At 47.0% G+C, this 57,197-nt stretch overlaps 1 protein-coding gene and 1 long non-coding RNA gene across 2 annotated transcripts; one reads left to right on the top strand and one right to left on the bottom strand.

The window, feature by feature from the left end:
- Positions 1-13,831: 13,831 nt before the first annotated feature.
- LOC132539498 (uncharacterized) lies at positions 13,832-55,312 on the top strand. Its single transcript, XR_009550830.1, has 4 exons — positions 13,832-14,329; positions 46,597-46,642; positions 53,151-54,387; positions 54,521-55,312. It is a non-coding gene; the product is annotated as an uncharacterized LOC132539498 (long non-coding RNA).
- Positions 29,365-37,602, bottom strand: LOC103109258 (FKBP prolyl isomerase 3). The gene is given in 6 exon segments (XM_060193372.1): positions 29,365-29,754; positions 29,756-29,810; positions 29,813-30,021; positions 30,023-30,046; positions 30,048-30,227; positions 37,466-37,602. Coding segments are annotated over 6 exon segments (741 nt in total). The 3' UTR covers positions 29,365-29,618.
- Positions 55,313-57,197: the final 1,885 nt, after the last annotated feature.

Raw genomic sequence — 57,197 nt, 5'->3', positions numbered from 1 at the left:
TTTCTCTCCCCCTCTCTGTCTTCCCCTCCTCTCTTCATTTCTCTCTGTCCTATCCAACAACGACGACATCAATAACAACAACAATAATAACTACAACAATAAAACAACAAGGGCAACAAAAGGGAATAAATAAATAAATAAATAAATATTTAAAAAATACAAAAAGTCAAATACAGTGTTCTGGGAGGTGGTTCAGTGATAAAGCTTTGGACTCTTTTATTTATTTTTTTGTTGTGCTTCTTTTATTGTTATAGTTATTATTGTTGTTGTTATTGATGTCATTGTTGTTAGATAGGATAGAGAGAAATGGAGAGAGGAGGGGAAGACAGAGAGGGGAAGAGAAAGATAGACACCTGCAGACCTGCGTCACCGCTTGTGAAGCGACTCCCCTGCAAGTGGGGAGCCGGGGGCTCAAACCAGGACCCTTACTCTGGTAAAGCTTTGGACTCTTAAGCATGAGGTCCTGAGTTCAATCCCTGGCAGCACATGTGCCAGAGTGATATCTGGTTCTTTCTCTCTCCTCCTGTCTTCCTCATTAATAAATAAGATCTTTATAAAAGTCAAATACAGAAACACAAAGGCATGTGAACATATGTTGAACCATTTTTGCCCATGACCAGTAAACATGGCCAAACCCCACATTCTTCCTGGCTACTTCCTTTCTTACCAAGGTTTGGAGAATTTAAATGACTTATCCAAGGTCACACAGTCAGTCAATGGCCCAAGACACATTTAGACACCAAATTAGTTTTCTAGGGCTGCCAGAACAGAGGGCCACAGGCCAGGTAGTCAAAATAACAGATGGGTCAATTTTTGGCTAAAGCTACAATTTGAGTCACATTCGTGTAAATGTACCTGGACTAAGTCATCTGACAGTCTCCTCACTACAGCTGCCAGCACAACTTCTCCATCCTCCAGTCCTGTCTCACCCCAGAACACAAGACAAAGAGTGCGGTGTGATATGTATTATACATTGGTCTTCATGGACATATTTTTCTTTGTCCTAATAAGCCAGCTCATTGAGAAGGGAGAAAGACATTGCCATATACAAACTTCCAGTCACCCCAGGCTGACAAGGTCATATTGCTTTGCCTACATTGTGCTAAAGCTGCAGGTTGGACCAATTTTTCACTGAATTAATTGACCTGTGTGGGCATTTTGGCATCTTATAGACACGGCCAGAGTGCTTTCTCTGGGCCTGAGTGAGGCTGTGTCAGTGATCTGGGTTTTATTCTTTTGAGTGAATTTAGCAATCAATTTAAAGAATACCAATGGCAGAAATGAATCAGGTGTTTGGCTATGACTTGCATAGCCGCAAAGTGATTCTGAGTCCAAAAGGGTGAGAAGAATCTGAAAACTTAAAAACAAGATACATTAATTGAGATAAAACAGTGGGGCAAAAGGGGGTTGGGCAGTAGCATAGCAGTTAAGCACATGTGGCGCAAAGTGCAAGGACCAGCATAAGGATCCGGGTTGGAGCATGCAGCTCCCCACCTGCAGGGGAGTCGCTTCACAGGCGGAAACAGGTCTGCAGGTGTCTATCTTTCTCTCCCCCCTCTGTCTTCCCCTCCCCTCTCCATTTCTCTCTGTCCTATCCAACAATGAACGACATCAACAACAACAACAATAATAACCACAACAAGGCTACAACAATAAGAGCAACAAAAGGGGAAAAAAGTGGCCTCAAGGAGCAGTGGATTCATGGTGCAGGCAGTGAGCCCCAGCAATAACTCTGGAGGCAAAGAAAAGAAAAAGAAAAAAGAAAAAAAAAGTGGGGCTATTTATTCTAGTACTATGTCTGCTAAAACTAGTCAACAGACTAAAATGTTCTGATTCCAACCTTTTCTCCTTCCTTCCTTCCTTTCTTGCTTGCTTTCACTTCCATCTTTGCTTCCTCTCCCCTTCCTTCCTTCATTTTTTAAATATATTTTTTAAAATTTATTTATTTATTCCCTTTTGTTGCCCTTGCTGTTTTATTGTTGTAGTCATCATTGATGTCATTGTTGTTGGATAGGACAGAGAGAAATGGAGAGAGGAGGGGAAGACAGAGAGGGGGAGAGAAAGAGAGACACCTGCAGACCTGCTTCACCGCCTGTGAAGCGACTCCCCTGTAGGTGGGGAGCTGGGGGCTTGAACCGGCATCCTTACACAGGTTCTTGCGCTTTGCGCCAGATTGTGTCTTTTCTGTCGAACCGGGATTCTTATGCCAGTTCTTGTGCTTTGCACCACCTGCGCTTAACCTGCTGCGCTACAGCCCGACTCCCCCTTCCTTCCTTTTTAATGAGTTATAGTAGCAATTTCAGCTGAGAACCTGGAGGTCCAAACGTCTTTGCATTTGGCTCTAGGACTGGGGAGATAGGATAATGCTTATGCAAAGAGACTTTCATCCCGAGGCTTTGAAATGCCCACTTCAACCCCTCTGTACGTTTTCCCATAAACCAGAGCTGAGCAGTGCTCTGGTTTAACAAAAAAGAAAAAGAAAAAAAGGAAGAAAGAAAAGAAAAAAGGAGAAAGAAAGAAAGAAAGAAAGAGGAGAAAGGGAGAGAGAGAAAGAAAGAGGGACAAGAAAAGAAAAGAAAGGAAACTGGCTTTACATGGACTTGTAGGAAAGGGGAAAGCAGTGACAGGAGACTGTATGTTGATTGTGTATCTGGACATGCATCCACTTCAAACTAGTATTATCAGCAGGAAAATAAATGTATTGTATAAAGAGGGTAGTTGGGGACCGGGTGGTGGCACACCTGGTTGAGTGAATATGTTACAATGTGCAAGGACCTAGGTTCAGGTCCCCACCTGCAGGGGGAAAGCTTCACAAGTGGTGGAGCAGGGCTGCAGGTGCCTCTCTGTCCCTCTCCCTCTCTATATCTCCTTTCCTCTCAATTTCTGGCTGTCTCTATCCAACAAATAAAGAAAGGAAATTAAAAAAAAAGAGGGTAGTGGAAATCAAATATTAGGTTTGGAGAATTTAAATGACTTGTCCAAGGGTACACAATCAATCAATGGCCCAAGGCATATTTAGACACCAAATTGGTTTTCTAGGGCTGCCAGAACAGAGGGCCACAGGCCAAGTGGCCAGAATAATAGAACTTTATTTTTTCATAGTCCTAGAGGCTAGGAATACAAGACCAAGGTTTTACATATTTGATTTTTTTAAAAAACATTTGTTTATGTTTTTATTTTCCCTTTTGTTGCCCTTGTTGTTTTTCATTGTTGTTGTATTTATTAGAAATTACTATTGTTGTTGTTGATGTCGTCGTTGTTAGAGAGGACAGAGAGAAATGGAGAGAGAAGGGGAAAGCAGAGAGAGATACCTGCAGACCTGTTTCACCACCTGTGAAGCAACTCCCCTGCAGGTGGGGAGCTGGGGACTTGAACTGGGATCCTTACGCTGGTCCTTGCGCACTGCGCCATGTGTGCTTAACCCACTATGTTACCACCTGACTCCCTGATTTCTTCTTTTTTTTTTTTTTAATTATTATTACCAGCTCTGGCTTATGGTGGTGCAAGGATTGAACCTGGGACTTTGGAGTGTCAGGCATGAGAGTCTCTTTGCATAACCATTTTGTTGTCTATCCCTGCCCATTTGATTTTTTTTCTTTTTTAAAATATTTATTTATTTATTTATTCCTTTTTTATTGCCCTTGTTTTTTATTGTTGTGGTCATTGTTGTTGTTATTGATGTCATTTTTGTTGGATAGGACAGAGAGAAATGGAGAGAGAAGGAGAAGACAGAGAGGGGAAGAGAAAGATAGACACCTGCAGACCTGCTTCACCACCTGTGAAGCGACTCCCCTGCAAGTGGGAGCAGTGGGCTTGAACTGGGATCCTTATGCCGGTCCTTGTGCTTTGCACCACCTGTGCATAACCTGCTGTGCTACCGCCTGACTCCCCATTTGATTTCCTTTGAGGTCTCTTTCCTGGGCTTGCAGATGTGATTGCAGTCAAAGTTTCACGCGGCCTTCCCTCTGAGTCTTTATCTCCTTTTCTTACAGTGACACCAGTAATATTGGGTCAGAATCCTCCACCAATGACTCCTTTCACCTTAATGACTTCTACAAAGATACTGTCTCTTATTTATTTATTTGTTTTGGCCTCCAGGGTGATCACTGGGTCTTGGTGCCCGCACCATGAATCCACTGCCTCTAGCAGCCATCTTTTCTCCATTGTTGCTGTTAGTATTGTTGTTGATGCTGTTGTTGTTCTTGGATAGGACAGAGAGAAACTGAGAGGAGGGGAAGACAGGGAGGGGGAGAGAAAGATAGATACCGGCAGACCTGCTTCACCACTTGCAAAGTGACGCCCCTGCAGGTGGGGAGCCAGGGGCTCAAACTGGGATTCTTGCATTTCATACTATGTGCACTTAACCTGGTGCACTACCACCTGCCCCCCCATTTCTTTCTTTATCTTTATTTATTGGATAGAGACAGCCAAAAATCAAAAGAGAAGGGAGAGATAGAGAGAGAGGGAGACAGAGAGACACCTGCCGCACTGCCTCACCACTCACAAAGCTTTTCCCTACAGGTGGGGCAAAGGGCCTTGAACACAGGTCCTTGTGCATCATAACATGTGCATTCAACCAGGTGTGCCACCACCTGGCCCCCAAAGATCCTGTCTCTAAACAGTCACATTCTGCAGTTTGGGTGGATGGGTTGGGGGTGGTGGTTAAGACACATTTGGGGAGGACAGAGTTCAGTCTACAACATACACTAGTGCTCTGAGCCCCTACTCCTACCCCCACTCAAATGCGGTGCTGTGGTGCCCACATCTGATTAGTGATCTGGTGGGGTTTTGTCCTGAAATAATTCCATCTGTTTCATTTCTTAGCAATGAGAACATTATTAGGAGCCATAGGAGACAAAAAAGTTTTCTAGCGCTGGTGAAAGAGCTCCACTGGATAGTTTGCTGCTTTGCCATGTGCACGACGCAGGTTTGAGTCCTGTCCCCATCACATTGGAGGAAATTTCAGTGCTGTGCTATGCTCTTGCTCTCTATCTCTCTGCCTTTGTATCTATCACAAACAAACAGTCAAACAAACAAATAAATAAAGGTTTTCCAGAGCATAGGCCCAGTGGGAAACTAAATGAGGACTGTCTTAAAGCATCTGGGATTAGATGAACCACCAAACTCTGGGGAAAGGAACTTTCTTTCTTTCTTTCTTTCTTTCTTTCTTTCTTTCTTTCTTTCTTTCTTTCTTTCTTTCTTTCTTTTTAAAATTTCTTTATTGGGGGATTAATGTTTTACATCCGACAGTAAATACAATAGTTTGTACATGCATAACATTTCTCAACTTTCACGTAACAATACAACCCCCACTAGGTCCTCTGTCATCCTTTTTGGACCTGTACTTTCCCCCCCAACCCACTCCAGAGTCTTTTACTTTGGTGCAATACACCAATTCTAGCTCAGGTTCTACTTGCGTTTTCTCTTCTGATCTTATTTTTCAACTTCTGCCTGAGAGTGAGATCATCCCATATTCATCCTTCTGTTTCTGACTTGTTTCACTTAACATGAATTTTTCTTTTTTTTTTTTAATTTTATTTATTTTATTTATTTATTCCCTTTTGTTGTCCTTGTTGTTTTATTGTTGTAGTTATTATTGTTGTTGTCGTTGTTGGATAGGACAGAGAGAAATGGAGAGAGGAGGGGAAGACAGAGAGGAGAGAAAGATAGACACCTGCAGACCTGCTTCACCGCCTGTGGAGCGACTTCCCTGCAGGTGGGGAGCCAGGGTTCGAACCGGGATCCTTATGCCGGTCCTTGTGCTCTGCGCCACCTGCGCTTAACCCGCTGCGCTACAGCCCGACTCCCTAACATAAATTTTTCAAGGTCCATTCAAGATGGCCTGAAAACGGTGAAGTCACCATTTTTAATGGATGAGTAGTATTCCATTGTGTATATATACCACAACTTGCTCAGCCACTCATCTGTTGTTGGACACCTGGGTTGCTTCCATGGGGGAAAGGAAGTTTCTAATCAGAGTCTGCACCAAAAGGAAGCCTATTGGGTTAAGTTGGCCATCTTGGAGCAGAGGGGCTGGGGGAAAGACAGTCAGATGAGACTGTACCTGGTGTATTCAGAGAACACAGGTGTCAAACAACTGTCATGGTTGGAAGGTGTTTCTCATGCTAGGCTTAACCTTTTTCCCTCGCCTCCAAAATCAGACAGTAGAAGCAGGTTTTGTTTGTTGTTTGTTGTGTTTCCCACCTTGGTGGCTTGCAGAAGACTTGAAAAGATATTAAGACAAATTGTGTTCTAGGCAGCCTCTCCCTCTCTCTCTCTCTCTCTCTCTCCCCACCTGAGGCTGGGCTGCGGAAGGCAGAGGGAAAGCAGGCTGTGCTTCACTCCAGACATGGCTGGCTCTGGGTAATGGTCTGAGATGAGCAACCACACAATGACATAATGTGGCCCAGCAAAGAGAAGAGAGCAAGACCTTCTAACCTCACAGACATTGCCGGTGGGCTCCAGTGGGATGAGGGAGCATGGCATGGGTGAGATGACCAGGTGCCACAGAGGAGCTGCAGCCTGGCAGGGGCCCACCTTGCCCTAATGATGGTTATCTGTGCTCTCTGCTTTGAGAGCTTGGCTCCTGAGGTTTGAAGGAGCAATTCCAAGAGCATCCTACAGAGATACAGAAAGATCCAGGTGCAGTGTGGTGCTGGGAACAGCATGGACCTGAGGATCCTGCTTTCTGCACCTCAGTTTCCCTTCCTTCACAGTGAAGTGGTGCAACTAGGTCATCTATCACTAAGACTCTCCAGCTTGGAGATGCTAAGCAAGAACTAGAGGATGCTGGGGGGCAGGGAAGGAATAGTCTCTGCAGCAAATCCAATGATGGACTACATGTCTCCGTGAACCAAACCAGGCACAGAAAACCCTCCATCTTCATTCCAGAGTTGGTGGAGAGTATGAGAGAAGGGTGTTGACTGTGGTGTCTCCTCATCTGACAACTCAACCTCTTCCACAGGGGCCCAGCAGACACCCCATGGGAAGCTGTTTCCTTAGAGGCTTTTGGCCTCTGAACCTGGGAGGCACAGAGGGGCTGGGTCCGGATAGCGTGAGAGGTGCTAGCAGCCAGGTGAAAGCAGAAATCAGCCTGCTTTCTGCTTAGTCTCAACTCTCAGAATAAAAGGATCCAATTGTCTCACTCTCTGAAGTGAATGGGTAATGAGATGCAGGGCCAGCCCTACCCGGCTTTGCAGTTTAAAGCCCCTGGGAAGACTCCACTCCCCCTCCCCAATTATCCCTGCCAGCAAGATGCCTTAAGTTTCACCATTAGAGCTCACGGTGTTAAGTGCAGTCCTCTGCAGATCACATCCTTTAAAATACAAAAGCACCACTGGGATACTTTATCAAATAGGGTAGAGCCAGAAAAGGAGTGCTTAAAGCGGCTGCTCAGGGAGATGAGGGCCCTGAAGATTGATCTCTAGATGCTTCTCTGTTTCATGTTGGCTGACCCTTGTGAGTTAGATGGATTCAGCCTGGGGATGTAGGGGGCTCGAGGACTCCCCGAGAAAAGGATGCCTGGACTATGGATGTTAGGAAAGGGTCAACTCTCAGTGGTGCAGGTTGGCAAGTCACAATAAAGCAGAGTCAAGAAAACCAAAGTTCTGCTTATGTCTGTACACTTGGATGGGCAACTGGAGAATCATGGCAAAAGTACCCCACAGAGTCCCTGTGGGTGTCTGGACGGCGTAACGCTATTTCATGGGGGAAGGGGGAAGTCAGTCTAACTTTCATTTTCACTTGCTGTCTATCTGGTCCAGGAGGCAAGGGTGGGAAGTGGTAAAATGTAGCAGGTATGGGCTCAGGTAGCACAACCTGGGTTCAAGCCGGGATATGTAAGCTTGGGCATGTGACCTCCCTGAGATTACACATCCTCAAGAATTTACTGTAAAGCAGCTGGCATGTAGTGGTCTTCTATTAATGGGGACTATTGTCCTAGTGCGGGGTCCAGAATACTACCCATGCATTGGAGCTAAGCCAGAGAATTCATGGCCACCCTACTCAGAATTAGTCAGAAGGCCACACCCTGATAGTTCATATCGAACCATCTTACCTGGGTAAACCCACCCTCTTTCCAGCTTGACTGTTACTTCTCAACACATGCTGCTAGAAGCCATAGAAAGAGTTCTGGACCCTTTTAAGCAATCTGAAAGATCTTAAGGTTGTGTTAAGGATGCTCTTCCCCACAGACAGGGTGGGTGGCTACCTCCATGGCATGATTTAAGAAAAACTATGGGGGCTTGGGCAGTAGTGCAGTGGGTTAAGCACACATGGCGTAAAGTGCAAGGACCAGTGCAATGATCCTGGTTCGAGCCCCTGGGCTCCCCACCTGCAGGGGGTCACTTCATAAGCAGTCTATAAGCAGGTCTATAAGTATCTATCTTTCTCTCCCCCTCTCTGTCTTCCCCTCTTCTCTCCATTTCTCTCTGTCCTATCCAACAACAATGACAGTAGTAACAACAATAATAAAAGCAACAATGATAAACAACAAGGGCAACAAAAAAGGGAAAAAAAAGAAAAACTATGAACCACGTTACACAAATGTATATGTGTGTGTGTGGTGTGTGTGTGTGTATTTAATTTATTTATAAAAAGGAAACACTGACAAAACTATAGGATAAGAGGGGTACAACTCCACACAATCCCCACCACCAGAATTCTGTATCCCATCCCCTCCCTTGATAGCTTTCCTATTCTTTAACCCTCTGGGAGTATGGACCCAAGATCATTGTGGGATGCAGAAGGTAGAAGGTCTGGCTTCTCTAATTGTTTCCCTGCTAAACATGGGTGTTGACAGGTCGATCCATACTCCCAGTCTGCATCTCTCTTTCCCTAGTGGGGTGGGGTGCTGGGGAATCAGAGCTTCAGGACACATTGGTGGGATTGTCTATCCAGAGAAGTTGGGTGACATCCTGCTAGCCTCTGGAACCTGGTGGCTGAAAAGAGAGTTAACATACAAAGCCAAACAAATCGTTGATTAACCATGAATATAAAGGCTGGAATAGTGCAGATGAAGAGTTGGGGGGGTCACAAATGTATATTGTGCTACCTTCCAGGTGTCTAAAAACTCGATGATTAGAGTTATTTCCTCCCATGTGGGCCAAGGTCCCTGAAGGCCCCCAGCAAAAACATGTGGTCTCCTGGGAGAATATATATATGCCTCCTATTTATGCTCCCTAGTCTGGTCACCTGGCTGTTACCTTATAGAGAAGGGGCTGGAACTCAGAATAAGTTTTGAGAGGACTGGGCATGTATAAGGATTAGGGGCAAACTGTGGAAAAGTGTGGGCAGCAGAAGAACACAAAGACTATATAAGGAAAGAAAGATACTGCATGGGCACTGGAACATACCGAGAATGTCAACTATGCTGCCTATGGTTTGTTCATTGGGTTATTGTTTATTTTTCTCAGAGCAGGAGCCTCATGCATGCACAATTTCACTGCTCTTGGCCACTTGTTCATTCAGCTAGAAAGCTGGAGAGGCAGAGACACACATATACAGAGACACCACAGCACCTCAACTTCCTCCAGTGCTATAGCATGCCCCATGTAGTATGGGGGCTCTAGCTAGGGCTGTGCACATGACAAGGCATTCAGCCTACCTGGTAAAGCTAGCTCTCCAGCCCACCTTCTAGAGTTCTGAGAGCTAAGAAGTGAATCCAATCCTAGCATCTCCGATTATGTTGCAATTGACTGTACCTGGCAATTGTACCCTCCACCCCAGATCTGCTCACTCTCAAGAGCAATGTGTGCATACCTTGGGCAGAGAGGTGGAGAGCTGGCTTCATTCTGGCTTCAGCGGTGCCCAGGATGCCAGTAACAGGCCCCGTGGCAGCAGCTATAACTTGCTTGGGCTGGAGCCCTGGAAACAAGCAACCATGAGTGTACTCTACAGGTCATTGGGACTCAAGGGGGTTCTGAGTGGTCTAGAGTGCACCCAGAAGCTGCCAGTCAGAGCCACATGTTTGCTTTGTGTATGCACATGTGCACACACATATATACATGTACATACATATATATTTGCTTTGTCATTGGGGCCCCACCGCTCCAAACCAACTTTTTTTTTCAGATAGAAAAACAGAGATGGGGGGCTGGGTACTGGGTGGTGGCACATCTGGTTGAGTACACACATTACAGTGTTGAAGGAACCAAGTTCAACTCCCCAGCTCTCACCTGCAGGGGGAAAGTTTCATGAATGGTGAACCAGGCTGCAGATCTCTCGCTCGCTTTGTCCTCTCTCAGTTTCTCTCTGTCTCTATCCAAAAAAAAAAAAAAAAAAGAAGAAGAAGAAAGAAAGAAATAGAAGAAGAAGAAAAAAGAAAAGACAGAGATAGGCTCCCAGTTGAGCACACACACAAATATGCACAAGGACCTAGGTTCAAGCTTCCAGTCCCCACCTGCAGGGGAAAAGCTTCAAGAGTGATGAAGCAATGCTGTAGGCATCTCTCTCTCTCTCTCTCTCTCTATCTCTATCTCTCTCTCCCCCTCTATCTCCCTTCCACTTTCAATTTCTCTCTGTGCTACCAAAATAAATAAATAATAATAATAAAAGAAAAGCAGGGGTAGAGGTAGACAAACAGAGAAAAAGATATCACAGCACTGAAATTTCCCTCACTGTGGTGGGGGAGCTGTCTGTCATTTTAAGTATTTATTTTAAAAATGTGACTTATTGGGAGTCAGGCAGTAGTGCAGCGAGTTAAGCACACGTAGCACAAAGCACAAGGACTGGTGTAAGGACCCCGGTTCGAGCCCCTGGCTGCCCACCTGCAGGGGAGTTGCTTCACAGGCAGTGAAGCAGGTCTGCAGGTGTCTATCTTTCTCTACCCCTCTCTTTCTTCCCCTCCTCTCTCCATTTCTCTCTGTCCTATCCAACAATGACAACATCAATAACAACTACAACAATAAAACAATAAGGGCAACAAAAAGGAATAAGTAAATACATATTAAAAATATATATGATTTCTTGACTATTATTATTTTATTTTATTATTTTTTAATTATTTATTTATTTTTTAATTTTTTATTTAATAAAGGATTAATTAACAAAACCATAGGGTAGGAGGGGTACAACTCCACACAATTCCCACCACCCAATCTCCATATCCCACCCCCTCCCCTGATAGCTTTCCCATTCTCTATCCCTCTGGGAGCATGGACCCAGGGTCGCTGTGGGTTGCAGAAGGTAGAAGGTCTGGCTTCTGTAATTGCTTCCCCGCTGAACATGGGCGTTGACTGGTCGGTCCATACTCCCAGTCTGCCTCTCTCTTTCCCTAGTAGGGTGGGTCTCTGGGGAAGCGGAGCTCCAGGACACATTGGTGGGGTCTTCAGTCTAGGGAAGTCTGGCTGGCATCCTGATGACATCTGGAACCTAGTGACTGAAAAGAGAGTTAACATGCGAAGCCAAACAAATTGCTGAGCAAGACTATTATTATTTTAGATAGAGCTAGAAGACAGAGAGGCCAAGGAAGAAGGCGAGAATAGCACCAAAGCTCCCTTCCATGCAGCTGGAGCTGGGTTCAAACCTGGTTCAGCACATGGCAAAACAGCACACTATCCAAGGGAGCTATTTCACCAGCCCTGAGTTTTCGATTTATTTTAAATATTTTATGTATTTGTTTACTTACTCATTCATTTATTGGAAGAGACAGAGAGAAACTAAGGTGGAAAAAGACAGAGAGAGAAAGAGAGCTGAGGGCAAATAGCATGGTGATTATGCCAACAGACTTTCATGCCTGAGACTCCAAAGTCCCATGCTCAATCCTGCTCCCCGATAAGCCAGAGCTGAGCAGTGCTCTGGTTAAAAAAAAGAAAAAAAAACCCTGCAGCACTGCTCCACCACTTATGAGGCTTTACCCCACAAATGAAGACTAGGGGCTTGAACCCAGGTCCTTGTACATGGGAACATGAGTACTCCACCAGGTATGACACCACCCAGCCCTGATTATTTATTTAGTAAAGATTAACTTGTTAATAGAGAGAGACAGAGAACCAGAGTATCACTCTGCCACATGGGATACGGGGGGTTGAACTTGGGACTTCACACTTGAGAATCTAAGCCCCTATTCACTGCACCACCTCCTGTGCCCTGATGCCATTGTTTTTATTTTATTTTATTTTATTTTACTTTAATGGATAGAGACAGAGAAGTCAAGAGGGAAAGGGGAGAGGCAGAGGAAGAGAGACACCAGCAGCACTGTTTCCCTTCACTGCAGGTTGGGGCCAGGGCTTGAATCCAGGTCCTTGCAGATGGTAATGTGTGCACTTAACCAGGTACACTACCACCCAGCCTCCTAATTTTTTTAAAAAAATATTTACTATTTGGGAGTCGGGCTGTAGCGCAGCAGGTTAAGCGCAGGTGGCGCAAAGCACAACGACCGGCATAAGGATTCCGGTTTGAACCCCGGCTCCCCACGTGCAGGGGAGTCGCTTCACAAGCAGTGAAGCAGGTCTGTAGGTGTCTATCTTTCTCTCCTCCTCTCTGTCTTCCCCTCCTCTCTCCATTTCTCTCTGTCCTATCCAACAACGACAACAACAATAATAACTACAACAATAAAACAACAAGGGCAACAAAAGGGAATAAATAAAATAAATATAAAAAAATATTTACTATTTAAAAATATTTAATATTTTTTTAAAAAAATATTTACTTATTTATATATTCCCTTGTGTTTCCCTTGTTGTTGTAGTTGTTACTGTTGTCATTGTTGGATAGGACAGAGAGAAATGGAGAGAGGAGGGGAAGATGGAGAGGGGGAGAGAAAGATAGACACCTGCAGACCTGCTTCACTGCCTGTGAAGTGACTCCCCTGCAGATGGGGAGCCGGGGACGAGCCAGGATCCTTACTCCGGTCCTAATATATATATATTTTTAAGTATAACCATTGTCATGGCTAGTCACTCAGGAAAAATTATGTGTGTGAATATGTATGTATATATTAATTTGCATACACATATTCCCCCCATCCTTTATTATTTTTCTTCTTCTTTCTAAAGAGACACGTGGGCCTGGCAGCTCTGAGTTCTGACCTGAACAATGTGCAGGCCACACTACTCTGCTTGATTTAGGCGCTATGGCATCCTGGTGGCACGAGCCCCCTAACCTGGCCTGTCTCTTCACCCAGTGCAGGTGGTCTCCATCCCCAAACAAACCACAGAGGAGAGAGAATTTGGCCCCAAGCATGTCATCCCAAATGTTGCTATAATGTCAGGGAAACAATCTTAGTGCCGCCAAATTTTGCTGCTCCTCTCACCAAATTTTCCACCTCCAAATTATGTGGAAACATTTCCTAATAGGGATGGGAAAACAAAATGAAACAAAACAAAACCCAGAGTGGGCGAGGAGGAGCACCTGAGTGGAGACAGTGTGCTGAGCAGGTGTAGAGCACAGACAGGACTCTTCCCCCATAGCTGCTCATCTCTGGGGGTGGGGGCACTGTGTGGTTGGGAGGAGGAGCAGGAGATGAGGGTGGTAATTAGCTTATTATTGTTTCCCTTGGGTGTTGTGAGAATTCCTTAGGAGACACTTGTTAAAAAGCAGAGAGAAGACAGTAAATACACATCTAATGATATGCTAAATAAATTATTATTGTTATTATTATGACTATTATTATAGCAATTGCAACTTGCTCTTTGCCTCCAAGTTTCCACTAGAGATGAGAATGGGTCCCCCTCCAGCCAGACCTGCACTGCTGCCAGTGAGGCCCTAGACCCCCCCCCCCCCCATGAATGGAGTAATTGAGCAACACACACCAAGCTGCTGTGAACTGCTGCTCTCCCTCCGGTCTCTGCAGGAGAGCAGGCTTGCAGTCTTGTTGTAGTGCAGGGGTGAAAGGAAGAGGCTTAATCAAAAGCTTCCCCCAGGACCCCCCAGATTCTCAAGCAAAACTGAAGGCAGACCGCTGGAGAGGGGTCAGAGAGAAAGAAAAGGGGAATATATGTAAGGGGTTACTTGACCCAGGAATCATGGGCTTCTGGAACCCTATAGCCCAAGCAATACTGGTGACTGTGTGTGTGTGTGTGTGTGTGTGTGTGTGTGTGTGCCTGTACACACACACACACACACACACACACACACACACACACACATGCATTTTGCCTGGGAGAATGACTGGCTTCTCAAAGGAGCCCTTCCAGTCCAGGTAAAGGGGCCCAGATTTTAGGCTCAACAACCTGTGACCAGTGTCCCCTCCTTTCCCATCTTTGGGCCAGAAATGACCATGATCTGAGATTCAGATGTCCTGAGGTTTACCAGGACACCCTTCCTGCTTACTGTCCCCCATGGGAGCCCGGACACCTGGCCCGGCCCTGCCCTGCCCAGGCAAACATATGTAAATGGCCACCCCAGCTCCTGTGGCCTTTCCTCTGAGAAAGCGGGTGGGCTCCAGTATTGGGGGAGGAAAAGAGAGTCCTCCAGCTCCAAGTCTTGGTGGATGAGAGGAAAGGCCAAGCAGACCCCGGTCCTCACTCTCTCCAAACCTGTTCCAAACCTGTCTCACCCCCTACCCCATATGATGACACAATGGTTTGTCCTTTGAGGAACTACTTTACAGAGACCAAAAGGGGTGGTGGTGGAAAGGCTGGAAAAAGAAATATATATATAATAAATAGGATATATATATATATACTTCCCCAACTGGGGTTATTATTAGGTCAGAAAAAAATGTGAGTTTCTTAAACAGTGATTCTAGTCCTTTCAGTAATCTCTCTCCAGCAAGGTTGAGACCTAGAGAGCGGGTACTCTGTGATCCTATGATTTATTTTTGTTTTACTTGTGTATTTCTGATGGTCTGAGCCATGGTTCTTTTCTGAATGATTCAGTCCAACAGGCAGATCCCTTCTAGGGCAGGCCTCCCCCTGGTTTAGCTGTCTTTTGCTCAGAGGAATCTGGGGAGAGGGGAGGCTGAGGGGGAGCAGAGGCACGCTGGGGTGGCTGAAGCAGCTCTGCCTTTCCCCTATTTCCTGGCTCTGGAGGCCTCACTGAACCTCACCCCTCATCTCAAACCAGGCTGTTCTGCCCTTGGGTGCCAACCACTGCCCTACCAGAGTCTGCTGCTACCAGCTCCCAAGTGCTTCCCAGTTGGGCCTCCTCTCCAGGTACCTACAGGGATGCCTTGTGGTGGTAGCCAGCCACTGAGGGTGAGACTCCTTCTACAAAAGGCTCTTTGACTTGACTGCCCTTAAGCTTCCCTCTATAGGCCTGTAATGTGTGACCCCTGACCCCTCTAAGCCAGGTGGCAGAGAAAACCCCTAAATGGAAGAGTTCCAACCCCAGGGCAAGGGTGTATGGAGTGTGGCACTTGGCATTTAACCGCAGCCTGGTGGTCTCCTGGGCCTTCCTTGCACCCTAGATAGCTGGAAAGCGGGCTAGCCTGAGTAAAGATGCTGAGACTGACTTACTTGTCTAGAGAGAAAGGAAGAGCTGGCGGAGGGCTGTCTTTGCCCCACCCCACCTCCACCCCATTTGTAGGTGGTGGTGGGGAATTGTGAACCCTATCATACTCGAGTGTGTGTGTGTGTGTGTGTGTGTGTGTGTGTGTGTGTGTGTGTGTGTCTGTGTGTGTGTGTGTATCATACCTGGAAGGGAACTGGAGGGAGAGTGTGGAGGTAGGACTTGAGGCCTAGAGTTTCCCTGCTCCTGCAAGTCAAATTCAGCCCCATAAAAGCCCAGTGCAGGCTGGCTAGGAAGCTGGACTTCCTCTGTACCAGGCGAGCAGCAGGAACCCCAATTTGGAAAGCAATTGAAAAGGAGTGACCTACTGGAGCAGAAATAAGTCCCCGAGCCCAAGGCCTCAGAGACGGGATGAAGAAAGGGCTCCTAGAACTCAAAAACTTACCCCTCCATCCTGCAGGCTCCCAACCCAAGGCCCCAGCTGTTACAGGTGAAAGCAGCCCTGCCTTTCTCCTATTTCCTGGCTCTGGAGGCCTCACTGAACCTCACCCCACGTGAGGTTGGCCACATCACCTGGCTCTCCTGGCCCCACTGCCAGCCAGTGGTGGTGGCAGTCTGCTTCTTCTCCTAAACCACCTCTTTACCCCTGAAGCTCAGAATTGAGGGAGGGCCTGAATGGGCAGCTGACCTTTGTACTCTAGAGGCAGCAGCAAGCTGAAAGGAATCTCCTTTGCGGCAGTGTCTCTGGACTGAAGCTCTGTTCAAAGCCTTGACTCTCTTCAGACAAACCCAGGCCCTTCTGCACCAGCCACTCATAAAATCGGTTCTTCTCCTGGGTGGCTGCCACTGTGTATCCCCCTTCCTCTCACTCTGCTTGGCTCCAGCAAAGCCCTAACCACCCTCTTCTTCTTCAGGCATCCTCTGCTCTGTCCACCCTTCTTTCACTCGTCTTTCCATGACTAAAGAATCCCTGCTAGTTGCTTAGAGGGCCAGGGACAGCTTGCCAGTCAGCCCTCTGAAAATATTTGCATGAACCAGGCTTACGCCCTCCAATCCCCTTCAAATAAATCTGTCTATGCAGAGATAGACTGGTCTAATCCCCAACATACACACATCATGAGGTAATTACACCCTTATATACATACATATCTCTGTAGAGTTATATTTGCAAGTGTCTATAACTCTCCAGAGAGATAGCAGCATGCACATATAGGACTATAATTACTTATGCTTATTTTTATAACTATGTAGTTATAAATAGATATGCCTATATATAGTGATAATAATATAGAAATATCTCCCTGGCCATATACGGCTCTAAGTAAATGCTCTAACTACTCTATATCACAGTCAATAAATATATATCTCCGGATACGTAATTCCAATGATATACATTTATCTCTATGGCTGCTTAGAAATATCAGTCTTTCAGGGTATCAAATGTCTAGGAAGCTGGATGGCTGTAAGAGTGCCGTATATTTTCCCATATATAAATCTGCTGCTATAACTATTGTATATGCACAAATACAATGGAAATAATTATTTTCCTCGGGTATAAATCTGTAAATAGAACCACAGCACATTTAGGTATGGTTAGAGACAGAGCAATATTTTCTAGGCATCAGCCTGCCAATAGCCTGCCAGTGGCTCCACACATAGAGAGCGATCTCGGGAGTTATAAATAAACTCTCCCGGCTGTAAAAGGGCAGGAGAGCTGCATGTAAACACGCTGGAAGAAGCCCGTCCTTTTTTTCTCTTCTCTGTAAGAAGTTCTGAAATGTCACACAGATGGAGGGGCTAGGGGTGTCCGGGAAGGTTGGTGTGTGTGTTGGGGGTGGTGGTGGCTTGCAGGACTTTGAGAAACCACTCAGGAATTGAGTGTGAGGGGCCAGTCCAGAAGCCGGTTCCATCAGTTTCTGGGAGCTGTGAGGCCGTTCAAGTGGAGAGGCCTGGGAGAAAAATCAGGCGAGTCTGGCTTGAGCCACTCTGGCCCCAAACCCTAAGCCCAGGGAAGCCTCCAGCGGGCTCCAGAGCCAGGGACAGACGGATGCCTGCAGGGGAGTGAAGGGGGCCCGCTGGGTGGCCGAGCTGGTCCGCAGTCAGCAGCCAGGCCGCTCGCTCCTGGAACCCGAGTCCTGGGCCTGCTCCGAGCCCCTGGCGCTCGCCACTCTGCACGCTTTTTATTTTATTTCGTTTGTTATTTCGTGCGATTGGTTATCGCGGTGTCCTCCTGGTGGTTTCCAAATGCGCTGATGCCCCGGGTTTGCCTTTCGAAGTGCGCTCACCCCATCGCTCGCTTCTCAAAAGAAGTATCTCGGCGTGGCTGGTGAGCGCGCTCGCGTTGCTCTGGCGCTGTGCAGACCAAACGGGTCTCCGGCTGTTGAAAAAGAACCCAAACCTCTGAAAAGGTTTGTGACTTCACCTCTTTTCAAAGTTCCCAAGTCCGTCTGTTAGGGTGGTGGTTTTCTTTTCTTTCTTTCTCTCTCTTTTTAAAGTTGTCTGATTTGCGTTTTTATATTGGCCCCCTTGGATTTTTTTTTTGATGCATTTTTTTTTAAAGGAGGGAATTTCGTTAGATCCGAAACTGAGGCTGCTTTCTCTCCACCCAAGGTTCTGTCCATATGCCTCTGACTCTCTTCTCCCCACTAATCAATGAATCGATAAAATCATGGGGAAAAAACTGTACCTGGAGAGAGGAAGGTCGGTGTGGATGGAGCCAGGAAACGCAGTCTTCTCTTCCGTTATGAATATCTAGCCTGCTCCAGGCCTGCATAGGACAATTCAACGGAGGCTCACCCCCTCCCTGGGCTGCAGCTGCTGCTGCTTTGAGAGATCCCAAGAAGGGAAGTTTCCTGGCCGGCTCACCCTGTTCTGCTCCGGGCTAGAAGTGTTCTACTTGGGTCACCCGCAGCTGGCTGCCGGCGTCGGCAGTTAGTCTTCTCCGCTGGCAGCCTCTGCCCTGCCTGGGATCCAGGCTGTGGTCCTGGTCTCTTCCATCTGTCCCTCCGCTTGACCCTGCACATCTGGCCTTCTCTTTAGAACAGGGGCACCCAGAGAGTTTCCCCAGGCCTGTAGCCACCCCCATTTGTGGGGTCCCTCCTCTGATGGCACTGCGCAAAAGCTGAAAATAGCAGCCTCCCGGCTCTCCCTCCTGATTTTAGAACCTTGTTTGGGGACAGGGGGTTGCCCAACCCTGACCCCCAAGAGCAAGAGAGCACCCTTCCTTCCCCTCCCTGCTTCTCTTCTTTCCTTCCTTCCCTCCTTCCTTCCTTATTCTTCCTTCTTATTCTACCTTCAGGTACCAATTGCTCCAGTGCTCCCGTCCACTGCTCCAAATACCTCCTCTTGCATTTCATTGTTACCCTGCTAGGGAGGGACTGTTAAGGACTGCTTTAACCGCTATTTATTATTTATTGTTATGATGATTGTTGTTAGAGCTTTGTTCTCAGGGTCCAGGGGACAGAGGCCAAGCCCAGAGGGAGGCCTGCTTCTCAGGCGTGCCTGTGAGCGCGCGCGCGCACACACACACACACACACACACACACACACACACACACACACTAGGCCATGCTCACACTGACACCCATGCCTACAGATGCCTGCCTGCTGTGGCCAGACAGCCTCCCCCCCACTGTGCTCTTGGGAGGAGGGCGCCTTGCCCTTCCCACATACAACAAGGAGGCCCAGCACCACCCATACTCAAGCCCAAACCCACACACCCTGAGCTGCTAGGGAAGCCAAGTCACCAAGAACCCCCCTCTTACAGAAATCCTCTTTTGCTCCCACAACCTGGCAGGCCTCATCAGGCCTCTCTTTCCCTTAGTCTTTCTCGCTTTCTCTTTTTTTCTCCTTGTTTACAGCTTCAGAGAGCTCCAGGCCCATAAATCTTGAGGGGCCTACTGAGCTCAGAGCACATTTGTATGCATCGTTAGGACTCGCTAATACCTAAGCCCATTAACGAGCGTGTATGCGCGTGGTTTCCGGTGTGTATTAACTTATAGTTAAATTCTGGAGGAAAGGGCATTGTGAATTAACATATACCAAATCCATCATGGCTTTTGTCATATCGGATTAGGCAGTCAGGGATTTGGGGGAGTGGGTCTGGGTGTACTCATCCTCCAAAGTTTCTGGAGCAAGCCCAGGGGTCTGGAGAAGATCCACCAAGGCCCCATTTAGTTGGCTTCCCTGGCAGGCAGGCAGGCAGGCACACACCTGCAGGTGGGCCCAAGGCAGGGAGAGGAGGCTCAGTGGGTGGCAGGCCAGGTTGTGTCCTAGCCGTAAGCCTGGGGCCACTGGGCCATCAGGTTCCTGCTTTCCAAGGGGGGGGGGGGTTATGCAAGTGGAGTTGCTGAGCTTCAATGAAACCTAAGGGAAGACAGTGAGGGGAAAGAGGGGAAAATCAGAGAAGAGGAGGTGAAAGGGCAGAGGCCAAGGAAAAGCAGAGTCCAGAGGCCTGGAGAGCTCAGCTCAGCCTTGTTGAAAGTTTCTCTTGTTCTGTAGTTGGGTCCTCCAGTGGGAACCCCAGTGGGAGAAGCTGACTGCAGCCCTCTTAGTCAAAGGAGAAAGAAAGAGAGCGAGAGAAAGGAAGAAAAAAAGAAGAGAGAGAGAGAGAGAGAGGAAAAAAAGAAAGAGAAAGAGACACAGACACAGACAAAAACAAAACAAAACAAAAACCCTATTAATTGGCCTGTTTTAGCCAGGTGTTCCAGGTTCCAATGACTCAGATTTTATCGGAACCCCAAGGATCTGTATAATTGGGGCTGTAGAGACAGAGATGAAGGATACCAGTTCTAGAGGGAGAAAGCAGAATGGAAAGTCCATCTCTTGGGGTCCCGTAGAAAATGCCAGACGCAAAACAAGCTCAATTACTGAGTCCCTGTAGGTGTAAATAAAGCCAGCGGAAGGAGGGGTGGGAGTGTAAACGGCCAGGTTGGAGAAGTGGGGCTGGCCGGCTGCAGAGAAAATGCAACCCCCCCCCGCCCCCCCTCCCCGTCAGCCCGGAGCCTTCTCGCGGGCAGAGGCTGCTGGGCCGGGCGGGCGGGTCGCGGGGGAGGGGAGGGAGGCCGCCCCCTCCCCGCCGCTGTGAACTTTAGCTGGGCCGCCGCCTGTCAGCCCCAGAAAGCGTTAAAGGTGCAGCAGCCCGCGCCAGCCTCCGCAGCCGCCTTTGTACGCGTGATTTATGACTTCAATCTTGGTTCACCGAGAGTTCACACGGCTTTCGCTGCTGTTGAAGGTTAAAAGATGGTCTTCGCTTGACAAGTGGGACTATTGAAAATTCCTTCTTCTTCGTTTTTTTTTTTTTTTTTTTTAAAGAAGCGAAGAGCGGAGCTCAGGAAAGAGAAAAAAAATTGGGGGGGGGTGGAAGGGGACAAGGGTTGCAGGTGGGAAAATATGGTAGATCAAAAAAAAAGTTTGTCCTTCTCAACACTTAGGGTTATTTTGTAGTAGGGTTGGAGAGGTGTGTTGGGGAGGGGGGAGGGAATAGGAGGAGCTTGGAAAGGAGTTTGAAGATCTCATTTTTGGAGACCAACAACAGTGACATACACACACACACACACATACACACACACACACAAAACCCTCCTTCTTCCATAGTTATATGGATATACTGGCTTGCACTTTTAAAAAATGCTCCTCTTGAGGACCAGGGAGATAGCACAATGGCTATGTGAAAAGACTTCCATAACTGAGGCTCCTGAGTCCCAGGTTCAGTCCCCAGCACCACTATAAGCCAGAGCTGAGCAGTGCTCTGTTTAAAGTAAATAAAATTAAGGATTCTTGGGCCAGCAAATAACTCACCTGGATAGTGCACTGCCCTTTGCCTTGTGTTTGACTAGTCCCCACCTCCTTGAAGGAAGCTTTTAGTGCTTTTTTCACTCCCTGTCTCTCTTGACTTTCTGCATCTCTTTCTTTTCTCTCTCTCTCTGATTTTTTAAAACTGTTTTTTAAGTATTCTTTTTTAATATTTATTTATTTATTCCCTTTTGTTGCCCTTGTTGTTTTTATTGTTGTAGTCATTATTATTATTGATGTCATCGTCATTCTTGGATAGGACAGAGAGAAATGGAGCGAGGAGGGGAAGACAGAGAGGGTGAGAGAAAGATAGACACCTGCAGACCTGCTTCACCACTTGTGAAGCGACTCCCCTGCAGGTGGGGAGCCGGGGGCTAGAACTTGGATCCTTATACCTATCCTTGCACTTTGCGCCACATGGGCTTAATCCGCTGCAGTACCGCCCAACTCCCCTCTCTGCTTTTTTTTAAAAAATATTTTCTTTTAAAATTTTTATTATCTTTGTTTATTGGATAGAAACAGCCAGAGAGGGAGGCCGGTGGTAGCGCAATGGGTTAAGGCCACGTGGACCACCCAAAGCGCAAGGACCATGTAAGAACCCCCCCCCCCCTTGGAGCCATGGGCTTCCCACCAGCGGGGGAATCGATTCATGGGTCTGCAGGTGTCTTTCTCTCCCCCTCTGTTCCTTCCCCTCCTCTTTCCATTTCTCTCTGTCCTGTCCAACAATGACAACATCAGTAACAACAACAATAACTACAACAGTAAAACAACAAAGACAACAAAAGGGAATATATAAATAAATAAATATTTTTAAAAAAGAAATAGCCAGAGATTGAGAGGAAGGGAGAGATAGAGATAGAGAGACACCTGCAGCACTGCTTCACTACTCGTGAAGCTTTGTCCCCTTCAGGTTGGAACTGGGGTCTTGAACCTGGGTCCTTGTGCATTCTAACATGTGTACTCAACCAGGTACCTCACTACCTGGCCCCTCTCTCTGCTTCTTGAGACCAAAATGCCTGTGAAGAGAGAACCGGGTTGAAGGATGGGATGTAGGTTCTCCATAGTCTGGGACAACTGCCCACCTTGGCAGCCCAGGGGGCAGCTTCTCAAATATCCCCTTGTAGGTACAGATTTGGGGAAGGTATTTTGGGGCCCCTTTGCCATATAGATCCAGCTTGATACACACTGTCACAGAAGACAAGGCCGAGGCGAAAGTGGTGGAACTGGGCTTGAAAAAGAAAAATCATTCCCTCAGGGGGCTGGGCAGTGGTGCACTGGGTTGAGCAAAGATACCTGTTTGAGTACCCAGCTCCCCACCTGCAGGGGGGTCGCTTCACAAGCAGTGAAGCAGGTCTGCAGGTGTCTGTCTTTCTCTCCCTCTCTCTATCCCCTCTTCTCTCTCAGTTTCTCTATCCTATCCAACAGCAGCAGCAGCAGCAACAATAATAATAATAGCTGCAACAACAATAATAATAACAGCAACAACAATGGAAAAATGACCGCCAGGAGCAGTGGATTCATAGTGTAGACACCAAGCCCCAGTGATAACCTTGAAAAAAAATTTTTTCCCAATGCTCATGGCCTGCTCCCTCTTCCTCCTACTATTTGGAAGAATGTGGTACCATGGTAGAAAAGATGGGCATGGATCTTTATTTTTATTTTTTATTTTGCCTCGTTATTGCTGGGCCTTAGGTGCCAGCACCATGAATCCACTGCTCCTGGAGGCCATTTTTTCCCCTCTTTTGTTGCCCTTGTTGTGGTTATTATTGTTGTTGTTGATGTCGTTCATGTTGGACAGGACAGAAATAAATGGAGAGAGGAGGGGAAGACGGGGGGGGGGAGAGAAAGATAGACACTTGCAGACCTGCTTCACCACCTGTGAAGGGACTCCCCTGCAGGTGGGGAGCTGCAGGCTCCAACCGGGATCCTTAAGCCAGTGCTTGAGCTTTGTGCCACGTGCTTAACCCACTGCACTACCGTCCGACCCCCTCAAGAGTTTTTTTTGTCAGATCATCTGAGGGGGATAATTTCCTAGAGCTAGGGTCTGAGTGACTGTTGAAGGTTCCTTGTGGTTGTTTTCTTTTACTGGGCCAGGTTGTACTGCACCTGGTTGAGCGCACATGTTACCATGCTCATGGACCCAGGTCCAAACCTCTGGTCCCCACCTGCAGAGGGAAAGCTGCACAAACAGTGAAGCAGTGCTGTAGGTGTGTCTCTTTTTCTTTTCCCCTCTCTCCTCCCTTCCTCTCTCTCTCTCTCTGGATAAAGACAGAGAAATTGAGAGGGTGGGGGAGATAGAGAAGGAGAGAGACACCTGCAGCCCTGCTTCATCACTCCCGAAGCTTTCCCCCTGCAAGTGGGGGCCAGGGACTTGACCCTGGGTCCTTGTGCACTGTAGTGTGCTTAACCCAGGTGTGCCACCACCTGGCCCCCTGGCCCCCTGGCCCCCTGGCCCCCTGGCCCCCTTTATCCAATTAATAAAGAAAAAAACAGTGTTTTGTTTTTGTTTTTGTTTTTTTACCAGAGCACTGCTCAGCTCTGGTTTATGGTAGTGCAATGGATTGACCTGGGACTTTGAAACCTCAGGCATTAGTCTCTTTGCATAACCATTATGCTATCTACCATGCTCTGAAATATATATAATTTTTTGCCTCTAGGTTTATTGCTGGGGCTCGGTGCCTACACTATGAATCCACTGCTCCTGGAGGCCATTTCCCCCATTTTGTTCCCCCCTTATCGTTATCCTTGTTGCTGTCATTATTATTATTGTTGTCATTGCTGTTGTTGCTGGATAGACAAAGAGAAATTGAGAGAGGAGGAGAGACAGAGGGGGGAGAGAAAGACAGATACCTGTAGACCTGCTTCACCACCTGTGAAGGGACCCGCCCTGCAGGTGGGGAGCCAGGGGCTCAAACCAGGATCCTTATGCCAGTCCTTACACTTTGTGCTGCATGCACTTAACCCGCTGCGCTACTGCCCGACCCCTTGAAATATATTTTTTAAAATACTTTTTTTACTTATCTCATACGACACATAGAATATTATGACAGACAGCATGAAGTACATACTTGAGTACATACAGTTAATGCCAGGGATCATGTCAGTAACCTCAGGCATACAAGTCCTGTCCTATGCCAGCTGAGCCTCTGCGGCTTCTTTAGGATAGATTTATTTATTTATTTATTCATTGTTTTATTTGTTTGTTTATTTACTATCAGAGCACTGTTTGGCTATGGTTTATGGTGGTGCAGGGGACTAAACCTGGGACTTTGGAGCCTCAGGCATGAGAGTTGTTTGCATGACCATTATGTATTTATTTCTTTATTGGATAGAGTAACGGAGATGGAATGGGGAGATAGAAAGGGAGGGGGAATAGATAGCACAATGGTATGCAAAGAGACTCTCATGTCTGAGGCTCTGAAGTTCCAGGTTCAATCCCCTGTACCACCACAAACCAGAGCTTAGTAGTGCTCTGGTAAAAAAAAAAAGGGGGGGGGGAGGGCGATAAGAAACCTGCAGCACTGCTTCACTACTTGTGAAGCCATGTTTTTGCAGGTGGGGACCGAGAGCTTGAACCCAGGTCCTTGCTTTTGTGCACTCAACTGAGCGCACCACCACCAGGCCCCTAGATAGTTTTAAATCTCCTGAACTGGGCATTTGGGATTGAGGAGACTAGCAGAAAGTTAGATCTGCTTCATGCCTCCCTAGTCCTGTCTAGGGACCCCTCCATATCTCATGCCGTGTAGACATTGTCTCACCACGTCAAAGTCAACCTCTGAAACCCACCTCCCACCACCGACAGCATCCTTGTCTCCTTTCCTCCCAGATACAGTGGGGCACAAGGGCTCCAAGGCCATGCCCTTGAGAAGGGAGGAAAGGAGCCAGGAAGATGAACAGCACTGCCTGGAACACCCAGCTGCAGCCCATTCTGCAGGATCACCCTGCAGTGAAATGGCAGAACAGGCAGCAGAGAAAAGAGAGGCCCAGGAAATCCAGGGTGTGAGATCACTGCAGCTGGGACGGGGCCCTGGTCTTGGGGAGGACAGAGATGGTTCTGCACTGTGCTTAGACGCTGGGGGCAGGTAGCTGCTAGCAGAAACAGCTGAGGAGTCTCTTCCAATTTGAGTCGGGAAGCAAGGACTCCGCAAATAATGGCAGCATTCAAGTTCCCCTCTAGATGCCCTCCAACCCCCCACCCCTACCAACTATATCCCTCCTTGAGAAATAATGTCCGTGGGCTGGTGCTTATCTGCGTTGGGAATAATATAAATTATTAATTCATAACTAAGACTTGGTTGTGACCATTGCTCTCCAGTGGGCTTGTTTATCCCCTACACCCCTGTCCTGTGCAGCCTCTCTTAACCCTGGCCTCCTGTATGAAGCACGGAGAAGCCCAGACTCTCTGGATGGTCATCCTTGAACTCAGCCCCTATGTCCAGTCAAATAGAGTGGTGGTGCCTCACAGACTCTTTGCACTCAGCAAAGTACTTCCCACTGGCTTCAGATTTCTCTGTGCTTTGAAGTTTGGCTCCTCCAAGGGTGGGAAAGCTGGGATGGGGGTGTGGAGGCAGGACTCCACATGGGAAGCAGCTTGGCCAAGCTCTGTGGACCAAGGCAGGAAGCTAAGTCTCCCAGGTACAGAGCCCTGAGATCTCGCATCAGGGCCTGATGCCTAAGGAGATGCTGGTCCCCCTCAACCCTCTAGGAACCCCTGAAGGACCCCTGCCTCCTTTTCCAGACTTCCCTTCCCCCACTGCTGTAGGATACAGCACACCCTCAAAGGCTTCTGGGCAGGGAGGTAGTATGTGTAACATCCCAGAAGGGAGAGGATTGCTTCCATCCCAGAAGATGAATTCCATCTGCACCCCTGCCTGCAGCTCAATCCCCCCATGTGGAGAGGCAGTTTCCTTCTCCTGCTTCCTCTCTGAGAGATGCTGGCAGGGAGGCCTAAGCAGCTCCTAGCAGGAAACCCCAGAATAAGATGGGGAGGACATGAAGAGGGGCACCAAGGCCACTACTACCACCCCTCAAAGTCCCTCCTCTGTCCCCCAGCTCTCCTGGAAGAATGGTTCTTCCTCCTCAAAGCTACTCCAAGCACTAAGCCACCTTCCAGAAGACACTCAGTGGCCCAGCTTCCCTACACTTCCATCTAGGTCCTATACTTGGGTGGCGGGAGGTAAGCCAACAGTCACCCCTTTGTGCCCCCACTTGGAGCTGTCCATGGAGTCCATCTTAACCACCTTCACACCCCCAAACCTCACTTGCTCTTCTCCTGAGCCACCCAGACACCCTGAGGTCTCCCCCCAACCCAAGCCAGGAGGAAGCCCCTGAGCCAAGTGTGTGTATGTGTGTGTGTTGGGGAGGCTGGAGTTGGTGAGTCTGATTTAATTTACTGTTTGATAGCAAATCAAGAAACGTTGGGAAAAGGGGCTGAGCACCAGTGCCCGAGGTGCTCCCCTCTGTCCTTCCTCTGGACATTGGCTTTCTCCCTGAACAGAGCACTGTTGTTCTCGGACAACCACTCCCCATCTCCCTTCGGAGGGCTTGTGTTTCACCCTCAGTTCACCCCCATTAATCACCCCAGCCGCTCAACATCACCCAGCCCCCTCTGGCCCTTTCTCTCCTGCTTGCCCTTAGTATTCATGGCGGGCATTCCTCCCGCTGCCTGCCTGCCTCACAAAGACCCCTCTCCTCTGACACAGGTCCCCCCACCCCCAGCCACCCAACCCAGGATGGGTACCCCTCATCCTGCTGCCAGCTCCCGTCCTGCACCTCACTCCCCAGCTTCCCCTATAGCCTCTGCCCCACTCCCTCACCATGCCTCCCTTCGGGCACCACGGCTCACCCCTGCCACCTCTCCATGCACCCTGACCCTGTCCTCCATGCTCTACCCTTTCTCCCCCTTTCCTGGCATCTCTTCCCACTCCCCTCCCAGGCTGCTTCCCAGTCCTTACACACACTACCTCTGAATCCTTTCTGGACTAGCTGTGAGGGCCCAGGAGGTGGTGGGGCACACTAGTGAAAAGCACGAGTTGGAGAGGCCAGGTGGTAGCTCATTCAATATAATGTACATATTTACCATGCCTGAGGACCTGGGTTCGAGCCCCCAGTACCCACCTGCAGGAGAGAAGCTTCACAAGTGGCCAAGCAGTGCTGAAGTATCTGCTGCTCTCCCTCCCTCTCTCTCCCCCCTCTCTCCTCCTGCTCTCACTCTCACTCTATATCTGATCTCTATTAAAAAAAAAAGGGGGGGGGATCGGGCGGTGGCTCAGTGGGTTAAGCGCACGTGGCGCAAGGACCGGCGTAAGGAACCTGGTTCGAGCCCCCGGCTCCCCACCTGCAGGGGAGTCACTTCACAGGCGGTGAAGCAGGTCTGCAGGTGTCTATCTTTCTCTCCCCCTCTGTCTTCCCCTCCTCTCTCCATTTCTCTCTGTCCTATCCAACAACAAACAACATCAACAATGGTAATAGTAATAACCACAACGAGGCTACAACAACAAGAGCAACAAGAGGGGGAAAAATGGCCTCCAAGAGCGGTAGATTCATGGTGCAGGCACTGAGCCCAGCAATAACCCTGGAGGAAAAAAAAAAAAAAAAGAAGGAAATGTGTGGCCTAGGATGTGGTACAGTGGTAAAGCATCAGACTTGCAAGCATGTGGTCCCTGGCATCATGTGACAGGGTGATGCTCTGGTTCTCATTAATAAATAAATATAAGAAAGAGAGAGACAGAGAGAGACAGAGATAGCACTATAGGGAATGGTGGAGCTATGTAGGCACCCAACCACAGTGATAACCCTGGATAGAAAAAAAAAAAGCAGTATCAGTTTAAAAAATCATGTCCCATGATCTCACTCATAGGCAGAAGTTGAAAAACAAGATCAGAAGGGAAAACACTAAGCAGAACTTGGCCTGGAGTTGGTGTGCTGCACCCAAGTCAAAGACTGGGGTGGTTGGGGGGCTGGGAAAGTTCAGGTCCTGGAATATGATGGCAGAGGAGGACCTAGTAGGTGTTGTATTGATGTGTGGAAATGTTATACATGTATAAACTATTATATTTTACTAGAAACCATTAGTCCCCCAATAAATAAATAAATAAATAAATAAATAAATAAAATTTAAAAATCATATCCCAGATCTGCAATTTTCTTTTCTTATTTTTAAAATAATCTTTTTTTTTATCCTTATTTATTTGTTGGATAGAGACAGTCAGAAATTGAGAGGGAAGGGGGAGATAGAGAGGAAGAGAGACAGAGAGACACCTGCAGACCTGCTTCACCACTTGCAAAATTTCCCCCTTCAGGTGGGGGCTGGGGGCTCGAACCTGGGTCCTTGTGCATTATAACATGTATACTCAACCAGGTGCGCCACCACCTGGCCCAGATCTGCAATTTTCTTTTCTTTCTTTCTTTCTTTCTTTCTTTCTTTCTTTCTTTCTTTCTTCCTTCCTTCCTTCCTTCCTTCCTTCCTTCCTTCCTTTCCTTCTTTCCTTCCTTCCTTCCTTCCTTCCTTCCTTTCTTCCTTCCTTCCTTCCTTCCTCTTTCTTCTTCTCCTTCTCCCCCTCCTCCTCCTCCTCCTTCTTCTTCTTCTTCCTCCCCTTTCTCCTCCTCCTCCTCCTCCTCCTCCTCCTTCTTTTTGTCTCCAGGGTTATTGCTGGGACTCGGTGCCTGTACTGTGAATCCACTGCTCCTGGAGGCTATTTTTTCCCTTTTGTTGCCCTTGTTATGTTGTAATTATTGTTGTTATTGATGTTGTCGTTGTTGTCTAGGACAGAGAGAAATGGAGAGAGAAGGGAACGACAGAAAGGGGGAGAGAAAGATAGATACCTGTAGACCTGCTTCACCGCCTGTGAATTGACTCTCCTGCAGGTGGAGAGCCAGGGCTCGAACTGGGATTCTTATGCTGGTCCTTGTGCTTTGTACCATGTACGCTTAACCCACTGAGCCACCGCCCGACTCCCACAAATAAATTTTTTGAAAAAGTCTCTAGGAGCTGTGGATTAGTATCTATCTTTCTCTCCCCCTTTCTGTCTTTCCCTCCTCTCTCCATTTCTCTCTGTCCTAGACAACAATGACGACATCAATAACAACAATAACTACAACATAACAAGGGCAACAAAAGGGAAAAAATAGCCTCCAGGAGCAGTGGATTCACAGTACAGGCACCGAGTCCCAGTATCTTTCTCACCCACTCTCTGTCTTCCCCTCCTCTCTCCATTTCTCTCTGTCCTATCCAACAACAACAACAATAATAACTACAACAATACAACAAGGGCAACAAAAGGGAATAAATTTTTAAAAAATGGATCAAGTAAATAATTTTAACTTCTTGAACTTTCCAGTTGACTCTCCCCTTAATCAGAAGTTTCTTAAAGACCATCTTTTGTTGTTGCTGAAATCTTTAGATCTGAAGCACTGCTGTTTCAGTCTGTACCCGCTTATTCCACTTCAAAAATCAGTTTTGCATTTGGTGGAATTTTGGCATCAGGTTGACCTTTCTTTCTGTAAGCCCATTCTGGTTCGATTTCCAGTCGAGTCTTTTCTCCTGTACTCATAGTCAAGAGTCCTTCATCTGATTGCTTTGCCTATTCCAACCTGAAAACTTTAAGGCTTGGCACTTTTCTTCTTGAACTTGTTTGAATATGAGTATCAAAGATGGTCCTGTCCTGTAGTGTTACTGTATACCAACAGTGAACAACATGTTCTCCCTTCTTTGGAAAGTTGGTCTTATCTCCATTTTTAAGTATAGATTTTGTATATTTTGGTGGATCCTCCTCCACAGTCTCTTCCAGTTTGGTTTTGTCTTCAGGAAGCTTCACGTTTTCCACCTGTTCAGACACTTATACTTTCAGTTCCCTTGAAACGCCGTTTCAAAAAGATGGTTATAGGCTGTAACCAAATGGTCCTTGTTAGCTGTCTTGGTCACATTTTTAATGTTTTCTGACAACTTATGTTCTGCAGGACATGAGTCTGAAGTGTGGTCCTGCAGAAACTTGACGTCCTTCTTGGTCAGCTGCTCGCTGCGCAGTTGCTCCCCTGCAGGCCCGCTGTGCAGTGGCCGCCACCATCTTCCCGCCGCTGCTGCCAGGCTCCCGGCCTCCAATTTCCTTTCCTTTCCTTTCCTTTCCTTTCCTTTCCTTTCCTTTCCTTTCCTTTCCTTTCCTTTCCTTTCCTTTCCTTTCCTTTCCTTTCCTTTCCTTTCCTTTCCTTCCCTTCCCTTCCCTTCCCTTCCCTTCCCTTCCCTTCCCTTCCCTTCCCTTCCCTTCCCTTCCCTTCCCTTCCCTTCCCTTCCCTTCCCTTCCCTTCCTTCTTCCCCTCCCCTCCCCTCCCCTCCCTTTTCTCTTCTCTTCTCTTTTCTTTTCTCTTTTCTTTCCTTCTTTGTCTTTCCCTCTCTCTCTTTCCTTCTTACCTTCCTTCCTTTTTATTTATGAGAGAAAGAGAGAACCAGAGCATTACTTTAGCATATACAATACTGGGAATTGAATTTGAAACCTCACGCTTCATAGCCCAGCATTCTAGCCACTGTGCTACCTCCCGGCCACCAGGTCTGTCATCTTCTAGTTATTCAGTCTGAGGCAAATGACTCAGCCTCTCAGAGCCATCCATGAAATGGACACACCCACAGACCTCAGTTGTTTCGCCTATACTGGGGCACTCCACAGGGACTTGACAAATGGTTATTAACATTCAGAGCTTCAATGTTAGGAAAGCAAAGGACTTTCTTCAAATTCCAATAAAAGTGAAGGAATTACCTCTTCCAGCACCTGGAAATGACAAAAATTAACAGGTAAGTAGACCCTTTTACTTGGAAAGCATACTCTTTATTAGCCCAAAAGGTTCTCAGCCTCTGCTTCACATTGGAATCACCTTGGAGGCTTTTTTTTTTTTTAATTTTCCCTTTTGTTGCCCTTGTTGACTTTTTTCCTTTTATTTATTTATTTATTTATTTATTTACCCTTTTTGTTTATTGTCGTCATCGTTGTAGTTGTTGTTGATGTCGTTGTTGTTGGACAGGACAGAGAGAAATTGAGAGAGGAAGGGAAGACAGAGGGGGAAGAGAAAGACAGACCCTGCAGACTTGCTTCACCACCTGTGAAGTGAACCCCTTGCAGGTGGGGAGCCGGGAGCTCGAACCCGGATCCTTACACCCATGTGCGCTTAACCTGCTGTACCACTGCCCAGCTCCTGGGGGCTTTCTTAAAAGGACTGAGGCCTGGATCCTACTTTCAGAAATTCTTATGTGGTTAGTTTAGTGCAGGGACAGATAGCATCATGGTTGGTTTGGAATAATACAATACCCAGGCATCTGAATTTCTTTCTTCCAAAAAAAAGAAGAAGAAGAAAGAAAAAGAAAACAGTATGGTGCAGGTTTCATCTATGTGTGATTTCACCACTGTGGGCTGCTTTTTCATTCAAATAGAAGAGAGAAACAGTGGCTGAGGAGATGGCTCAGTGGTAAATCATAGCACTTGCAAGCTTGAGGCCCTGAGTTTGATTCCTGGCAACTACACATGCCTGAGTGATGCTCTCCCTCTTTCTCTCACTCCCTCTCTCATTAAATAAATCTTTTTTGAAGAGAGAGAAAGGGTGCTGGGGGGAGGATACAGCACTGGAATCTCCCTAGTGTCCTAGCGCCTGCTGTGTAGTCCCAGGTTTGGACCTGGGTCTCAGGCACAGCCAGGGGCATCTCCTCCCCTTTGAGCTGCCCCCCCCCCCCGCATCTTTTAAAAATCTCAGAAAGTGAATATGCTCCTATGGCCTGAAGTATGGGCCTTTGAACACATACATGAGGTGAGGAGAGCTTGTCCCTTCTGCCCTTCTTCCAAGTGTGAGCAAAGGTGGGGAGAGGACAGATGTGTAACTGCAGCTGCCTCTCAATGTGGGCTGGTCCCTCCAAGGCGGAAGGTATCACTTGAAATTAGCTTCTCTTGAGATCTCAGGACTTCCAGGAATGCTGTCCTTTTCTTGTTTATTTATTTATTTTGGATAAAGACAGATAAATTAGAGGGGAAGATAAAGGGAGAGAGAAACAGCGAGATACCTGTAGTGTGCTTTACTACTTGTGCATTTTCCCCCTTGCAGGTGGGAACTGGGAGCTTGAACCCAGGTCCTTGCATACTGTAACATCACACCACCAGGCCTCAGTCTCATACTTTTTATTTGCTACACCTGTTGGGATATAGCTAGGGGCCACCCATAAGGGAGACGGGGGGCGGGGGGAGAGATTCGGGTGGTAGCGCAGCAGGTTAAGCGCACGTGGCGCAAAGCCCAAGGACCGGTGTAAGGATCCCGATTTGAGTCCCCGGCTCCCCACCTGCAGGGGAGTCACTTCACAATCCGTGAAGCAGGTCTGCAGGTGTCTGTCTTTCTCTCCCCCTCTCTGTTTTCCCCTTTTCTCTCCATTTCTCTCTGTCCTATCCAACAATGACGACAACAATAACTGCAACAACAATAAGAATACAAGGGCAACAAAAGGAAAAAAAATAAATATAAAAATCTTTTGAAAAAAGAGGAGACAGGGAGATGGGCAGGGAGATGGAGATTGGTGTCTTAGAGGCCCCGCTCTCATCAGAGAAGTGTATGGTCGGTCCCCAGACCACCCGTGGCAGAGGCAGCAAGTGGGAAAATGTGGTGCTTCATGGTAAATGTAGCTTCTACCTGGTTGCTACAATTATAGGCCAAGCAATTAGGATACAAGTTTCCAGGATCTTTTCCTATATTTCCAAAAAGATAAATCACCCCCAGGAACAGAATCTGCATATTGTAATTAACTGATAAATATTTCATGCCTGGTTCAGACTTTCACCTCTTGGATTTAATGGCCACAAACATGAGCTCAGAGGGAGGGAAGAGAGGAGGTGGGGTGGGGCTGACAGTAGGGGTGGTTCTGCACTGGCTTTGGTGGCGGGAGGAAGCCTTTCAGCAGGCTCTTTATTGACTTTTCCTCCAGCTTCCTTAGGGAAACAATGCCCACCTGGCGCAAAGTGGGTCTCCAGGTGTGACTTGGGCTTGCTGTCCTCAGCTCTGACCTCCTGTGACCCTAAGAGCACTGGGGCGGCAGGCTGCGGGACCCAAGGGCCAGATGTTTGAACACAAGCTCCCTTCTGCCATTCATTAACCAGTGGACTTGGGTTACTTACTCCTTCTGAGGCTCAGCTTTTTCATCTGTAAAACAGATGTAGCTAGCTATCTTTCCGTGATGGGTTTGCCTGTGCTCAATAAGTGTGTGTGATAACCACTGGTACGAGTTGTAGCACTTTATAATTAGGACTTAGCCCGTTGTGGGATGGGCAGTGGTGCGTCTCGTTGACTGCACATGTTGCAATTTTCAGGACCCAGGTTCAAACCCCTGATCCCTATCTGCAGGAAGGAAGCTTCATGAACAGTGAAGCAGGGCTGCAGGTATCTCTCTCTCTCTCTCTCTTTCCTTCTCTATCTCTTCCTTCCCTCTTGACTTCTCTGTCTCTATCCAACACTTACACAAAGTTTTTAAGAAGGAGTCTTCCCACTACATGGCATTGCATCTTTTTCTTTGCCTAACTCAACCCAATGCTTAGAGCACTTAAACAGTCAGGTACTTCCTAGCAGTAGAGGAATGCCTTATCTCATTTAGTCAACAGACACACTATCAGGTGCCTGTATTACTATTATTTATTTATTTTATCATTTTATTGGAAGGTTAGTGGTCTATATTATAGTTGTTGACACATGGGGAAATTTTCTCATCTAGCAACAACAGATGTCTACAAAACACTCTCATCCCCATTTATCCCTATCTGTAATCTGTGTTTTGCAGATGAGGGCAATGGGGCATGTAGGAGTTAAGTATCTTGCTGAGAGTCACATGGACACATGTTTGAGGTCATAGGCTCTGGCAGTCTGAGATTGGCACAGTTAATAGAGCACTGGACTCTCAAGCATGAGGTCTTGAGTTTAATCCTTGGCATTGCATGTGCCAGAGTTATGCTGTTTCTCTCTCTCTCTCTCTCCCTCTCTCTCATGAATAAATCTATAAAAAAGAATATAGACTCTGTAATCTGTAGTCTCGAGTTTGATCTTATTAATATCTGAATGATAAGATATAAGCTTCTTTGCTGCTCAAAGTGTCAGTTTCTTTTTCTGTAAATTGGGAATATCAGTAGTACTTACCTGGAAGGTAATTAGAATTAAGTGAGAACTGAGTACAGCACCTCACTCAGTACTGCCATAAGTTAGATGTCCAGTAAACCCTAGCCATCATCACTCTTGTCACCACTGCCCCCCCAGTGGCACTCAGGGCCATGGTGTTACCTGCTCTTTAATCTCACTGGAAGGTAAGTGTATGCGAAGGTTCTCTGTAAACCACAGGCTGCTCTCATTAACTCCTCCCTCCGCACCCCCCACCCACACACACTTCAGTACTCAGGATTGAGGGGTGGGGGACACTAAACAGATTATGACTCCATTTCGGGAATTAAATAAAAACTCGACTAACTCAATTTGGCTTCTGACAAGAGAGAAAGGTTAAAAGGCAGTGAGAAGGTGTCTGGGTGTGCTCTCAGAATTGTAATTGGTCCTGGGCCCTGGCCTCCCACCCCTTCCACAGGCTCTGTGCCCAGCAGGGATTCCCCTGGGGTAGATGAGAGAGAGGCTAAAAGCTGTCTTACCTGCCAGGGGGCCAGGAGTTTGACAATTGTCAGGCCCCACCCCCTTTAGCCCACCTCACCCCATGGTGGAGGGGTCCACGGGGCGACAGGAGGCGGGCTTCAGGAGGGTGGAGAGAGTCTTGAGGCCTTCCCTTCTTGGAGAATCACCTTCTTGGATGCGCTTGTCCTTAATGACATAGAAGCAATACTGATAGCACCCTGTCTTCTGTTCAGATGTTGAGTAGACAGCCCAGAGCACTCATCTGGCTCTCATTCAGCTTCGTGCACACTATTCTCAACACTGTGAGCTGAAAGGGAAGATCTATTTCTCTTTAGGGGATCATGAGGAGTTTCTCAGTATTCTATCCTTTGCTGCGAACACTCCATCCAGGCTTACAAAAGACCACTGTTTCCCATTAACAAGAAGGGGAAACTGAGACTTAAGAAGGAAGATAAGTAGCTGGCTCAGAATCACAGAAGCAGTGATTCAAGCACGATTCAAGCATGATTCTAAAACAGAAATCTAACTAGGGAGCTAGCATGGTAGTTATGCGAAAGATTTTCCTGCCTAGGCTCCAAGGTCACAGGTTCAATCCCTGTGACCACCATAAACCAGAACTAAGCAGTGTTCCGGTGAAAAGAGAATGGAGAGGACCGGGCATTGGCACAATGGGATAAGCGCACACAGTGCAAAGTGCGAGGGCTGATGTGAAGATCTAGCTTCCAGACCACCCCCAAACCTGCAGGGGACTCGCTTCACAGGCGGTGAAGCAGGTCTGCAGGTGTCTGTCTTTGTCTCTCCCCCTCTCTGTCTTCCCCTCCCCTCTCCATTTCTCTCTGTCCTATCCAACAACAATGACAGCGATAACAACAATGATAACAAGAACAACAATAAAAAAACAAGGGCAACTGAAGAAAAAAATAGCCTCCAGGAGCAGTGGATTTGTAGTGCAGGCAGCAATAAGAAAAAAGTCCCAGCAATAAGAAAAAAGGAGGAGGAGGAGGAGGAAGAGGAGGAGGAGGAGGAGGAGGAGGAGGAGGAGGAGGAGGAAGAAGAAGAAGAAGAAGAAGAAGAAGAGGAGGAGGAGGAGGAGGAGGAGGAGAAAAAGAAAGGAAGGAAGGAGAAAAAAAGAAAAGAAAAAGAAAGAAAGAAGGGAGTCAGGCAGTAGCACAGCGAGTTAAGCACAGGTGGCACAAAGCACAAGGACCAGCTTAAGGATCCCAGTTCGAGACCCGGTTCCCCACGTTCCCCACCTGCAGGAGAGTTGCTTCACAAGCAGTGAAGTAGGTCTGTAGGTGTTTATCTTTCTCTTCCCCTTTCTGTTTTCCCCTCCTCTCTCCATTATTCTCTGTCCTACCCAACAACAATAACATCAACAATAACTACAACAATAAAACAACAAGGGCAACAAAAGGGAGTAAATAAATAAATAAATATTTAAAAAAAAACAAAGAAAAGAATGAAAAAAATTTTGAAAGGGCGGGGCTGGGCAGTGGCACAGCTGGTTGAGTGCACATGTTACCATGCGCAAGGCCTGAGATTCAAGTCCCCAGCCCCCAGCTGCAGGGGCAAGCATCATGAACAGTGAAGAAGTGCTGGAGGTGTCTCTCTTTCTCTGTCCCTATCTGCTCCTTCCCTCTCAAAGGGCCAAGAGGGGGTTGAATTGTTATGTGAAAAACTGAGAAGTGTTATACATATACAAACTACAGTATTTTATTTTTTTGTTACTGTATTTTATTGTTGACTGTAAACCATTAATCCCCCAATAAAAAATGAAAAACTTGGGGCCAGGTAGTGGCCTATCCGGTTAAATGCACACATTACTGTGCATGAAGACTGCCCCCAGATGGCGAAGCAGTAGTGTGGGTGCCTCTCTCTTTCCCTTTTTATTTTTATTTATTATTGGATAGAGACAGAGAGAGATTGGGGGGTAATAGAGTGGGAGAGAGACAGAGAGATACCTGCTTCACCACTTGTGAAGCTTTTCCCCTGCAGGTGGGGACCAGGGGCTTGAATCTGGGTCCTTGTGGACTGTAATGTGAGCACTTAACCAGGTGCGCCACTGCCTGCCCCCCTTTCTCTTTCCCTTTCTATCTCCTCTTCCTCCTCCTCCCCTCTCAATTTAGCTCTGCATTTATCCAAAACATAAATAGTAAGTGGGTTAAGCGCAGGTGGCACAAAGCCCAAGGACGGCTTAAGGACTGGTGTAAGGGTCTCGGTTAGAGCCCCCAGCTCCCCACCTGCAAGGGAGTCGCTTCACAGGTGGTGAAGCAGGGGGTCTGCAGGTGTCTGTCTTTCTCTCCCCCTCTCTGTCTTCCCCTCCTCTCTCCATTGCTCTCTGTCCTATCCAACAACAACGACATCGACAATAACTACAACAATAAAACAACAAGGGCAACAAAAGGGAATAAATAAATAAATATTTTTTAAAATAAAAAATACATAAATAAGTAGTAAAAATAAAAACATAGAAAGGAAGGAAGAAAGGAAGAAAACAAATAACAAAAACTCAGAAACCAGTCTTGAGAGAGCCCAGGGCAGGAAAGGCCACCGCCCTGCCCTGAACCCCTGAACCCAAGCCCAAGGCCTTCCCACCGCCCAGTGGCTGTGAGACAGCCTGGGAGGCTGATGTTGCGGAGGGAGGGACTCCTGGGCTCGCCAAAGAGCGGGCCTCTGGCGAGAACGTCGCCAGCGTGTCCTCATTCTGCGATTACTGTCAGGGGACCATCCATCAGCGCCGCCCGGGATGCTCGGGCCAGACTGCCCGCCGCCCGCCCGGGTCTCTCCAGATCGCATTAGCGCGGGGCGAGGGCGCGCGGCGGCGGCACCACTGCTGCGGGAGGGTGAGGCGGCCACGCTGCGGGGGCCGGGCACCGCAGGGCAGGTCCGGGGCTGCCTGCCCCCCCCCACCCCCCAGTCTCTTCCTTCTGACTTCCGCGGTCCTGGGGCGGGGCGCTGAGAGCCCAGGAGGCGCCTGGGAAGGAGAAGGGCCTCGACCCGCAGCGGGGGAGGAAGAGCCAGAAGCAGAGGGGCAAGAGAAACTGCTCACTTGGATGGTGCGCTGCTTTGCCATGTGCAAGGCCCAGGTTCGAGCCCAGCCTACACTGCATTGAAGGAAGCTTCGGTGCTGTGGTCTCTTTCGCTCTCTGATTACTCTGTCGCGATCTAAAAATAAAATAAAATAAGGACAGTATAATGGTTATACAAAGAGACTCTCATGCCTGAAGGAGGCTCCAAAGTCCCAGCTTCAATTCTCCTGCACTGTCATATGCCAGAGGTGAGCAGTCCTCTGGCGTAAAAATAAGTAAATAAATAAATAAACAACTACATAATGGAGCACGAAGAAGATGAAGTGGAATTGTGGAGAAAATGGGTTACCTGTGGAGGACTTAAAGGAGGGGGAAAGAGAGGACGTAGAGGGAGAGACCAGGAAGGGAGCAGGAACAGTGAGACAGGGAGAACCCCTACAGGTAATCTAGTGCCAAGTCTCCATTTTACAGATGGAAGCACTTAGGCTGCTTGTTCCCAACAGCCCCTGCAGCTGCTGACTGGACTAGCAGTGGGCTCAGGCTCCCTAGGAACAGCAGAAATGAAGTCAGGGTGTGTGTGTGTGTGTGTGTGTGTGTGTGTGTGTGTGTGTGTGTGTGTGTAGCTAGCACATTTTCGTTATTGTTGTTGTTGGATAGGACAGAGAGAAAAAGAGAGGAGGTGAAGATAGAGAAGGGGAGAGAAAGATACCTATATATCTGCTTCACCGCTTTTGAAGCAACCCCCTCTCCCCCAAAGGTGGGGAGCCAGAGGCTCCTTGTGCAGGTCCTTGTGCTTTGTACTTGTGTGCTTAACTTGGTGTGCTACTGCCCGACCCCCTCTTTTTAAAAGTATTTTTTAATTTATTTCCTTTTTGTTGCCCTTGTTTTTATTGTTGTTGTAGTTATTATTGTTGATGTCGTCGTTGTTGCATAGGACAGAGAGAAATGGAGAGAGGAGGGGAAGACAGAGAGGGGGAGAGAAAGACAGACACCTGCAGACCTGCTTCATTGCCTGTGAAGTGACTCCCCTGCAGGTGGGGAGCCAGGTGCTTAAACCAGGATCCTTATGCCAGTCCTTGTGCTTTGCACCACGTGTGCTTAACCCACTGCGCTACCACCCGACTCCCCTGACCCCCTCTTTTTTAAATATATATTTGCTGGGCCAGGTGGTAGTGCACCTGGCTGTGTGCATGCTACCATGCACAATGACCTGGGTTCAAGCCCCGGATTTCCACCTGCAGGGGGGGAAAGTTTCACAAGTACTGAAGCAGATCTGCAGGTGTTTGTCTGTCTGTCTGTCTGTTTCTCTCCCCCTTCCTCTCAATTTCTGGCTGTCTCTAGCCAATAAATGAATAAAGACAATAAAATAGATTTATTTCAGCAGGCATAATAGCTTACTGGGAGGGTACCTGCTGTGCTATGTGCACCACGCAGGTTCCAGCCCTTAATATAACACAGGGGAGCACTATGATGCCAAGGAAGCTTCAGTGCCATGCTATCTCTCTCTCTTTCTCTGCCTCTAATGCCTCTTCTTTCTCTCTTTCTCTCTTTCTTTCTTTCTTTCTTTCTTTTCTCTCTTTCTTTCCTTCTTTTTAAAATTTCTTTATTGGGGAATTAATGTTTTATATTCAACAATAAATACAATTGTTTGTACATAACATTTCTTAGTTTTCCATATAACAATACAACCCCCACTAGGTCCTCTGTTATCCTTCTTGGACCTGTATTCTCCCCCCACCCCACCCCAGAGTCTTTTTTTTTTAAACTTTTTATTGGGGAATTAATGTTTTACATTCAACAGTAAATACAATAATTTGTACATGCATAACATTTCCCAGTTTTCCATATAACAATACAACCCCCACTAGGTCCTCTGTCATCCTCCTTGGATCTGTATTCTCCCCACCCACCCACCCCAGAGTCTTTTACTTTGGTGCAATATGCCAATTCCAGTTCAGGTTCTACTTGTGTTTTCTGATCTTGTTTTTCAACTTCTGCCTGAGAGTGAGATCATCCCATATTCATCCTTCTGTTTCTGACTTACTTCACTTAACATGATTTTTTCAAGGTCCATGCAAAATCAACTGAAAACGGTGAAGTCACCATTTTTTAAAAAATATTTTATTTATTTATTTATTAATGAGAAAGATAGGAGAAGAGAGAGAAAGAACCAGACATCACTCTGGTACATGTGCTGCCAGGGATTCTCAGCTTGAGAGTCCAATGCTTTATCTACTGCGCCACCTCCCAGACCATGAAGTCTCCATTTTTTATAGCTGAGTAGTATTCCATTGTATATGTATACCACAACTTGCTCAGCCACTCATTTGTTGTTGGACACCTGGGTTGCTTCCAGGTTTTGGCTATTACAAATTGTACTACTAAGAACATATGTGTACACAGATCTTTTTAGATGGGTGTGTTGGGTTCCTTAGGATATAACCCCAGGAGAGGAATTGGAGGATCATAGGGGAGGTCCATTTCTCCAGACTGAGAGTTCTCCAGACTGTTCTCCACAGAGGTTGAACCAATTGACATTCCCACCAGCAGTGCAGGAGGGTTCCTTTGACCCCACAACCTTTCCAGCATTTGCTGCTGTTACCTTTTCTGATGTATGACATTCTCACAGGAGTGAAGTGGTATCTCATTGTTGTCTTTATTTGCATTTCTATGACAATCAAAGACTTATAGCATTTTTTTTTCCTCCAGGTTTATTGCTGGGCTGGGTGCCTGCACCATGAATCCACTGCTCCTGGAGGTCATTTTTCCCCCTTTTTGTTGCCCTTGTTATTGTAGCCTCGTTGTGGTTATTATTATTGCCATTGTTGATGTTGTTCATTGTTGGATAGGACAGAGAGAAATGGAGAGAGGAGGGGAAGACAGAGAGGGGGAGAGAAAGATAGACACCTGCAGACCTGCTTCACCACCTGTGAAGCGATTCCCCTGCAGGTGGGGAGCTGGGGGCTTGAACCGGAATCCTTATGCTGGTCCTTGCACTTTGCGCCACATGTGCTTAACCCACTGCGCCACCGCCCAACCCCCATCTTGTAGCATTTTTTCATGAGTTTCTTGGCCCTTTGGATCTCTTCTGCGGTGAGTATTCTGTCCATGTCCTCCCCCCATTTTTGGAGGGGGTTATTTGTTTTCTTGTTGTTGAGTTTGGCAAGATCTTTATATATTCTGGTTATTAGCCTCTTGTCTGATGTATGGCATGTAAAGATCTCCTATTCGGAGGGATCTCTTGGTTTGGGTAGTGGGTTTTTGTTTTTTTTTTTTTTTTTGCTGTGCAGAAGCTTTTTAATTTGATGTAGTCCCATAGGTTTATGCTTGCCTTAGTCTTCTTTGTAACTGGATTTGTTTCACTGAAGATATCTTTAAAATTGATGTGGAAAAGAGTTCTGCCAATATTTTCCTCTAAGTATCTGATATATAATATGCTATGAGGTCCCTCTTTCAGTACTTTTCAAATTACTGATCACTCTTGCCTGGATTGACTTGTGTCTAAGTAAGGTAATTAAAGGGTTCACAGTTGTGGAAATTGACAGTTGTTTCAATATTATTTTAACCCCTGAGTTGGAGCTCAGTGGCTTTAAAAGCCTCTTTTGTTCTTTTTCTTCCCTGTAGGCTGTGGGAGCCTGAGGGCTTTTAAACTATAAGTAGGCTTCTGAGCTTAATCACTGACTCCTGACCAAGAGATAAAGCAGGGTGGGGCAGAGATAATCCAGTGATTACGCAAAGAGACTTTCACAGCCCCACCACTAGGCCACCAAGGTACAAATCTTCTCCTAAGTTTCCTCATTAGTTCTCTGTCCCCTGGTGTCAGCACAGGGCCTGCTGTTCCAGTTTCTGAGGGCAGTAGCAATGGAGACTCACAGTTGCATTTTGTGAGTCTCAGGGGAGTCCTCTCCTCCCTTCAGCTGTCCCCTTGTTGGTGAAACAGACTGGAGGTGGTGTCTCAACTGGTAAACTGCTGGACTGTTACCAGCCACTTAATCTCTCCCTAGGCATCTCTCTGTCCACAAGCCACACGTGTTTGCACTCACCGATGATTTGGTGGATTCCTGAAGTCGTTCTAGTCTTGTTTTGTTGTGGTACCAGGTGGTGTCCTTTGGTATTTCTAGTTGACCCAAGAGAGGAGAGGAGAGAAACACAGCTGCTGCTGCTCTGTAGTCCCACTTCTGGAAGTCTTTCTTTGTTTCTTTCTTTTTCTGCCTCCAGGGTTATTGCTGGGCCTTGGTGCCTGCATTACATATCCACTGCTCCTGGAGGTCTTTTTTTCCCATGTTGTTGCCCTTGTTGTTGTCATTATTGTTATTGTTGTTGTTGGATAGGACAGAGAGAAATGGAGAGAGGAGGGCAAGACAGAGAGGGAGAAAGAGAGACACCTGTAGACCTGCTTCACCACTTGTGAAGTGACTGTCCTGCAGGTGGGGAGCTGGGGGCTTGAACCGGGATCCTCATGCCAGTCGTTGCACTTTGTGCCATGTGCGCTTAACCCGCTGAGCTACTGCCTGACCCCCACTCATTTTCTTTTATCTGATTTTTAAAAATATTGATTGATTGATTGATTGAGGGTAAGAGACAGAGAGAGGGAGAGAGATAGTGAGAAAGACACCTGTAGCACTGCTCCACCACTTCTGAAGTTTCCCCAGTGCAAGTGAGAACAAGGGGCTTGAACCCAGGTTCTTGTACATGGTGATGTGTGTGCTCTACAGGTAGATTATTTTCATTCCTTTTCTATCTGAAACAAAAGCTTATCCAGAGCAGTGAAGGCCAAGCTGTGTGTGTGTGTGTGTGTGTGTGTATTGGGTGGGGGAGATAGCATAATGGTTATGAAAAAGTCTCTCATGTCGGAGACTCCAAAGTCCCAGGTTCAATCCCCCCACACCACTGTAAGCCAGAGTTGAACAACACTTTGGCAATAAGTAAGTAAATAAGTAGCATTTATTTTTCTTTCTTTTTTATTTCTATTTTTGTTTCTTTTTTAAAAATAATTTTTTCCATTATTTTTTTGGAGAAATGGCTTAATGGTCAACAATAAAATACAGTAACAAAAAATAAAATACAGTAATTTGTACATATATAACATTTCTCAATTTTCTACAGAACAATTCAACCCCCTCTAGGTCCTCTCACATCATGTTCCAGGACCTGACCCCTCCCGCCCCACCCCAGAGTCCTTTACTTTGGTGAAATACACCATTGTCTTTTCTTATTTATTTATTTATTTATTTATTTAATTTTATTTATCTATTCCCTTTTGTTGCTCTTGTTGTTTTATTGTTGTAGTTATGAGTGTTGTCATCATTGTTGGATAGGACAGAGAGAAATGGAGAGAGAAGGGGGAAGACAGAGGGGGAGAGAAAGATAGACACCTGCAGACCTGCTTCACCGCCTGTGAAGCGACTTCCCTGCAGGTGGGAGCCAGGGCTCGAACCGGGATCCTTATGCCGGTCCTTGGGCTTTGCGCCACCTGCGCTTAACTCACTGCACTACAGCCTAACTCCCTTCTTTTCTTTTTTTAATAAATAGTATTTAGTTTATGAGAGCACATACAAGAGACAACAGCACTCACTCTGTCATATGTAGTGTTGGGCTTGGACCCTGGGGCAGGGAATGTACTTTACCCATTCGGGCAATTGGGGAAATAGCTGATCTGTTACTCTAGACCTAACGCTCTAGATCTCTTAGCTGTTGCTGCTTTCCTCTGATTTTATTTTATTTTGTTTTGTTTTTTTCAGATAGGAAGTAAAAAAATGTGCATGGTCAGAAAAAAAGGGGGGCAGGCAGAAAAAAACATTATAGAGTGACAAGTAAGTCTCCCTCCCTTCTTCAGGACAAGTACCCAGTTCTCTCTTCGTTATAATCTTAGTATTCATAGCCTCATGTAAGCCTCCACATGTTGTATGTCAAGAATTCTTTCTTGGTGTCTGACTCAGATTCCTAGTATTTCAAGTGCAGCTCTTCTCTGTCATGACAATGGATGATGGTCCCTGTCCCCACGTGCATACAAAGGCTTCCTTCTGTCTTTGTAGCCCCACCTCTGTCTTTTGCCACATCTAGGAGCTGGTGTCTCTGCTGTATCTCAACCATTCTCCCCCTCTTCAGTGGCCTCTGTACCACCAGCCCAGCTCTCATGTCCAACCACTCAATTCTTGCCTGAAATAGTCCTTTGGTGTTATATCTCAGTCTTTGGTCATGGGGATGATGAAATCCCAGCTCAAGGCTAAGTTTTCCACATGATGGGAGGAGGGGGGAGCTAAAGGTGGGCTAGTCCCTTTGCTAGCTGAATCTCCCCCATTTTTGTAACCCCCTAAACTGTGTTTTGTACTAATAATGTCCATTACCTTGACCCAGGACTCACACCCATGATCTGTAATGAAGCAGGTCTGCAGATTTCTCTCTCCTCTCCACCCCTCCTTATTTATTTATTTATTTATTTATTTATTTATTTATTCATTCATTCATTTATTACCAGAGCACTTCTCAGCTCTGGTTTGGGGGGGATTGAACCTGTGACTTTGAAGCCTCAAACATGAGAGTCTCTTTGCATAACTATTATGTTATCTCCCCCATCTTCTCTGTCCCTCTTTTTTTTTGCAAGTGTTCTTTTAAAAATATGTATTTATTTATTTATTTATTTACTTACTTACTAGCTAGAGACAGAAAGAAATCGAGAGGGGAGGGGGGAGGGAGAGAGGGAGAGAGACAGAGAGACACCTGCAGCACAGCTTCACCACTCGAGAAGTTTTCCCCCTGCAGGCGGGGACCAGGGGCTTGAACCTTCATCCTTGTGCATTGTAACTTGAGTGCTTAACCAGGTTGGCCCCCTCTCTGCCCCTCTTTAGCTCCTCTTTCTATCTCTGGATTTCTTTCTATCTAAAATATAAAAATAAAGTTAAAAGAAAAAAGACCTTTCTTTTTTTTTTTTGCCTTCTGGGTCCTTAGTGCAGTGTCAGCAGTACAAATCCACTGCTCCTGACAGCCAGCCCCCCCTTTTTTCCTATTTTATTCAGTAGGACAGAGAGAAATTGAGAGGGGAGGGGAAGACAGAAAGGGAGAAAGAGAGACACCTGCAGACCCATTTCACCACTTGTGAAACAGCCCTGCTGCAGATGGGGATCTTCCCTGTTTCCTTTCATCAGGGAAGGCACGGAGAGAGTGAAAGAGACCACTGCACTCAAGTTTCCTTCAATGTGGTCCAGGCTGGTCTTGAACCTGGGCTGCACACATGGCACAGAGGCACACCATCCAAGTGAGGTGCTTTGCCAGTCTTTTGCAGGTCCCTATAGGTTCTCCAGTTTGGGGATGGAGCTGGCCCCAGATTCTGTCTGGGCACCCAGGCCCCAGTCAGCTGAGTGGCCCTGCCTAGATCCAGGACCCCCAAGGTGGGGAGGGAAGGGCAGAGCGAGTGATGGACAGTCACTGAAGGCTCTCAGCTGGAGCCTGCACTCCGGTCAGTGTTCACTGAGCCACCCTCAGGGACCTACCTCAGAGCCAGCTCTTAGAGACAAGTGAGGGGCAACACTTCAGACAGCTACTTAACACTGGGGGCCTCCAGGCCTTTGATTCCTCCACCCCTCCCTGGTCCTCCCCCCCACCCCTCCCCCAGCTGGCTGCTGTTTATCAGCTCCAATGTTGTTTAAATCACACTCATTCTCTATAAACATCTCACTTGTAGTGCCATCCACCGCTCCAGAAATACATCTATCACCCGAACCTGAGGAGCCTCCGGGGTGTTGGCTTCTCATCCTCTTGTGAGGGCCACCATCATCTCTCCTCCCCTGATCCGTGGTCTCAGGTTTCACCCCTTCAGAACCACTTCCCCTCAGTGGAGCTGGGCACTTAGTGCCAGGATTATTTATCTCAGTTGAGATGGCAACAGGCTGCAGGGAGCGGGTCAGCCTGCAGACGCTTGCTCTTGGAAAGCTTGATAAATGCACCCGATCACTGGTACTTCAGTGGCCTCCGAGTTTCCTTCTGTTATGTTTTTGTTTTTATCCAGGTACTGTTCAACTTTAGTTTATAGTGGTGCTGAGGATAGAACCTGAGACCTCAGAGCCTCAGGCATTTTGAGTCTTTTGCTCAACCATTATGCTGTCTCCCCAGTTCTTGTGGTTTTTTTCTGGCCTCAGGGGAACATGAGTGAGAGGTGGGGTTGGGTAAGGAGAACTGGGTCTAGTTGGGCCAAGACTGCAATACTGTTCTTGGAATTTAAGGTGTTTATATAAATCAGCCCCAAAGCCACCCCCCCCACACACACACACTCCTGCTTCCCTGAATCCTTCATTATCTCCTTTCTGGCCAGGGAACATTCATCTGGGAAAAAAATTGCTGGGGTTGGGAAAAATAGTTCAACCTGTTAGAACACAGTGTTAGAATATGTCTGAGGCCCCAGTGTTCTAGGTTCAATCCTCAGCACTACCATAAGCCAGAGGTGAGCAGTATTCTAGTCTCTTATTTCTGTCTCCCTCTCTCTTTAAAATAAATGAATAAATCTTAAAACAGAGAGAGAACTTCTGGGGCTTATTCTCCAGCAGGGAGCCTGCTGCCTCCCCAAGAAAGCTGGAGTCTGTTTCCTACCACAGTGGCAAATTTGGAAGTTGAGCTGAGGAAGGCTTTTGATGTGGGCTGGTATGGTGGGGGATGGGACAGGTTCTGGAGGAAAGTTCTTCTGAGTGGAGGCACAGGGAGAGATAAGCTCACTTCCTAAGAACCTAAAAAAACTCTTTGCTATTGCTCCTCCTCTTTCTCTTCCCAGGCCCAGTCTAATGCTCAGACTCTACTGGTGCTGGGTGTGGAAGATGGTAAGTAACTCGCCTCCCAGCTCCTGTCCAGGAGGTGCTTAGCAAAGGCACCAACATACACCCTCCCAGTCCTTCCCCAAGGCCTGGGATAAACCCTCCCCCAGACAACAGGGCACCTCCGAATCTTCTTTCCACATCTGTACCCACTCATCACACTGGGGAGACCCTGGTGAATTCTGGAGAAGTTCCAGGTGAGGCACTTCAAGACAGGGAGGGAAGAGGGTCAGATCCCAGATCCAAGGTGGGGCAGGGCAGGGGAACAGCCCTGGTCTTTGGGAGTCAAGTAGCACCCCCTTTCCAGGCCAAAAGAAGAAAAAAAAAGTTCTAAGTGAAGCATCTGACTCCATAAAATAAAGGGACATAATTGGGAGCGATATCTAATTTATCTATTGAATGCCTCCTACGTACTCTTTTATCACTTAGATGGACAGAATATAATTGGTGCACTGAACGCCATCAATCTCAGGGCCTGGGCTTCCTGTGCTGGCTACACCTATTACTGTCAGATTATGACACTGTAATACCAAGATCAATGACATTTTAAATGTGCTCCAGTTATGGGCAATTGCTGACAATAAAAACAGTGACAAATTGATGAAACTTGGGCAACGATGATCTGGTGTCAAAAAATAAACTGTAAATAATCTGCTTTCCAAACTGGGAGAGGTGCCTGGAATCCTGGTTCAGGTGGGGTGAGGCCTAGGAAGTGGAATACCTCCCTGCCCATAACACCCTGGCCCTTGGAAGGCCCACCTAGAAGGCTGCCCCCTGGGCTGGACTTTGAGGCCACTAGGGTGGTGCCAAGGAAATGCTGGGTCGAACCCTGCATACCTGTATATGTGGGATTTGTGGTGGGGGCCACACACATCCAGCAAGGCGCTGGTAGGGGCTGTCTTGAGTGATCCCCACTGGAGCGCCAGAGCCAGGGGACTGACTGAATTACAGAGTTGAACCTGGTCCTTATTAAAACTGGGAGAGGCTGGGGCCAGGCGGTGGCAGGAAATCCAACTGGGAGCCTCAGGAAGGAAAGTCCAGTGCTTTACCAGTTGAGCTATCTCCCCCAGCCACTTTTTCCAAATTGAGGGAGGGAGGAAACAGAGGCCCAGAAGTCTGGTGACTGACCTTCAATGCCTCAGCCAGTGCGTGTGTGATGGAGATGTCAGATGCCTGAGGACCACTGAGAATTTTAAATGACAACTTTATTATTAAAGATTTATTTTGTTATGAGGGCTGGGTGGTAGTGCACCTGACTAAGTGCACATATTGTCATGCACAAAGACCCAGGTTCGAGCCCCCACTCCCCACCTGCAAGGCGGAAGCTTCACAAGTGGTGAAGCAAGCATTTCAGGTGTCTCTCCCCTCTCAATTTCTCTCTGACCTGTTCAATAAAAAAAAAAAAAAAGGTGGGGCCAGGAGGTGGCTCACCGGATCACCTGGTTAAGCACACATTACAGTGTACAAGGACCCAGGTTCAAGGCCCTGGTCCTTCCCTGCACGGTGAAAGCTTCACTAGTGGTGAAGCAGGGCTGCAGGTGTTTCTCTCTGTCTCTTTCCCTCTTGATCCCCCCAAATTTCTCTCTGTCTCTATCTAATAAAAATAAAATAAAATAAAATAATAAAAGACTCGGGGGCCAGGCAGTAGCACAGCGGGTTAAACGCACATGGTGCAAAGCACAAAGACTGGTGTAAGAATCCTGGTTCGAGTCCCTGGCTTCCCACCTGCAAGGGGTCACTTCACAAGCGGTGAAGCAGGTGTCTATCTTTCTTTCCCCTTCTCTGTGTTTCTCTCCTCTCTCGATTTCTTTCTGTCCTATCCAACAACAACGACAGCAATAGCAACAATAAAGTAACAACAACAACGATAAACAACAAGGGCAACAAAAGAGAAAAAATGGCCTCCAGGAGCAGTGGATTCATAGTGCAGGGACCAAGCCCCAGCAATAACCCTGGAGGCAAAGAAAATAAAATAAAAGACTCATGTTAAAAGTTATTTTAAAGGCAGGGGTAGATAGCATAATGGTTATGCAAAGAGATGCTCATGTCTGAGGCTCCAATGTCCCAGGTTCAATCCCCTGCACCACCATAAACCAGAGCTGACCAGTGCTCTGGTAAAAAAAAAAAAAAAATAGAGAGTCGTGTGGTAGTGCTAAAGCGCAAGGACCAGCGTGAGGATCCCGGTTCGAGCCCCGGGGTCCCCACCTGCAGGGGAGTCCCTTCACAGGGAGTGAAGCAGGTCTGCAGGTGTCTATCTTTCTCTCCCCCTCTCTGTCTTCCCCATCTCTCTCTATTTCTCTCTGTCCTATCCAACAATAATGACATCAATAACAACAATAATAACTACAACAATAAAACAACAAGGGCAGCAAAAAGGAATAAATAAAAGTGAAAAAAAATTAAAAATATATTCTTTTTTAAAGAAAGAAAGAAAAAATGGCCACCAGGAATAGTGGATTTGTCATGCAGGCACCAAGTCCCAGCAATAACCCTAGTGGCAACAACAGCAATAATTTACTTTATTAAGAGAGAAAGATATATTGAGATCATAGCATCACTCTGGCATATGCAGTCCCCTGAACTGAACTCAGGATCTCATGCTTACAAGTTCAGAACTCTACCACTACACCACCAACCAAGCTGCACAAACGGTTTTAAATGTCACATTTTATATTAAGACATATAAACTATACCATGAAATAAAATGCAAGCTGGCTTAATTTTAAACTAGAACCTAAATTCTTGAGAGAAACTAGTCCTTGAGTAGAAGCCCCAGCTGCTCCATCTGATATCAAAAGGACTACAGGAAAAAAAAAAAGAAAGAAAGAAAAAGAGAAAGAAAGAAAGGAAAGGGGAAAAAAAAGAAAAAGAAAAACCTCAAGGATCCTTATGCCAAGAATGGAAGCTGGGAAAGACCTGTAAGGAGGTCATTTCATAAGCGGTGAAGCAGGTCTGCAGGTGTCTATGTTTCTCTCCTCCTCTCTGTCTTCCCTTTCTCTCTCCATTTCTCTTTCCTATCCAACAACAATGACATCAATAACAATAATAACAACAAGAGGAACAAGGTCAATAAAAATGGGGGGATGGCTTCTAGGAGCAGTGGATTCACAGTGCTGGCACCGAGCCCCAACAACAACCCTGGAGGCAATAAAATAAAATAAAATAAAATAAAGAAACTAAAAAGAAAAGAAAAAGAAAGGGAGAGAAAGATACCTGCCATACTGCTTCATCGCTTGTGAAGCTTCCTCTCTGCAGGTAGGGGCTGGGATTTTGAACCTGGGTCCTTGTGTTCTGGAATGTATGCACTCAACCAAGTGTGCCACCACCTGGCCCTAAAAGGAAAGAAACATTTTTTAAATAAAGAAAAGGGGAAAATAAGCACTGCTGTTTCTCACCTTCCCAGTCTTTGACCTTCAAGTTTAGCATTAAGAACATGAAGAATTCAGTTTCTGTGTATGGCAGCCCATTTCTGATTCCTTCTTGTTTAATAATTACTAGCTGAGTCACTAATTATCAACAGGGTGGCTAGTCATGCTTTATAGAAGGCTGAGAAGTGGAATGCTAAAATGGTTCTAAAGGAAAAAGCCCAAAGGCTGCCTGTCACGTTGGTAGTTGTGAGTTTTATGAGTATGGAAAGAATTTGTCCATCTAGGTCATGTGTCACCACACACGACCCATTTCTGTGCCCTCTGTTGATCAAGCCTTGAGGTGTCCTTGTTCTCAAAAGGCCCTGGGGTGGCCCTTGACTTTCCAGAACATTCTCAGGTTGCTCACCTAGTTTCGGCTCTCTTGCCAGATCAGCAGCTACCACCATGGCCTTCAACAGCCGTCCTTTTTTTTTTTTTTTTTTAATTCCCTTTTGTTGCCCTTGTTTGTGTTTTGTTGTTGTTGTTGTAGTTATTATTGATGTCATTGTTATTATATAGGACAGAGTGAAATGGAGAAAGGAGGGGAAGACAGAGACGGGGAGAGAAAGACACCTGCAGACCTGCTTCACCACTGGTGAAGTGACTCTCCTGCAGGTGAGGAGCCAGGGGGCTCAAACTAGGATCCTTATGCGGGTCCTTGCGCTTTGCGCCACCTATGCTTAACCTGCTGTGCTACCTACAGCTGTCCTTTTAACTCTGCTTCTTTCTAAAGTTTTATTGTCTTCTTAACAGTATAAGTAACTATGTGTGCTTGTTGCAGAGTAATTGAACAGTTCAGATAAGGAAAAAAAAAAATCTCGGGAATTGTCCCAACAGGAAGAGCTTTGGTTAGCTGGAAAAGTCCTGTGACTTTGTGGCCCCTTAAAGACTCTATCTGCGGGGGCTGGGCGGTGGCACAGTGGGTTAAGCACAGGTGGTGTGAAGCTCAAGGACTAGCATAAGGATCCCCACTTGCAGGGGGTTCACTTCATAGGCAGTGAAGCAGGTCTGCAGGTGTCTTTCTTCCCTTCTCTGTCTTCCCCTCCTCTCTCGATTCTCTCTGTCCTATCCAACAACAATGATAGCAATAACTATAACAACAACGATAAACAACAAGGACAACAAAAGGGAAAAAATATCCTCCAGGAACAATGGAAGTGCAGGCACCGAGCCCCAGCAATAAGTCTGGAGGCAAAAAAAAAAAAAAAAGACTCCAAATGCTTCAGGTGTCAGTCCACAGAGGGTGAACCTCTGCCCAGTGGGGGCATCTGAGGAAGAGTATCCTGCAGGGTGTACTGCATTGAGAAAAATCAGAAGCCTGGGAGGGTAGATAACATAATGGTTATGCAAACAGACTTCTCATGCCTGAGGCTCCAAAGTCCCAGGTTCAAGCCTCTGCACCACCAGAAGCCAAAGCTAAACAGTGCTCTGGTAAAAAACAAACAAATAAACAAACAAAGAAACCCTCTGAAAGAACAGAAAAATCAGAAGCCTGGCTGAAACCAGGTGGGAGGGGTCCAAGGAGTCCAAAGGTACATCCTGGTTTGAGGAGACTCACTCTCGTGACACTAGAGGTTGGACGGAGAGGGCAGGGGGCTTTTCCAGTGGTTGCCACTGTCCCTTCAGATGATAGATTCATGGAGAGGTGAGCTGACAGCTTTCCCAAGATTTCCCCAACACCTTCTTCATCACTTAGTGGTATTCAAAGGTCCTTACAGGGCTGGCAAAATAGCTCTCTTAGTACCCTGCTTTGCCATACGCACAGTGCAGGTTGGAGCCTGGTCCAACCTCTCTGAAGGAAGCTTTGATGCCATGGTCTCTTTCATGCTCTCTCTGCCTCTCTGTCATAACGATGATGATGATGATGATGATGATGATAGCTCTTATATAAGAAGACAAGGCTGAAATTGGCATATTGCACCAAAGTAAAAGACTCTGGGGTGGGTGGGAGGGAAAATACAGGTCCAAGAAGGATGACAGAGGGCCTAGTGGGGGTTGTATTGTTATATAGAAAACTTAGAAATGATATGCATGTACAAACTTTTGTATTTACTGTTGAATGCAAAACATTAATTCCCCAGTAAAGAAATTAAAATGATAAAAAGAAAAAAAAAAAGACAAGGCTGAGTTATAAGCACTCTTAAGAAAGGGAGCTGAGTGGCTTAGATCCATAGTGCCTCCCTTTCTGAAAGGTGGGTAAGTAATTTGGAAGTTGGCGTAGTAGATTAAACATTGGACTCTCAAGCATGAAGTCCTGAGTTCAATCCCCAGCAGCACATGCACCAGAGTGATGTCCAATTCTTTCTTCCTCACCTCCTATTATTCTTCATAAATGAATAAATAAAATCTTTTAAAAATATTTTATTTAGAAAAATGAAAGGTAGGTAATTCCTTACCTTTAGGAGGAGACAACCTAAAGAGGCTGTCTGGTCCCTTTGAGTGAGGGGTGACATGAGGAAAGTCCGGCTTCCTTTCCCCAGGACCCAAAGGATGCTGAGGGCAGTCTATGGAAGGCTCAGGTGAGGGGCTGGACAGGGGGACAAAGGCAGAGGAGAAGACAGCTGTGACCTGCCAGACTCAGCTCAGGAGATCAGTGCTGGGAGGCAGGGGAGATGTATGGGGACGGTGGAAAGGAAGGGTAGCGGGGCGGGGCGTGAGGTAAAGGAGTAGAGGCTAGGCCTGGGGCAGGGCAGGGAGGGAGGTAGGGAGGAGCGGTGGAAATAGCTCTGAGAGTGCTCATTGTTAAGGGCAGCCTTTTGAGGTGATGGCCAGGTCTTAAAAGCAGGAAATCAGGTTATATTTCACATCCTTCTCTGAGCAGAAAGATAGGATTTGGTCAAGAATAAGTCCCTAGGAGGCAATTGGACAACCCCCGCCCGTCCATCTTGTTGATGAATATGAAGTGGGAGCCAAGTTGGGAGTGTGGGCGTCTGACAAGGTTTTTATGATTCTAGAATCACTATTATACCCTCTTCCTCCTCCTCTGCCTTGGCTAATGGCCTATGGGCACCCACCACTCCAAGGGCAGCGAGATGCCCTCCTGTTCTGCACAGGAAACTTAGTCTTTGATTTGGTTTGTTTTCCTCTTAACCCTCTGCCCCTGGCAGGATTGGAGCTTCTCCCCCACACTTCAAACCTCTCCATCCTGAAAACCGGAAGTTTGATTGGCTTCCCCACACAAGGCCACTCCTGAGAAAGCAGCCTCGTCACTTCTGGCCCAGAGAGATGGCTTCTGCAGGTTTCTGTGATCCAGTTTCTCTACCTGGTGTCCTCATTTTGGAGACAGGTCCTGTCATCTGGTCAGTCCCAGTGGGCCAGGAATCTGGAAGCCACCCCGGGTTCCTCGACTCCCATCACCATTTTTCAGCCACTTCAACAAGTGTGTGCTGAAGAACAGTCCGTACAGCACAAACCCCTGGCGTCTCAGGCTAGCCCACAGTGGCCTAGGGTGTGGCTCAACCCTCTGCCTCCTGTCCTACACCTTCTCTGTCAGTTCTTTGCCAAAAATCTTTGTATTTTATTTTACTTTTTAAATGTTATTTTAAAATAATTTTTAATATACTTATTTTGAATAGAGACAGAGAGAAATTGTGAGGGGAGGGGAAATCGTGCAAGAGAGAAAGAGAGACACCTGCAGACCTGCTTCACTACTCGTGAAGCTTTCCCCCTGCACGTGGGGATCAGGGGCTTGAACCTGGATCCTTGTGCACTGTAATGTGTGTGCTTAACCAGGTGTGCCACCGCCTGGCCCCTTTAAACATTATTTTATTTGACAGGACAGAGAGAGATTTAGGGGGAGGGGGAGACAGGAAAGGAGAGAGATAAGACACCTACAGACCTGCTTCATTGGCTCATGAAGCTTTTTCCCTGCAGTGGGGGCCGGGGACTTGAACCCACGTCCTTGTATACTGTAATATGTGCATTTAACTAGGCGCACCACCACCTGGCCCCCAAAAAATCTTAAACTAAGACTTTTAAAAAACATGGAGTTAGGGTGGTCCGGGAGGTGGCGCAAAGGATAAAGCACTGAATTTTCAACCATGAGGTCCTGAGTTCAATCCCAGGCAGCACATGTACCAGAGTGATGTCTGGTTCTTTCTCTCTCTGCGTATCTTTCTCATAAATAAATAAATTCTTAAAAAAAAAAAAACATGGAGTTAGGGGCCAGATGGTGGCACTTCTGGTTAAGTGCACATGTTACCAAGCACAACGATTTGTGTTCAAGCCCCTGGCTTGTAGGGAGAAAGCTTCACAGTGGTGAAGTAGTGCTACAAATGTCTCTTTGTCTCTGTTGATCTCTCTCTTTATCCTCTTTCCCTCTCAATTTCTCTCCATCAAATTAAAGTTGTTATTTTTTTATTTTTTATATTTATTTTATTCGAGCCGGGGTTCGAACCGGGATCCTTATGCCGGTCCTTGTGCTTTGCGCCACCTGCGCTTAACCCGCTGCGCTACAGCCTGACTCCTCAAATTAAAGTTTTTTTAAAAAAACTCAATAACAAAATAAAATGTGGAGTTTAAAAAACCAAATTGCAAATTAAATTATAACCATGGGACAACTTTTCAGAAAAACACAGGAGCAACATAATTGACTACTTATATGAATAGAGATGTATCCAGTTGAGTGCATAGGTTACAAAGTACAAGGACCCAGGTTCAAGCCCTCTGGTTCTCATCTGCAAAGGGGAAGCTTCATAAGCAGTAAAGCAGTATGGCAAGGATCTTTCTTTTTCACTCTCTTTTTTATTATTAATTTTTTAATCTTACTGGATAAAGACAGACAGAAGTCAGGAGGAAAGGGGAGGGAGAGAGGGAGAGAAACAGAGAGATACCTGCAGCATTGTTTCACCACACTGAAGCTGTACTACAGAGCTGCGTATTGTAATAGGTGTGCTCAACCAGGTCACCACCGCCCAGCCCCTTCACTCCCTCTCTGTCCCCTTTCCCCTCAATTTTTCTCTGTTCTAGCAAGTTAAAATATATAAATTATATAAAGATGTAATGTACTTTTTAAGAATGAATAAAGACACGATAAAACTGTGAAATACAGACACAGGAACCTCTCTAAAGTCTTGGTCATGGTGTCCCCAAGGGGGAAGCAAAGTGTCCCGGGTGGAGGTTCAAGGGTGGAGGTTGGGGGAAGGGAGCTTTAGTGTTATCTGCACTAACCTGCTGAATTCCTTCTTCAAAATTCCAGAGCAAAGTTAACAAAATGTTACAGTTGGCAAGACTGTTGGTAGTAGCATCTCAATAAAACCGTAAATCCAGACTGTGGGTGTTTGTGGCATTATTCTCCCTTCTTCATTGTAGAAAATATTGCTAAAGGGAGGGTGCGGATTACAGAACTCTGGTGGCAGGTGTGGTATGGAAATAAACACTGTAATCTTATAATCTTGTAACCTACAATTAATCACAAATAAAATAAACAATTAAAAGAAAAATGTTGCTACAGTTTAAACCATGAAACACACAAGGGACCCTCCCTGTCCCCAGCCCCTCAGCATGACACCTGGGGCCAACTTCCTGTCTGTACAGAAGCCCCTGTACAGGGTGGGCTGGCCAGTAGCACAGTGGGTTAAGTGCACACAGCACAAAGCGCAAGAACTGGCATAAGGATCCTGGTTCGAGCCCCCAGTTCCCCACCTGCAGGGGAGTCGCTTCACAGGCAGTGAAGCAGGTCTGCAGGTGTCTATCTTTCTCTCCCCCTCTGTCTTCCCCTCCTCTCTTGATTTCTCTGTCCTATCCAACAACGACAGCATGACAACAATAACAACAACAACAACAAGGGCAACAAAAGGGAAAAGGCCTCCAGGAGCAGTGGATTCGTAGTGTAGGCACCGAGCCCCAGCGATAACTCCGGAAGCAAAAAAAAAAAAAAAAAGAAGAAGCCCCCTGGGAGTTGGGGAGTCGGGCAGTAGCGCAGCGGGTTAAGCACATGTGGCGCAAAGCTCAAGGACCAGCATAAGGATCCCTGTTCAAGTCGCCGGCTCCCCACCTACATGGGAGTTGCTTCACAGGCGGTGAAGCAGGTCTGCAGGTGTCTATCTTTCTCTCCCCCTCTCTGTCTTCCCCTCCTCTCTCCATTTCTCTCTGTCCTATCCAACAACGATGACATCAATAACAGCAACACTAACTACAATAACAATAAAACAACAAGAGCAACAAAAAGGAAATAATAATAATAAAAAAGCCCCCTATGCAGGGGCCCCTGCCTCTGGGTCTATACCCAGGCTGTTCTCCTCTCCAGTGTCCCCACCTGCTGTTGCCTCACTCCTACCCTTCCAGGTGGGGCTCCAGGGTGTGTGGTGGGGCAGGGGGGCTTCTTTGGTGAGGGTGCTGATCCCTCAGATGGCTGGAGTAGGAGAGTTCCACAGGGACAGTTCTCCTGGTTTCTATTCAGCTGCAGTTACAGAGACAGATAACCTGTTTCTTTTTATTTAAAGTCTGGTTTGTTTCAGAAGTTATCAAGGCCCTCCACAGAGCCCTCCACCCTGCAGCTTTCCAAAATAATGTCACCCCGAGGCAGAAGTTTCCCAGCAGAGCAGGAGAACTGATAACCTCAGCCCCTGGTCTGGCGGGTAGGGTCACTGTGGGTTCTCGCTGCTGCTGCTGCTGCTGCTGCTGCTGCTGCTGCTGCTGCTGCTGCTGCTGCTGCTGCTGCTGCTGCTGCTGTGGGAGGAAGAGCTACTTTGGGTGCAGGCCAGTGCCATCCTGGGCCTTCAGGCTGGAGATGGGGGGGGGGGTGCCACACTTAGCCTCGGCTTGCTTGGCCACAGCTCTGGTGGGATGCTGAACAGGTACACGGAGTCTGGGCCCAGAGCAACCTCCTCCCCCATTCTGATTTCTCTGTGTCCTTTGAGGGAGGCGGTGTCATCCTGCCCCTTTCCCAGATGAGAGCAGGTACCCCTCCCACGTCTCCGGCCTCACCCATGGCCATTGACCTTTTGCCTGGAACCACACCGGTCTTCTCACCTGCTGCTGTCTCTGCAAGAGGAATGTCATCTCTTTCCTTTGTCACTGCTCTGGAGGCCTGCAGCTCTGCCAGGCTCACATTAAATGCTCAACGCCTTTTTTTTCCTTTTAATTGTACTCTTTCTTTTTTCATTTACAAGCCTTTGTGTGTGGTGTGGTTAAGAGTGGTTTATAAGGGAATC

Source organism: Erinaceus europaeus, chromosome 7 (genome assembly GCF_950295315.1).
Source record: "Erinaceus europaeus chromosome 7, mEriEur2.1, whole genome shotgun sequence".
Taxonomy (NCBI): domain Eukaryota; kingdom Metazoa; phylum Chordata; class Mammalia; order Eulipotyphla; family Erinaceidae; genus Erinaceus; species Erinaceus europaeus.
This window is presented reverse-complemented; position numbering and strand designations above follow the sequence as displayed.